The sequence below is a fragment of the Lytechinus variegatus genome, chromosome 3 (assembly GCF_018143015.1).
Source record: "Lytechinus variegatus isolate NC3 chromosome 3, Lvar_3.0, whole genome shotgun sequence".
NCBI lineage: Eukaryota > Metazoa > Echinodermata > Echinoidea > Temnopleuroida > Toxopneustidae > Lytechinus > Lytechinus variegatus.
The window spans coordinates 47,900,260-47,972,348 of NC_054742.1; the positions used below are offsets into that span (position 1 = coordinate 47,900,260).

Consider the following 72,089-nt stretch of genomic DNA (forward strand, 5'->3'; position numbering starts at 1 on the left):
CTCTTGGTTTCATGATCATGATAAAAGCAACACGTTTTCTTATTCGCTCACAGCAGTCATTTCCTGACGTCATTACCTTTCTTGTCGATTTTTTTTCCTCTTTGATGTGGTAATCATTCATAAAATCATCAACTTCATGGCCGTCGTAATCATACCGGTATATATTGATTATATTCACCTGAAAAGATTTAGAAATTGCTTTGAATTATCCCTTTCTCATTGCTGAATGCAATATTACTCTTAGAAATGAACGTTAAAAGGTGATAAAGCTATATTCCCCTGTGTTTCCCGCGCAGGTGAAAATGCGAGGATTTTTTTTATTTTATTCCACAAAATGATCATGATAATAGTCGGCACAGAGATATAATCATAATAGGCACATGAATATGAGTATATGCTGTGCGCGTTTCGTGTAGGAAAGATACATCATCGTACAATTTTACAATTAAGTGCACATTGGAATTAAATTGCTTAAAATTGGCACATTATGTTTACATGATGATTTCAATGCGATGACAATAATTGATGAGTACCACACACGCTCGTAGCATATGTAATACTAATATTTTCCCGATGATATATTTGTGCGCCCAAATGAAAGTTGATTGAGCATGCATGCGTCTAATTTGCATGGGGAAAATTATGTTCGTCATCTAATAATGAACAGAGAGTAGCACAACATTTATTTAAAATTCGCATGGCATTCGCCTGTATACGTTTAGCAATTGCGATGTTTGAAAACTTCAAAAAGAATTACTTCAAGTCAAGTGAACGAGAATAAGACAAGTGTGGAAAATTTATTCAAAATCTTTGATTCCCACCTGCCCCCCCCCCCCTCATTATAACCATAGAAACGCCGGTCATTCAGTGAAATGTCTCGTTAATTGTTTAACATCAGAATGGTTATGCAAAAGTAGCCTGATGACTTAAGTGTTCAGCTTTTAGACTTTTTATACACTGTTAGAAATTTATCCTTAAAATAAAAAGAAGTGCCTGCAGCAGAGTTTAATTGTTTAACATCAGAATGGTTATGCAAAAGTAGCCTGATGACTTAAGTGTTCAGCTTTTAGACTTTTTATACACTGTTAGAAATTTATCCTTAAAATAAAAAGAAGTGCCTGCAGCAGAGTTTAATTGTTTAACATCAGAATGGTTATGCAAAAGTAGCCTGATGACTTAAGTGTTTAGCTTTTAGACTTTTTATAAACTGTTAGAAAATTTATCCTTAAAATAAAAAGAAGTGCCTGCAGCAGAGTCTCGAGAACACCTGTAATCTTACCAGATTGCATAATCTTACATTATAATAAACTTACAGGAAAGTGGTGTCTGGTGTATGGAACCTTACAAATTTCCTTTAATAAAACACCCTTTTCCCCTTTTGAATCAGACCTGTTCTGTTAAATTGGAGAAAAAAATCATGCTTTATGAATATACAGAATGATTCTGTTATTGCTTTCTGCAAAACCTTCTTTTTTCTGCAAGATCAGGATTTTTTCTATTTTTTTAAATAATAACTGGTCTTGTAAAATAACGACACCACCCCCCCCCCCCCAAAAAAAAAGAAAAAGATAAATAGATAGATAAAAAGAGTAGATATTATTTATCTTGTGAAATGTAATGACTATATTAATTTTAAAATAAAGAGATTTGTATCAAACAAAACAGGCATGAATACTTACAATATTGCATGAACCGCATATTTACTTTAACTTATATATGGCAGGTTATTCAAGCAAGGTATTCAACATCTTTTGACAGCTTTATTTGATTACAAAATACAGTTTTCGTAAATGTGAATGAATGAAGTGTCCAGAGAATTCACGACCTTTCGGGTGATGAATTAAAAAAAAGAGTTACTGTATAGTCTGTTTCTGTAAACCTTAAACGAATCCACCTGTCCTTTTAAAGTATTTTCAAAACAATATGCAAACAAACAGAAATAGATGTCAGTAGGTCGAATGCGTCCAACTTGCAGTCCAGTTCAAAAAAAGGTGATAATTGACATTCCTCTTTATTCATTATTCCATGCACATTTTATTACCCCTCCCCTAATTAAATAGCCACTCCAACCACCCCTCCCTCTCTTGAAAAAAAAACCCATAGTGTCTCAGAGTCATAGCATAGTGAACAATATGAATCATAACAATGTATAAACTTTTACATCCTGGACATGTTTTATTTTTAGTGTCTAGTGTGTTTACACAGTAGACTATGTGACAGTATGGTTCACACTGTTCAAATGTAACAGTGTAAATGTGATTTAACATTCTGTGAACACACTTTCAAAGTGTGGTCGATGTATTGAGCACAAACTGTTCCAAATTGGTAAATTATTTTTTTTCTTTTTCCAGAGGAAAAAAAACAAGCCTAATTAGTGTTAGGGATCGATTTTTTTATTCTTGAGTTGTTGATTACTATTTTTTTTTTAAATAGTATTTCTTAAAAACCTGATAACAGAACCATTATTCTTAAAGTTATAAATATTAATTCGTTGTAAATTATCTATGTGGACAAACGTAAATGAAAAGAGAATCATCCAGTCAATAGTTAGACAAATGGGATTTCGTTTTAGGAATAAAAAGAATGATGGAGAATCGAGACATTACATCAATGTGAATGGAAACTTGAAGGCAACTCTAAGATTTCATTATGTTGAAGGCAATGTAATATCAGCTCACACCGTAATACTACACCAGCTATTTTTGTCTGGACTAGAAGACTATGGTTTTTCTGATTGTGAAGGTGATACGATGCGTAAAGCTGTTATATGCTGACGATGGATAAAGAATAAATGTCATCTAGGCTTTCTCATGGAGAGTAAAAACAATATCTGACTTTACAGTGCGTCAGAATGCATGTTTTTGCGGCGATCAGGTCTCCGTAGCGGGTGTTTATACGAAAATGGCCTCTAGGGTAGGCAGAAAACTCCCAAGTCAGAAATAGGAAAGGGAAGAAAAGGGAACTTTGCATGCTTTTTGAGTTTTGTTGCTCAAGGGCATAGACGGCTGACATCATAGGAGCGGACGAAAACTCCTCTCTTTCGATAATGGCATTGTAGTAGACGTTCCTAGGGTTGATGTCGAGGAAGAAATTAAAAAATGATGCTGCTATCATATAGCAATATTTTGTCACGTAATAGAGTGATAATGACGTAAACACAATGTTATGATGACGTTTAAATGTTGCATCGAGCGGCGTCGTCAGTATACCGCTTGGGATTTCCTTATCAGTCTGTAATACAGTGCATATCAAAAAAAAGTTTACACTTAGAAAAAATCCTGTAAAATTATACATTTGTAATATCCTGAAGATTTTTCCACATTTTAACGTTGGTACAGATCCATTTAAGCAAATGACCAAAAAACTGTCGAAAAATATTTCCGCTTCAGTGAGCACCACTTACTTTTGAAAAGTTAGTGAAAAATGATTTGCGCAGAACTTTGAAATAGTTATGCGAATAAAAGTAGACCTTAATCATGAAGAACACATTGAATTTAGCTAGTAAAATTGGTTTGAAGATATCTTTTACCTTTTTAACTCGTTTCCTTGCCCAAAACACTTCGAAGAGTGCATTTCGCCCCACCCAACTACCCCACACACCGAGGCCATCGTGACGACATTTGCTTTACATTGAGCTGTAATTTACATAAATTGCTTAGGCTTGATTTTCAATTTGTTAATCATTGGCAAGCTTGGAAAAGGTGTGGAGAAACAAGTATTAAATAAAAAATGAAATGTAAACCCACTTCAAATGATGAAAACTTAGTGAAAAAGTGCTAAAGATGTCTGATAAAAACTTTTGTTCAGATTTAGTTATGTCCTCAGATTCAGCTGGCACAAAAAGGTAAAGGTTGTGCTTACTAAATGTTGAAATTTCAACAAAATTGTTACAAAATACTTGAATGTATCTGTTTTATTCAAATTGACTAAAATTGCAGGGGAAATGTATGAGAAATGTTTCGCAGGGTAAATTTGATTTCGCCTTTTCCCCTTGACACAGCGTGAAAACTAGCGTTTCTGCGCAAACAGATTTCTGCGAGCTTTGCAAAAATATGGACAATGCTCACTCAAGTGTAATATTCTCTCAAAACTTTTACATTCATTGGATAGATGAGACCCAAACCTAAGATTTTATGTGGAAAAATTACCCACATGTTGTATATTTTTTAATTCCCAGGGCTTTATCAAAGTGTAAACTTTTTTTGATACGCACTGTATATAGAGGGAGCAGGAGCAAACGTTTTTACATTCTGATTATAAGGTTCGCGTAATCTTTAAACCTCAGGATCGTTTTGGATTAACAGGGTTTTGATAAGTTATAACACTACCAAGATTAAGATGTGTTATAACACTAATGGAAAGAGGACAGTATGTGACACAGCGTGAACACAATCTCACTATGCATGAAAATTACCCAATTCAACACTGTCACTGTTAAATTAAAGCTTTTTCACAAAGTGACGTGTTCACACAGTCATCATCCTTTTCATTCGAGCAGAGAAAATAGAGAAAAGGTGAGGAAGTGAGACAAGGTGCTCTTTGGGAAGTGAGTGGAAAAGGTAATAAAAGATAGACAGGGGGATGGGACCAGACGTTGTGATGGCAACGAGGGATATCGGTGATATAGAATATGAAAAGAAAGACTCGAATCAAATTTATAATAAAACAAAAGAAATGTTCAGAAAGGATTATTCAACAATGCTATATGCAGGAAATCTTAAAACAGCTTAAAGGATTTAACAATTCAGGAACCTCAAAATCACCGAATTGAATTTTCGCTCACGCCTCGGGAACTTTATCTTGAAGTTGATTTGGGTTAGATAAGACAAGCCGATTGTGGCACTCCATTCGTTTGTCGAACTGTGCTTTCTTCGAATGTTTTAAGAACAACAATGTGATTTGGAGGGACTAAGTGAGAAAATGAGAATGAATAAAACATCGGAGTTATATTCAGGAATAAGGGAAGAAATTTCACAATAGTACTTTTGGCAAACTTAGAGCAATCTAATGACTAAATTTGTTTATTGCTTGTTCATTCACGGTTAGGTGTAACTTTCTTTCATAAAGTATATTGCACAATTTTTCTTATATTTCAGTATTAAAAAAAGAAATCAATAAAGTCTTAAACCGTCATGTAGTAAGAATGATAAAGTCATAGTTATAATCTTAGCTATTGCATGGCCAGTGCACCCAATTTTTATCAGGGAAATTACAAATGAATAAGTGAATACATATAAAAATGAAAATAAAAACATTAATATATTTATATACATAATAAGCATGCACTGTAGTATGAAATCGAGGTTATTTTAATTGGTACGATTTGTTCAAAAAAAGTAATTAATTTTACGATAATACTTCTATATTCTGAACCTTAATAACCTCTTCTTTCTCACCCCTTAATACCAGGACTGGGGGAGCACTCATCCCCCCCCCAAAAAAAAATAGTATGACACTCTTTTATTGTCCTTTCCCGAAATTGTTATCTTTCCGAAATAAAGAAAACTTTAGTTTTTAAAACAATCTTGAATAGGAAAACTATACAAAAGTAATAGACTGGGCATAGCACGACAATGATTTTATGCATGAATGATGCAATTAATTAATGTGGTTGAAGTCAAAATGTTATTTCTGGAAATATTTTCCTGTCAAAAACATTTTTTTTTATATGACAAGCGTAGAAAGGGGGTCAGGGATAAGGGGAATCTCCCCCACCCCAACCCGGTACGCTCGTGCCTGTTTGCAAACGGATGAATCATCTGGCAGAGAGTCGCCTCAAGTACATAACATGGTGCATGAAATCATGGACCTATTACGAATGAAATCAAAAGCAAAGGAGGAGAAACGCAATCACAAAATAGACGGATAAAGTCATCGTCGTAGCCCACCCCTGCGAAAAACAGTTATGATATCTAGCCGTGTGCTGCCAAAGGAACGACATTCCCATTGATAAAAACAAACAAATATAATTCCTGCTGTATCGATAAGTAAAAAATAAAATAAATTAACCATTATAATTATTCACAATGATCATTTAAGGCCCTTTATAGACAAACATTAAGATGGGACGTGGTCGGTGGAGGGGGGGGGGGGGCAAACGATAGTTTAACAAAAATGTATGCGGTTGCTTTCGGTTACAAACATGCCAGGAAGCGATGCAACTGAAGCAGTTCCGGAAAATATCTAATATCCATCATTATATATTGCATTGCGGAATCTCCCGGCGTGAATGTCTAGACCTTATGACAGGTTCGAAGCCCTGGACAATTAAATTTTACCCTATTTGTAACCAGAATCCCACCTCCACGAAGGTTCTATTTCCCTCCATCCTGCCACCCCCTATTGAATAGCGGAGATTGCATTGAAGTCTAATAACTTCCCACTATTGCATTTCAAATGCATTTAGAGGGCCGAGATACTCTAAATATAAAACAAGGGGAGAAAACACCACGTGAATAAGGACGTGTTGTGGTGGTTATGTTTCCACCATTTCCTCATCGCGACACAAATGAGTTCTTTCTCCAAACTTACAGAGACCACACAATGACCCACCCGTTATGTCCATAATGTTATTTACTTTAGGTCCATTATTGATGCACATGCCATGAAGGAAATGCTGTTTGGAGAGAATAGTACCCATACAACATGCTTATTTAAAGTATAAGCGAGGGTTACCAGGTCAAAAGACATCGACATTTTGAAGCAATTGACATGGTAACTTTGTTGATGGTATATTCCTCGAACTCAGTGACTTGAAATATACCATACTCAAGGATTGTTCATAGCGTTTAAACGCATGGTAGATGGCACCTAACGTCTGTATTTCGTGTGCCCGGATTTGTTGGGAAATCGAATATATTGAAGGCATGAGTAAAAGTAAAAATAACAAGCTCTCAAGCATATCAGTTTGGGGAAACGGCGACGACACCTTAATTGCCAAACCTACTTGTGCTAATATAGGAGTAAAATATCGAGGTGGCTATTAATATTAATGTGGTGTAAAAGGGTACCATCCTCGAAGTTATGTTGTCGAACCATATCCACGTAAAAGGGCATAATTATTTACATTGAGAATTAATGAATACAATGTAGATTCATGTTGACTGATAGATTCATTTTATTCACATACATCATTGTATATGTAACTCGGAGAAGCTGAAATGCCCGTGGTTAATTTTATTCAAAAACTAATGCCCCATGACTGTCCTAGATAGGGAGCTAATAGGCCTGCTTGCAAGCATGGACCTATTAGAGATGGACACTCATCAATAATTAATAAATTCACTAACATGTGACCGTCACTGTGCTCTGAATAACATTTTCTTCATATTTGTTTTTTCGTCCTACCGTGTTCCGCCGTCAATTAGGCAATGAGTTGGAAGAAGCAGATTGTGATAAATCACTTCAATCATGTCAATCCTTCAAAATCTGTGTACAGTTCTGGTTTATCTTTTGCAATCTTAGTTCCATGTGTTTTAATTTTTTTCTTATGTAATTTATGTATTCCATTTTTTTCTTTCATTGGGGATTGACCTTGATGAATCAATATGGCCTTTGTCAATCCCCTCCACATTTTGATTTTCTATATATGTCTTTTTTATGTTATTGTTACTATTTATACTTGTATTTGTTATTATGTACTCGATTATAATGATATTTATTTTTTACTCAATATGTGGAAATAAATTGAATTAGATTGAATTGAATTGAAAATGTATGCATATTTTAAGATAGAGGCAATATTGTGATTGTTATTTATAATCCAATTTTTCCCATTTTCCTAATATTCCAGAGATATATTGCTTATATCGTGTAGAGAACGTTGATCTCTTTAAGTTATTGAGGTCATTATGTGCGTGCGGGAGTGTGCGGATCAAATAATAACTTTTTTTAGGCATAAGATCGTCTGCTTAATTTTATCAGCTTCAAATCTAAAGCATGTTCATTGAAAAACATTTAATGAAACAAAAACAAAACAAGGAAAGCTGTGACTATGTAAAACCAGATACACCTTGGCAGTCGCTATTGTCAAAACACCTGTATGTTCTCATTAAGATGCACATAATCACTAGGCGGCGGAACTTGTTCGATCAAAGAAAAGTAGTGTTGAATGTCTAACCGCTCTTTCACACGGTAAAAAAAATCGTAATTTGAATGATGATTCCAGTGAAAAACAAGGCTAATGACGGATATTTAGCACGCATGAAACCAAACTAGACCATGATTATAATCACGAACGCTAATCACAATCACGAATTCAAATTTGACTCCGGAGGTGAATTCTAGTTGAGTGTCACTCAAATTACGATACGAATTTTGCGTGTGAAAGGCTTGACCTCCGAACACATTTTTGGGGCGGAGCTCACGTGAACTTTTGCAGCACTTTCGTAGATAATACAATTGTCATGCACTCATCACAGTTCGTATTTGCGATGCAGTGCTTTGATTGACAAGTCACCAAGGTCATATACCGCCTTTGCTCGAGAATTCGAATTCAAATCACAGTATTCGAGTGAGCGTGTGAAAGGTCCGATGATTCTAAAGACGAATTTCTATCAGTATTACCCTTTCATAAACCCAATTATGCGTCTAATAGCAGCATAATTTGGTCGTAAAATTGTACTCCTTTCATAAACCCAATTATGCGGCTAATAGCAGCATAATTTGGTCGTAAAACTGGAGGAGGACCAGAGTTATCCGCATTATTTTGATGCTGCTATTATCCGCATGATAGCAGCATCGGGACAAGATTTTGAGTTTATGAACGCATTCTCAAATAATGCGGATAATTCCCGGGGGGCCACTTCCATTCACAAGTGGATACCATGCGCGACCATGGGGTCTCGAAAAGCACCCTAAACACGTAATTTCCATATTCTGAAAATGCACCCCTTAACAAGTATTGGCGTGTGAAACCCTACCCTTAACAAGTATTGGAAACAAAACGATATACTCTTGGCAAATATTCCCTGAAATGAACCCCTAAACAAGTACAGGAATGTTTTATTGTTACGGGTCCTTCGGTCGTCGGCTTTACCTTATTTGGTTTAGTACGAGCCCATCTTCTATACACCTCGCGCAAATCGGACTCTAAACACGAAGTGTTGCGGCAAAAAGGACATCCTTTATAAAACATTTGAATTTTGTTTTATCATCCCGCAAATTCGACCCTAAACACGTAATTTTCCTAGCAAAATAGATACCCTTTTTTCATTATTTTTGTGTTTTTGACACCCTTATCACGTTACGTACGTAACGTGCCCTATCGTGAAAAAGACATCCTTTTTACGTGTTTTTTTTGGTCGCGCATGGTATCTACTCGTCAATGTATTAATTAAAGTGGCCCCTCCGGGGGATAATTGCCATGGTGCGGTCACAAGGTCACCCTTTTCCAACACAACCGCATCGGAGGGGGCGTGTCCAGTTGTCATGACGATTATCCGCCTTTTTCACGACGGGCGCTTGTAAAAATAATGCGGCTTATTTTCGGAGTTTGTGAACGCAATTTTTATTGAATTATCCGCATTACTCTTAGGCGGCTAATTGGAGGATAGGTTTATGAAAAGGGTATTATAAATGATGATTCAAGATTCACGTGTGAAAAGGCCCATTTAGGTCCATATTGCATCCAAATATCCTTTGAGACTTTGCGACAAATCTAACACAAAATCTTCCCCTAGAAAGAAGTGAGTTACGAATTGATGGAGAGAATCGAGATTCGAGCCCTAGTCACGTTTTTTGGGGGGATGCATGGTGTCGTTAAAGATCGGTTTCCTACGTATATCATAATATCTGCTCCATACAGGTTTGTAAAAAACTCAATTATACAGAACGCAATGTTTCAATTTGAGCTTTTCTATTTTCATTATTTGTGAAATCTGGATTGCATAAACACCCAAGACTTAACGGGAAGAGGTAACAAAATAACAGTTGAAGTGGAGAAAGACGGTTCGGGTGGTGGGGGGGGGGGGGTACGTTGTTGTTAAAGTGTTCAATATCATACCAGCACAATAATACTAATCAGCAAAATGATAAAGCCCAAGTAGAAAATTAAAGTCATATTACAATAACATGGCAATTGATACCTCCATAAAGAAGGGCTACCTCACTCTCGATTACATTTCTGGTTGCAACGGCACTCTTTACATTGCAAATTTGAATTATGCCTCTCAAGGGGGGGGGGGGGGCACCGACCGACTGTGACCCTCTCCCTCACTAGCGTACCTACAGGGGCAGTCTGCCACCCCCCCCCCCCCCCGACGAGTCACAACCCATGCAAAGGACGTATCCCTGCCCCCCCCCCTGACGAGCTTGATGACCTTTTTTTTTTTTGCTTGTCAATAAATATTTTTTGGGGCGGACGAATTTCGAATTTGCCCCCCCCCCTGTGAAAATTCCTAGGCTCGCCACTGCTCCCCCGCCCTTAGATCTGCCCGTGCTTATGAGAAATGACTCAGCTTTTTAAAGTGATAATATGAAGATGATCGTGAATGAAAGATCGGTAATCATTAAAAACACACCTGGGTATGTGAAGAGATATTATTACTCCTTACTAACCACACTTGTATTAACATAACTATTGCTGGTCTGTCTGTCCGTCACGTGCTATAGCTTTATACCACAAAATGTTACTTGTATATTGTACATGGTACCTTATATAATTAATATGATTTGACCTTAACTGAACTTAACTAATTTCATAAGAATTAATAGCAAATAATTTTAAAACAAATCCGATCGGTAGACTATTCATTTTGAACTTGGGGTACCATAGTCCTGTATATATTGGATAAAATCGATGACCATTGATTGAACTAAGATCATCATAAGAAGATCATCATAAGGAGGCAACATAAGGCATACATAGGATATTCTTATTTGCAAGGATACTAAAATAGTAAATGAATACCCATGCAGATATCAGTAAGGAGATAGCCAATAGCAAGGAAATTATTATTAGATAGCCAGTATGATAGAGGGTAATGAACTCATCTCATGGTATGAGGAGATCAGTTAATGTCGTACTTTCTGTTTTCAAAATGTATCATTACATCGTGAGTCGATGTTTATGAAAATTGATCATGATCATACTAATATTGGCCATTGCTTACATATAAACGTATGGTTGTGAGCTCGTGATTCGCGCTACATAAGCGGGCCCTAAAAATGAAAATGTCAAGTTTGATTGATGAAAGTTAGATAATTAAACGTCTTATCGAGAATGGCAGTTTGCTTTGGAGTAATAATCCTTCCAACCATTCAGCGCATGATCAACTCGCAATCAGGGCAAGGAGATATGATCAAGATAAACGAAGAGAAACCATTTCGCTACGGTGCTCCAGCAACCAAGTTTCCAAATTTGCACATCCACCCCCCTTTACTTTCCAAATTGATTTTAGTAAACGTTTTATTCAAGGTTCAGATATGCGATGGGGGAATCCATTGGGAAGAGTAGGAAGGTGTGTGGGTGTAAGTCTGTACTCTGAACTTATACATACTTAATGAGAGGTCAGTCTCCTTTTAGCATACATGTATATGAACAGAAACAACGTGCATGCTGGTACATTAAAATCTGATTAGGTTTTAGCTTGATGTGACAACTTGATTTCGCAATATAGAGTATACACAGATTCACCCTATGGCTTTCATTAAAGCCATAGCTAATTCATTGATTAGCTAATGGACAGTATGGATGTTGGAATAACTTGTTTTGTCAGCTAATTTGAAACGGATCACTGACAACTAATATCATGTCTGTTACTGGCAAATTTCCCTAATTTTTTTCTTCATAGATATCTTTTCCTCATTTTTTGTGTTGAATTCATATCCCCAGTATATTTAAATCCATCAACTCATATATCAAGCTTATAATTAGGACTACATGACACTTATCTTCATTACAACAAAAATCGGAAAATCAAAACTATCCTAGAATAATAGGGGGACAGCGAGGTCAATCAATACGGTCTTGGTAGTTTGGAATGAATTTAAGCCCTGTCATTTCTTGTTTCACGTTCTCCTATTGTTCATGATTGTCATCATCCTTTTTTTGTCCATGGTTGAAATTTGAATAACAATCATGATATCATTTTTATATTCATTTTTAGTCTACAAGGCCATACAATTATGTTTGTTACTACTGAAGACAAAAGGAAATTCACATCTTAGGCCAGTGGATACGATTGGTAGCTTACATATGCACACCCTTCAATTTTTCTTAGGAGAATTGTTGTGTCATTTATGGAGAGAAAAAAATGATAAAACTTAGCGGTTTAGCAAGCTGGACATGTCTTGACCGCCATGCATCGGTAACAAACTGTGGGAAACTTGAAACGAAATAACTAGACATGTAATGCTAGAACAATGACCTCTCCGCTTGTTGTTAAGAGATGGATCCGATGCAAGAAATTATCTATAAAGACACGGACACTGAAAAAAAAATAATAGGGGGGCCTAATAATCACAAGGCATGGGGGTGATTTGTATATCATATTAATACAGCAAATTAGATTAAATCTAATGGGGTTACCAGAAGACTGTGTCAGAGTGAGAAATGATGGAGATGTATTTTAATATGGAACACCAAGGGCAAGCATGACGATAATTTGCACTTCGGCAATCATAGATTTTGGCATGCTGGGTGCACAGTTAACGTAATGTTTTTAGATGATTCACATCTATTAGTACATATTCTATTCCAATATCAAACATGCATTTGTTTATAAAGTCCCCGAGAGCACTTTTGAAATGGACCCAATTTGTTGTCCTTTATTATCCGTTAACAAGTAGTCCAGGATAGAAGAGGCATAACCTTGTTTTTTTATATATACAATATTTTTTGATGGTTTCTTGTCAATTCGAGGGTGCTGATTACGAATCTGAATGATGCCACTCGTGTAACCTTGAGCATTTTCCGCAAATTGGCAAAATCCAATATGGCCGCCAAAATATGCAAATTACCCATATAATATTGTCCGCCAATTGGCTGTGAAATGAATGAAATTGTATGGCAGGAGTGAAATACAATCTTAAAAAATAATTTTTGACAAAAAATTTATTTTCCTGATATTCAAAATGGCCGCCATAGGCCATTGTATACAGTATCATGTACAATACGAATAGGTAAAACTAATTTTCACAAAAATGAGCACTAAACTGCAAAAATCGCGATATATGAACGAAGTAATATATGCAAATCATCATTACTAATGAGATATATTATTTATTATGTCAAATGTGGGAACATTGCTGTATTTTGATATCTAAAATAGCCGCCACTAGCCCAAACAGTATTTAGTACAATGGCAATGGGGGCCCAAAAATTCACAAGAGTGATCACTAAAATGCTTATTATGAAGATTAAACAGCTGGAATACTGACTATAAACATAATTATTAACGAAATATATTAATATGCCATGTATGTGGTGAATGTTGTATTTTTATATTCAAAATGGCTGCCAAAGGCCCTAAAAGTATTATGCACAATGAGAAATGGGAGAAAAGAAATCACAAGAGTGAGCGCTAAAATGCATATATATGTGATAAATTAATTGAATACTGTCTAAAAACGTATTTTCTAACGAAATATATCATTCAGGTTTCAAGTTTGTGTTAAATACTGTATTTTGACTTTCAAAATGGCCGCCATCGACATTAACTGTATTATGTATAATGCAAAGTGGGAAACCAATATTCACAGGAGTGAGCACCATAAATGCACGTAATAGTGATCTATGAGTAAAATATTGTCTGAAAGCATAATTTCTATTAAGATATATCATTTATTCTGCCATTTAGGTGATAAATACGGTTATTTTAAAGTCAAAATGGCTGCTACAGTCCCTTACGGTATTATGCACAATATGAATGGGAACAAATCATTTCAACAGAATTTCGCTTTGCTTGGTCAAATGGTGATGTATTAGTGGAATGTTGTCTGAAAACATGATTTATAACAAAATATATCATATCTTATGTAATTTAGGTGATAAATACTGTATTTCAACATTCAAAATGGCTGTCATATGCCCTTTTTGTGAACATTATTTGTCTCCATCCAAATTGTATATTATACGATAAGTGCCTATGGTGGCCATTTTCAATTTAAAAATGCAGCATTTATCACCTTAATCATACAACATTATGATATATCTCGTTAGAAACCGTGGTTTTAGACAATAATTCACCCTTACATCACAATTCACAATTATATGCAATATTTCGAGTCAAGAAAAGCCAAATTCTGTCAAAATTATATGTCCCATGTTACAATGTACACAATACTTTTAGGACCTATGGCAGCCATTTTGGATTTCAAAGTACAGCATTTATTACCTCCACCATGCCCACGACCAATATGTGATGTATTTAGTTAATAATGTTTAAGACAATATCTTTACTCGTACATCACATTTATCATGGTTATATGCATTTTATGATTCTCACTCTTGTGAAAATTAGTTTCCCTGTTCGTACGTTACATTCAGTTAGGGCGTGTAGAGGTTATTTTTAATGTCAAAATACAGTATTTATCACCTATATGGAAGAAGAAATGCGATGATTAAAAAAAAATGTTTTCAAATAACATTTTACTCATACAACAGGATTATATGGATGTCATAGTCAAGCAAATCCAAATTCCCAATTCACATTGTAGATAATACTGTTAAGGTCTATAGGGGCCATTTAGAATTTCATAATACAGTATTTATCTCATGCAGGACAAAAGAAATGATATGTCTTGCTATAAAACATGTTGTCAGACAATATTTTACTCACAGATCACAATTACATGCATCTTATGTTTCTTACTCGTGTGAAAATAAGTTTCTCAATTCGCATTGTACATGATGAATATAGGGGCTATGGCGGCCATTTTGAATTTCAAAATACAGCATTTATCACATAAATGGCATATTAACAATTATCTTTTTGTCAGTATTTCACTCGTTTTTAATAATATGCATTTTAATGCTCAATCTTGTCATTTTTTGGCCCCGGCCATTGCCATTGTACATAATACTCTTTGGGCCAGTGGCGGCTATTTTTTTATATAAAAATGCAGCAATGTTCACATATTTGACATAATAAATAATATATCTCATTAGTAATGATGATTTGCATATATTACTTCGTTCATACATCGCGATTTTTGCAGTTTAGTGCTCATTTTTGTGAAAATTAGTTTTACCTATTCGTATTGTACATGATACTGTATACAATGGCCTATGGCGGCCATTTTGAATATCAGGAAAATAAATATTTTGTCAAAAATTATTTTTCAAGATTGTATTTCACTCCTGCCATACAATTTCATGCATTTCACAGCCAATTGGCGGACAATTTTATGAGTTTCATGGGTAATTTGCATATTTTGGCGGCCATATTGGATTTTGCCAATTTGCGGAAAATGCTCAAGGTTACACGAGTGGCATCATTCAGATTCGTAATCAGCACCCTCGAATTGACAAGAAACCATCAAAAAATATTGTATATATAAAAAAACAAGGTTTGGTCAATTTTCTATGGGGCCTATCCTGGACTAAAGTATTTTGACACATTTTCCCTGGCCTTGATAATGCATCAAACGGGTCGTGTGGTCCAGTGGTTAGAGCATTGGACTCATAATCGCAAGGTTTTGAGTTCGAATCCCAACTCTGCCATTGTCTCCACTTTGATAAAAAGGCCCGAGAGTGATATCTGTCGTCTATAACGTCAGCCACTATGACTGATTAACCTAGACGTAAAATGTTTCATAGGTAATTGGTTATATACCAGCTTGGCGTTTACCAGCAAAATGCTGTCCTGCCGAGCTCCTGCGGGAGTTACCACAAACAGAAACAGATATACATTTCCATGATAGGGCTAAAAATTTCTCTTCTAATTTTGGCAATTTCGATACCCTTAGGTTTACGATCCATTGTGGGGCGTCCACATGTTAATGTCCAGTGTGCCCAGGGGGGCGTTTCATGAAAGGATCGACTTGTCGGAACAGGGACACTTACACAGAACATAGATGATACTTGGATGCTTCAAATTCGATGTTCATGAACAAGACTACGAAATAATATACAACAACAACAAAATGTACCCCCATTTTATGTTAGGCTTTACAAATTACTGTCAACAACCATAAATAGCCATAATAACTTACCTATTTTCCTCACACGAATCAGAAGTTAGCGATATAATTTCATTTTTGCGTATTTATCGTCAACGTTTTGAACTTGATGCAGAGCAGAATGAACAAATAACAGCGTCTAATTTCATTTTGCTTTTGCAGTGACCATGATTGCAACAATTTGTCATTGAAATCGAAAAATTGAGAAACATCACTCATGCATGCACTTACTTCCGGTTGGAGTGTATAGGACGGCAAGGTCGACGGTGAAAACGACGCTCCCTATCACAAAATCTAGGTAAGTCATCACTGATGATCGAAGCTCTGTAAACCAATGCTTTGTGATGTCTCCTTGATGTTAAACGCCGTTAGGAATACCATCCAAGAGGGTCGTATCACTTTCTAACGAAATTGTCAATATGTGGGTCTAACTAGATCTGCCACCTGCACCAGGTGTAAGGTTGTCCATCCAAACCAAAATATAGATTCATATCAGTTCTAGATTTCAAGATTGCGAAAGGGCATGGCCTATATTGTTGTTCACCAGTTCGTGCATTTTCGGCTTTGATTTCATGGTAACAAAAATGTTTAAATCGGCGATGATAACACAATGATTAGGAAAATAGTCATCGAACTGAGAAGGAACTAGGTTCTAGACGTATTTGCAGTTGTAAAGAGTCTAGCCTTTCATGTTACAGTTTTCAATTAGCGTGTTACGGCGTAAGCGTCGTGTAAGTAAACAGTGCCTGAAGCTGTGAAGGTATATTTTGCATACTGGCAAGAGGCCTTTGTCGTCTTTTTGCAACCTCTTTACCCCACCCCCTCTAGTTTCTTTTTCTCTTTTTCTTATAACCACACATTTATCTCTTCTATTTTAAAGGACAGTGAGATGTGTGCGGAGATTTGGGTCATGCAGGCTCGCTTGGGTCTAGTTTTGTTTTTGAATCAAAGCGACAGGCCCGGCAGCAAGTTCCTGATGAGAAGGCTCGAATGACAGGTAGGCGTGAAGTATGCCACTGCTCAGGTTATGACCTACATGCAAAAAGGTTTGTTAGATATTTCCAAAAGGCTAAATGGCTTAAAAATTGCATGTTAGTTCTCAGGGGTGATCCCAGACCAGGGTATAACAAGAAGAAGATCAATAATTATGTCAGCATATAGTTAATTGCCGATTTTAATTTAAATATAGGGAAACATTTTTCATTGATTAAACCAGTACATACCCCGTAAATCTTGAATGCCAACTTTCTTGACAGGTCTTTCTCATTCTTCCTTGTTAGATCCATAATTTGCAAGAGTAACAACAACAAACTTTTCCATATCATCCGCCAAATCGGGCTATGATAAAATTCTTCAAAGGTATTATGCGTTCAATCCGAGAAGTACGTACTCATGTTTTATGCTATTCCTGTATTGTGATTTCATAACAACAAGAATTACTGGCCTCTAAGTTAAAAAAATATATATTCAAGGAGCAAGTCCAACCGAATAAAAAGCTGGTTTGAATAATAAAAAGAAAAATCAAACAAGCATAACACTGGAAAAAATCATCAGAATTGGATGTAAAATAAGAAAGTTATGATGTTGTAAAAGTTTGCTTAATTTCACGTAATACTTATATCCACATCCTGGTTGGTATGCAAATGAGGGGACTGATGACATCATCCGCTCACTATTTTTTTTTGTATTTTCATTACGTGGAATGTGAAATAGCCTATTCTAATTTTCTCCTCGTCATGTAAAACTAAGTTTTATATCTCCCTGAACATGTGTAATTATCATTGTTATATTCTTCGCTTTTTTTTGGGGGGGGGTCTAACAAGAGGCCCTTGTTGTCAAGTAAAGTGTATATAATTCAAACAATAAAAAAACAAAAGAAATAGTGAGTGGGGACATCAGCGACTCTCTTATTTGCATGTCACCGAGTTGTGTATATAACTGTTATTTTCTTCAAATCAACTTTCTTATGGGGTAGACTTGACATTTAAGTAGATTATTTCCATTTTTACATTATTGTGATCCGTACATCAGGGATTTCTCCTTTCGCATTTTATCTGTCGTTCATGAATTCTCAGAAGTCGGAACGTATACAGGTAAGAGACATCGAAAAGCAAGACAAATATTGTGCTTCACTAGATTACATTCGAGACTCAACTCCACGTCAAAAAACAAAAATACATTGTCGGACAAGCCGAACATGCCAAAAATAATTTCAGAATGTGATTGAATTTTCCCCATGCATGTAAATCATAAGTGCGGGACAAAAAACATGGTTGCCTGTGGCTCTACTCAGAATGATCGAGATTGACATTGTTTGCTTTCCAGATGCCACAGACCTGTCTAACTCCACGATAGATTAAGTTTGTTGTAATGAGGAAGCAATACATCTCTGCAGAGGGCACTAGCGTACCTGACGAGTCACAACCCATGCAAGGGACCTATCCCTGCCCCCCCCCCTGACGAGAAGTTGAAGACCTTTTTTTTTTGTTTTGCTGACTTTTTTTTCTGGCACGAAATCCTTTATTTGTGGTTGAAGAACTTTTTTTGTCAATTTTTTGCGGACGATTTTGCCCCCCCCCCCCTGTGAGAAGTCCTAGGTACGCTATTTATTGGCAGAGGGGCTTATACGAGACGTGGTTTTACACCATCGGGGGGGGGGGGGGTGGTACACTCTTTGTTTGTGGCATTCGTTGATCAAGAAAATAAAGTAACGTCCACTGACTTCTAAGATCAAGTTTACATGAACGCGATAAAAGCAGATATATATTTACTAATCAACATTAGCAACAGTAATGATAACCATGGTAACAGTGGCGATTCTTTTTTTTTATCAAAATTTCTCCCCCTCGGTTACTGGTTGGGATTTGGGGGCCTGGTCCCACTGGCCGACGGATACCGAACGTATTCATGAACGACACAGCGGATGAGCAAAATTTCGGGGTGACTCTATCCATTTTCATTCGCTCCAGAAATAGACAAAAGTGGCGAAAAATTTGCGAAAACACAACGGAAAACCCTAACGTGAGTAGTAATAGCGGGGATGTTAAAGGAGAATGAAACCATTGGAACAAGATAGCTTGTGTGAAAACAGAAAAAATCAAAGAAACAGATCAACAAAAGTTTGAGAAAAAATCGGACAAATAATGAATAAGTTATGAGCATTTGAATATTGCGATCACTATTGCTATGGAGATAGCAAATTGGCAATGCGACAAAGATGTGTGATGTCACTGATGAACAGCTCTCCCCATTACTTTAGTATATATTTCACTTGAATTGCCTCTTTTATCACATCTATCCATAGATCATGTGTTCTTTCTACATGAGGGCATGTAATACATATTTTTTTAAGAATACATAATGGATAAAGAGTGTGTATCATCGTAAGAAAAAGCAAAAAGAGACATTTTGAGGGTATTTTATAGTCCACCAAAGGGAAAGTTGTTCATCAGTGACATCACACATCCTTGTCGCATTGCCAATGGGAGGATCTCCATAGCATTAGTGATTTCAATATTCAAATGCTCATAACTTTCTCATTATTTGTCTGATTTTTCTCAAACTTTCTTTATTCTTATTCTTTGATTTTTCTGTTTCCACACAAGCCTACTTGTTCCAAAGGTTTCATTCCCCTTTAAAGATGTTTATCGGAAGCCTAGAGAATGAAAGCGGATAGAAGTGGAGTTCCCGGGGGTTTGAATACTTTATATACGAGATGCATGTGTGCTTACATCTTTTCTATTTTCTGTGCTACTAACGATTTTATAAAGGTTCCATGTACCTTATCTTTCCTCCCTCTTTTCGTTTTCAGCTGCAGTGGAGAGGAAGCAAAAAGAGGATAAAGCGGACGTTTAGCTGATGACAGGCGCGCCGGAACACTTTCAGTTGTTTTTTTTTTTCGGGGGGGGGGGAAAATACCGAAGAGGGCACAATATTTTTGACAGCGTGAGATAACGAAGCGATCGAGCGGGAGAGGGTGTGGGACCCCCCACGGTAAGGACTTTGTGTAAAAATGGAGTATAAAATTTGCGTTTGTAAGAGAATTCAAAAATAAATTTCGTGAGAATTAAACATAGAATTTACTACGAAAGACTATACTCATAATTTATGACAACCTATGAAATCTACGTGCAAAACGATCGCTTCGGAATGTGGTTTTCGTGTCTAATCAATTAAATTACGTACATATGCGGCGGAAGCGGGGGGGGGGGGACCGGGGGGGCATGTGCCCCTTAAATTCGAGGTGGGGGACGGTCTTTTTTTAGTTGTGTCCATCCCAAAATTTCTGGTGGACCCCCCTTAAACTTCTGGGCTTCCACCGCCAATGATTACGTATACGGCTTTTATTGAATTGACTCAAAATACCAGAAATTACGTTTTTCATGCAATATCCTTTCAGAAACATTTATTTATGTACATTTACATACACAGACGACGCGAGAGAGCACAATTATCATAAGTTTCAAGTAATTCCTGTCAGAACAATTAAGGAGCTAGTGTATTAAGCAGAAGAAGCGTAACAACAGAAGGGGAGGGCGAGGTGATTTGACATCGTCGTATTCTACATTTCATGTAGTTAAAATGACATATATACACAGCAAAAATAGGTGGTGATTAATTATTGGTGTACAGAGAGGACCAATCATTATTAGTCTCAGGTGTTATATTATTTGGTGTATAAAGTCAAACACCTATTATTACAATACATTTGGATGTTACTTCTACAGTTCTTTTGTTTTGTGTTCAATCTGTTAGTAGCTTGTAGGGTGTAGATCTGTTGGGATAGTTTCAACACCCAATTGTTATCAGTGTAAAATTTTTTGCATGATGAAAAGGAAAGAAGGTTACAACGCAGTAATCATATTTTCCTAATGTTAGGTCATATGCCTTCAGTATGAACATTGTATTTAAAAAATAACCCACTTTATCGTCACAAGATGCTTATTTCAGTTTAGCACAATGCAACTCTATGGAAGCTTAAAAGTGCCACCCAGATGTTGGGATAATTATCTTGGGAAGTCGACATCATGATAGCAAAAGATCAGATGACGAGATCCTGGATCTCATCATGTCGACATCTTGTAGAAGAGATGATCAGATGACAAGATCTTCTATCTCGTCATGTCTACATCCAGTGGAAGAGATGATCAGATGTCATGATCTCGTAACTCGTCATTTCTTCTAAAGGATGTCGACATACGAGATCCAGGATCTTGTCATCTGATCATCTCTTCTACAAGATGTCGACACGACGAGATCCTGGATCTTGTCATCTGATCATCTCTTCTACAAGATGTCGACATGACGAGATCCGGGATCTTGTCATCTGATCATCTCTTCTAAAAGATGTCGACATGATGAGATCCGGGATCTTGTCATCTGATCATCTCTTCTGAAAGATGTGGACATGATGAGATCCAGGATCTCGTTATCTGATCTTTTGCTATCATGATGTCGACTTCCCAAGATAACTATCTCAACATCTGGGTGGCACTTTTAAGCTTCCATACAACTCAGATCCAGACGGAACGCAGAAGACGAAAAAAATAAAATAAAAAATGGGGGTTGTTTCGCATTCTGCTGCTGATGGCGCTCTACAGACTTCATTTTCTTTTCACATTCAGTGATTTTTTTTAGGTTGTAAGAAATGTTCTCAACTGTTTTAAGTTCTTGAATCCGATACCAGAAGGGAGTCTGGGAGAGACATAGATAGACTGAGGGAGAGAGAGTGAGCGAAGGCAGGGAAAAATTAGACGGGGGCTGCGCGGGCGACTTGAGCCCCCCGCCCCTGAATTCCTTAAATGAGCACAGGGGGTCGTTTCATAAAGCTGTTCGTTAGTTAAGAGCAACTTTAAGAACGACTGGTGATCCTTTCTCACGCGCTCAACCATTGCCAATGTATATACCATTTACCACACGAAAGGATCACCAGTTGTTCTCAAAGTTGCTCTTAACTTACGAACATCTTTATGAAACACCCAACTAGAAATTTAAAAAAGTCCTTTGAAATTCTATCCATCAACTGTTGCAGATCATCATCATCACCATCATCATCATCATAATAATCCTCATCATTATCATCATCACCATCATCATTATTATTATCATCATCATTATTATCATTATCTACGCAAGGTATTAAATCCAGTTTTCGTCGTTTGGATATTGACTTTAATCCTTCCAATATTTCAGTATTCAGATTTTAATAGTCAATCGGGCTCGTGTTATTGGATAAAATTATCAAGGGATACATATTTGACCAAGAGGTATCTCGGGAAATTACGACTTTTAGGACAATTTACAGAGTGAAGACACATTGAAGTTCCCCCCCCCCCCCCACCCTATTTCCCCGGGCCTATTCCACGGTAGTACTACATGGATATGACAAATTTACTTTAATGGGGACTCTGCATGGTATGAGATAGAAGGATTAAGGGTCCATTTTGATAATCCATCTCTGTGCATGATGTCTACCTGGCAAAGACACTTCCCACCCCTAATATATACCCCCCCCCCCCCCGATCTTAATGCCAGAGGCAGAGCCCCCAAATTTTAACTCGAGAGCGTGTGTCGTCTGCTAGTGTATGATTATGTTTGCTGGCTGGAACGCCGCTGCTGTCGCTCTTCGCTGGCGATCCCGATCACAGGAACGGGGCGGCGCGGGGCTTCTGCATTCTCTTGAAATGCTGGCTGTACGGCGTCCTCTTTCGAAATGGCGAGCACGGGGCCCATCGTTTTAAGTTATCACAACTGCCTTCTTCGACGTAGTGATCTAGCGTTACTTGAAAAGCCAAGATGGCTGAACGACCAAGTGATTTCCTTTGCATTTGAGTAAGTTTTCTGGAACGTTAGAAACTTAGATGGAAGATCGTAGATTTGCCTATGTCTGTTAATTATTCAAGCTGTGTTAAATTTTGCGGCACAACATTTACCTCGGTCCCATACATAGCAAATTTTATTTGTAGGGTTTAGTGGAAGAAGAGATTTTTTAACCACTCACACAGTCACAGACACACATTTCAACGCGTGCCGTTTGACAATGGAGTTTGACATTTCCTTCATCCCACAAATAATAATGGCGAATAAAATGCCCCAAAACTTTTTACTTACTAAAAGTCTAAAGTAAAGCTAAGCCCAAGGGCAGTTCCACGGTTACGAAGTGACTGACATTCATTCAGAAATAAGTTTTTAGCATTCAAGCAATGATACATGTATCACCCATATTTAAATAGTTATTTGCAAAGAAATGGTACCTGATAAAGTCAGGCGCATAGCCAGGGGGGTGGTCGCCCCCCCCAAAAAAAAACGTCCCCAAAAAGAAAAAAAGAAGGGGAAAAAAGAGAGAAGAAAAGAAAAAGGGAAGGGAGGAAAGAGAAGAAAGGTAGCTTTGTGTTTTTTTTTCTTTTCTTTTTTTATTTTTTTTCTCAAAAGTGAAACTCCTTCACTCTTGCTCTAAATTTATATATGAATTTTGCTTCCGCGCTGTGCGCGGTAGATGATAGTATTTAAGATCTCCATTGTTTCCCTCACCCTTTCTCTGAACCCTGTTTTTCCATCTCGGCTATATGTGTTTCTTGACAGTTAAAGTTCAAATATATGCAATGCAGCATGGAATTAGAGTAAGGTTAGGCCGAAGTATAAGAAGTAACCTTTTTTTTTAAATTGATCGCGCAACTTCTGTTCGGGTTGGCTCTGGGCGGGTAGTCTTTTTATCAATTTCTGCCGTCACCTCCATCAAGTCAACTTCTCTGCTTTCAGCTCATTACTAAACAACCATAATTTTGGGCCAAACAGGTTCCTAATTTAAAAAGAGGAAGGTATGAAATTCTTGTCATAGTAAATAATAAAGTACAATATCTTTTTATCAAATTCTATTAAACTTCATGTCATTTCCCTGCACGTTCATGTCCTGTCCTGTTTTGGGGCCCCAGTTTGAAATTTTTAATGACACGTAAGTTTCTTTATAATTCAAAATGAAGTGCTTCAGGATAAGTGAAAGAAATAAGTCATCTTTTTTTTTATCTAATTTCAATAAATCACAGAAACTTCAACTTTTTGCGCACCATTTTCCTAGTAATGACGTTCAATAATCCTAGAAAATCAATTGAATTAGAGCCGATGGGGGTATTGAAGATATCTGTATTTGATGAAATTTCAGAATTATATTGCTCTGCGCGGGGAGGAATATCTTCCGCCCGGCATATACACTTCTCTGTTTTGCGAGTTAAAGATATGCACTGTCGCTAAATTGTTTGCAATAAAATATGATCTTTCCAAGGGAAGTATTCAATAATTATGTCTTTGAGAATACCCTTTTCTTGGGATCCTTTTGATGGCAAAAAATTAACAAAACGCTCTAGCTTCCACGCTTCGCGCGGGGTTATTATTATTTTAATTTCCTCCATTGTATTCCTTTTTTGTGCGTTCACAATCAATTTTAAAACAAGGTTCAAAATCACAATATAGTCAACTGAATTGGAGTTGATATACTAGTGACAAGAGAGACGGCTCCTTTTCATTTTAATGTATGAAACCTCGAAAGCTTCGCGCTTCGCAAGGGAGGGGGAGGGGAAAACTCCCCCTCCCTGCACTCACCCCTAGGGAGCGTGCTTTGCGCGCTCTGTAAGTGTTGGCAACTCAGAAAGCACAGCTTGTGATGAGTGCACCGTGACAAAAACAATAGATATACATAGTAAATGTACATGAACGAAACTTATCTAAACAGAGTAGGGGAAACCAGGGTTAGTTGGAACATGGGGTAAGTTGAAACATTTTCATTTTCTTTAACGCCTGTAAAATAAATTTATACAATACTGCCCTCAATTTATTGCAATAATAATTTAACACTGTTGTATTATTAATAGCAATAAATTGAGGGCAGTACTGTATTGCATAAATTTATTTTACAGGCTTTAAGAAAATTACAATGTTTCAACTTACCCCATGTTCCAACTCACCCCGGTCTCCCCTACATGTATAGTACAAAACAAGGGGGTAAAATGAGGGGGGTGGGGGAGGGCAGGGCAACTTTATATAAATCATAAAATACTAATATGTTATTTGAAACAGAAAATAAATCGTCAAACCAATCATCCCACAACTAAATATGTAAGTTAATCACAAAATTTAGGGACCAGAGGTAAGTTTTTTTCTAAGTTTTGTCTTAAAGTTATGTAAAGTTGATGTTCCCCTTTGTATTTATGAAATCCCATATGAGTTTTGAAAGAAAAATTTGATCCAGATTTGAAATAGAGCCAATATAATTTTTTTGAAAATGTCTAATTTTGCTTGGAATTGCCCATAACTTGATGAAAAAATATTAAAAGTTTCTTAAAAACTGATTTTTCTTGATGCTTACCTCCAAATCTCGGTCAAGAACCTCAAACAATCGAAATATGAATTTTTCTGATCTAGCACTCTCGATTCAAGTTGTTGGCGCGTAATAGGAAATAATGTAAGTAAATCAAGGGGTTACATTTCATCTCATGTTAAAACTTATAGGCAAAGAACGCCATCTTTTGACAGTGGAAAAAAGAGGGGAAAAAATGCTGAGCGCCTAGAATGCAACCAGCAATACATGCTTCCGATGTAAAAAAGCAACATATTTATCGCGCGCCCTCTCGCAGCTCTCTATGCGAAAAAAAATCGGGATGTGTGCTTCAACCTTCTTCGGCATCAACAATTGAATATAGTACAGGTACTGTTTTTATAGAAAGAGGAAAAGTGTGGCTTCGTATCATTTAGTGAGGTTATAGCAAACAATGATTTCACTAGGAATATCAAATCTAAGTAATGTCGAAAATTATAATAAATTCCATGGAACTATTGCGGGTGTTGTGCCTTGCACTTTCCTGTGCACGACGCCAGAGTTGGAACCCTGAGTGTTTGTTACGGCACACCAATTCATGACTCATTGATTTATTTTTGATAAACTTGAATATTATGTAGAAATGTATGACAAAGTTGGATTTTTATAATTTTTGCCTGCTCATTTTGTTTAATTGCATCTTTTTATAAATTTTGCCTAAATATTGTGCCCCCTCAAATTTTTTTGGCCCGTTGCATCACTGCTCTTAAGGAGTGTTTTCAGTTGCTGTCACACTAGATCTACTAACTCAAATGTAAAATTTTTTATAGACTTAATTTACATTCTATGCCAAAAGATAGGATATTGAATCCTTTATTTTGAACTGATTTATGCTTTTGGGCACCTTTTCTCAACGTAATTTTTTTTTGTATCATTGTCATTCAAGGCAGATTTATTATCAGCATATTCCTGATGATTGTGTATACATGGATGTGCCCCGTTAATATGTTTTCATGGCAGCATTGAGAGGGGGATGAATTAAACTCTTGATTTTGGATTCTTTATAGGTACTGTGAATATGACCTCTTCAAGGATTTTTCAGATGATGTCGCTTTCATTGGTCCTGATATAGCACAGTTTATCAAGTTATCTCAAGGTATGAAATAACACTCCTTTAAATATTTGAAATATAGCTTCTGGGCTTTAATGATTTTATAGATTTGAATCTCCAGCATATTTTGGTCACATGCATGAAACTGAAATTGGAATTATTTCAATTGGTCGAGCTTGTGATATGTACAATGCAATTTGTATGTCAGAAAAATGTATCATTCAACAAAATGTTTTTGGACTAGAAAAAAAATGTGTTTAGGACATTGCAGGAGAAGTAGCTATCTTTTGGGAATATCATGCTGTGTTGGGACATTTGGACACCCATTCTAAATCATTTTGATGAGAAAATAAAAGAGAATCTTCTTGATTGATGAAACTTGAAAGCAAATATTTTATTGTATATTATCAAGGATTAATATACAAGAATTTTTTTTTCATCCTTTCACTGTGATAGATGCAGAGGTTGGGATGTTCCTAGAATCTCTTAATCTAGCCTACAAGCAGCTTGTATTTTTAGCTATAAATGACAGCGAATCTGACACATCTGTTGGTGGTTCGCATTGGTAAGTACATGTTTCATTCCTTTGCAAAGTAGAGTTTTTTCATTGGGTATTTTTGCTTGCATGTAGTTGGCAGCAGGAGTAAACTAATGAATTCAGACTTCATGAATTATTATAAGAATTTATTTCTTTTGTATTCTTGCCAAAATTCATCTGCAAGATTTTGTTCCAATGGCATTGTAATGGAACGGAATACAATATTTATTGAACATACATGTACAGCATTGCGGCAGAGTATTTTTGTAACTTACCGTTTTATGCAGTTTTGTATTCCTCTGTCTACCATTCATGTAGGAGGTTGCTGGAGAAATTATGTTCTGGGGTCATCGCAGGGGCGGACAAGGTAGAGGGGACAAGGGACTTTAAAATTTGACAAGCCAAAAAAAAAAAAAAAAAAAGGTTATCACCCAAAATTTTAGGTCATTTCGGCAAAAAAACAGGTTATCATCCCAAAAGTAAGGTCATCTCATCCCAAAATACATGTTTTAGTTCGATTTTGAATGATGTATTTCTTACCATCATAAAAGACCAAAAATAGTAGGGGGGGACATTTGATATTGTGTCCCCCCTTCTATTTTGAGTAGGGGGACACGTCCCCCCTGGGATTTCCGCCCATGGGTCATCGGTCCATCCTTTCACCCTGTTTTTTTTCCCACTATAACTGATATCAACTTTAAACATCAATAATGATGCACATACTTTTAGGGTATAATTGTCAAAGATCCTGGAGACAGGCAGATCTGAAAATATCTTGGTCTCATGATAATTGAAAATCATATGAGGTTTTGGGTACTCCTGGATAGGACCGTTTCGTTAATCTTTTGGTAAAAGTCCTTGAAACATTTGTGTTCTCACACATTTCAGAGCACTGTAAACTGTTCTTCATCAGTTAAAGTTCTTTTCAGGATGATCATATCTACATATTGCATCTACAATCCTCTTCACCTAATCAAAGATCACCTTAGGGTATCAACTTTAAACATTGATTTGATTAGATTTAGGGGTCATGTGGCCAAATTATCTATCAGGAAAGTTTATTGGGTTCTAGCTTGTGATAAATGGAGAGCTCTGTTTTAAAAAACTTTTATGGACTTATTTCAAACCTTGCTCATGTATGCATGTATGTCATGAGATTGAGAATGACGATGATCTGATGAGATCTATGGTTAATGATGTCAGAGGTCATGAATACATACGAGAATGATGATCTGATTAGATTTTTAATGAAATTTGTGAACATTTCATAATTCCAGTGTGTGATATTATATTTTCAGATCTGGCAATAGTGGAGGCATGGATTTTAAATACACAGTGTTGAATCCATCTAGATTTTGGTTGTTTTTAAATGATCAGACATGATGAAACAAATAGCCTTATTTATTTATTTTTATTATGTCTGCTCTGGACAAGTCACTTCAGGGCTTAGGCATAGACACAGCTCATCTAAATTCCACTCTCTATGACCAATTGCAGGAGCTTGCTGGTGTGTTGTAGAAGAGACAGTACATTCAGACACTACGATTCCTCAGGTTCCTTTAATGAGCATGCAGCAAGGCAAATAGCAGAGAAGATGCAGCCTCATGTTGGTCTGGAGAAGTCCCATGTCATGTTTGTACAAGAACAGTGTACTCAGCAGGAAAATGGTAATTTATTGTTGTTGGATTTATTATTGAAAAACTTAACACAATGCAGAGCTGCCAACTGTTAGCAAAAAGTAATATTTATTATAAAAGTATTACATACAGGAATACAAAAGTGTGGAAGAGCAAAAAAAAGAAAATGATGGAATAAAATGAATAGAAATAGGGACCAGGGTCGATTGAAAAGATATTAGTTTTGCTGGAACAATACAAATCTGGAAGTGCAGACTACTGATTTGCCTTTCTATAAGTTTGGCAGCTCTGAAAATGTAGGAAAATTGTAAATGTATCAACTCTTTTGGGACTTATTCCAGACCTTTCCCAATCCTCCGGGACACGATATTAGGGTCCCGTAGGTTAACGATTAATTGTTCACTTGACTTTACAATTGATTGTACATTATATTTAATGTAATCAATCGTAGAAATCTGTTCTACAATCATTGCTAAGCTTTGTGTTACGGGCTTTCTTGGGACACCATGCATGATGAAATCCTAGCAGCCATCCATGACTCATGTTTTCCAGTGTTTCCTCACCTTTTCAGAGAGGCAAGGACATAGCATTTTTATCACTCCAGTGATAAGATTTCTAAATAGCCATGCTAAGGCACCTTGTCAAAATTCAGAGTCAAAATTCCCACAAGAATCCTGCAAGTGACTTCTTATTACCGATCCCCAGTTTTCAGACAAAATGATGGGACATATGGAAAGGCCGCAATGATTAGTCTCAAAGGGCCTGTATAGCGGGATTCCCGCAAAAAAAGTGGCTCAGACTTTTGACAAGTTGCCTATGACTTTGAGTGATTTTCGATTCTTGTGTGTTTTCATGGAATTTTTCACTGTCTACGATAACCCTGCCACCCCTCCCTGCCAACATAAGTAGCGCATCTAATTTTTGTCTGAAGGAGAGCAGCAATATACATTTCTATTTTGATTGATGAACAGGCTTAGTCCTACAACATCCTTGGAGTAAACTAAACTAAACTTAAACTGTACCATTGAAAGTTGTCTTTGTTTTCCATGAGTAAGCATTTACATTGAACTTTGCTTTGCGATGACAGGCTACGACTGTGGCCTGTTTGTGATATGCAACGCTGAACATATCTGCAAAGATCACTTCCAAGGGACTGCTGGTGCTGTCACCCAGGCTGGTGTAACCAAGAAGAGAGATGATCTGAAGAATCTAATCCTTCAGTTGGCTGCAGCTCAAGATGGTGTCAAATGAATCTAACCTCTCAACAGATAATGAAGGGGAAACAATGCTGATGCTAGGTAAGCCTATAATAGGGATTTATTTTTATTTATTTATTTATTAGAAAATATTTATACATGATAAAAAGATCTGCTGAATTGCTGTTTTACATTGATGTCCTGATTTCAAAAGGATAAAAAACATATAAAGTTACAATAATATCATGATGCAAAATACATATGAATATTAGACTATGATAATATAAATACTGTGAATAATGATGTGAAGACATTAAAAATGGAATTACTTAGCTACTGAAATATGATTATAAAATACTGTAAATAATTATGTTATGACATTAAAAAAGTGAAATTCAGTTTGAACTAGTTAAGTGATCACGGCAAGATAATCTGTTATCCCGGCTGTTATCACCACCCCAACCTTTTTGCAAGCAAAAACAAGAAACAAGAAGGAAAACAGAGCTAAATGAAGATAAAGAATAGGATATACAGAAACAAAAAAAAGAGAAACAGAACAAATAGAAGAAAAGGAAAAAAATTAATACAAAATAGAGAAAGGCGAAAAAGTTGGAAAACAATAAATTATATAAGAGATAAGACAAAGAAAGGGAAGACTAAGGAGAGAAGAAAGAAATAAGTAATGAAGGAAAGGGTAAATCTAAAGAAAGATAAGAGATATAGAGTGAAAGAAAGAAGAGTAGAAAGAGAACAAAAAGAGAGAGTGAGAAAAAAAACAGACAAAAACAAATATTCACATGCCCAACATTAAACTATCCAGTCATCAATTACCAATAGATTGTTGCTGACTATTGAGAGGGTTCTGTGACGTTTGCTCCCGCAACAATTGCTCCAAAAGAAAATATAAAATTTAACTTCACAAAGTAAATAAACAGCCCCAATCCTTTTCTTTGCATTATTCTGAGCCAAAACTCTATTACAATCCTTACCCTAACTCTACCAGGAGGCGCGATAGCTCAGTCGGTAGAGCGGGGGTTCCGGATTCCTGTGACCCGGGTTCAATTCCCAAGCGATGCGCTAGTGCCCTTTGGTAAGGCATTTATCCTCATTACCAGGTCCCTCGCAGAGGACCTTAAGCTGTTGCTCCCCTGGTTGCTTGCTCACAGGCATTCTTGCCTTCTTAGCAGTCAGATAAATAATCTCGGTATGTTTATTGCCACTGAGATGTTAAGACTGGAGCAAATGTTGTGTCACCATTGTGAGAAGCTACCTGAATCCTTTGACCTGATTGGTAGATTAGTAAGCGATAATCACTATGGGTTTCATGAACCACTCCTTAAGTTCTTGTTTAGCACTTGTTACTACCATGGCAAGTGCAATATTTTTTTTTCCTTATTGGATAAAACTCTTCAAACTTATGAAAGTCATGGTGACACTGTATGTAAGAATAATACAGTTTACAAGTTCCTATATCTACCTTACTCCACCCTGATACATTTCTGAAAAATCTCAGGAGTAAATTGCTTCCCTCATTCAGCAGTAATATATTTTCAAAAGCTTGGCAGAGGCTTGCGAGAAATAGCAAAACAAGTATTAATGCATGGAAACTGGATTCCAAGCATCGTAGTTTCTGTCTTACCAACAGGTTAAAAGGAATACAAGACTCCTGGGATAGAAACATCCATGAATTTGAATTTAGTAAACTGGCTGACTGAAATTCCATGGCTACCCCTTTGGCATGTAATTTAAGTTTAAGAAAGGCAATGGCGACTGGCAATTTTAAACCATCAAAATTTTAGTAATATTGCTAACTGGAAGTTGTGCATTTTTTATTCAAAGTTTATAGCAACTTCACCTACATCATGTCTCATGAAAATGTTCACTGCATGGGCTTTGTTATTTTGGGGAATTGATTGATATTATTTGCTACATATGCTTATTAGTGCGATGGACAGAATACTGCATGAGGTGAAATGTGAAATGATCCATTCACCCTGGCGTAGTCAATTTGAATGGATCATTCATTTCATCTTCCACCGAATGAAGTATTCAGTCAATTGCACGAACATTCATTTGTTTAATATGACACCTGAAAATAGATCCTTGTAAGTTGTATAAAAATGCATTCTTGATTGTAGCATACATTCAACATTTGCACTGCAAGCACACATGTAGCGCAGGTCGCTGGTGTCGATCCGTGATGACATACATTCAAGTGGGGGGATGAAACAATAGATCATCCCCCCTTGAACAATAAATTCACAACACAAATCGACACCCATGGCGCAGGTGGTCTAGGCGTGCATGCAATGGACAAAATCGTATGGATCCAAAATTGCACGATTAATGGACCAAAACTGCATGGATGATGACGTCATTGTAAAATGGGCTGAATGATTGACATCAAACAATAATTCAAATGACAAGTATCTATCTTAGTGTCATATAATTTGTAATTACATCTACCATATATCCTATATCCTTGATAAAGAAGCAGAGGAATCAAGCCATGAGGCAAATGCATTGTGGGTATGATGTTTTTTCCAAGTCTAGACATCAATAAAAAGTATATTAAAGTATACTTTTGAATGTATAAGAGCTGACTTTATATATTTCTTCAAAACCTATTTATTTTTGTTACCTTTACTCAATTTCATATTTCCTTTCCTATTGTTTCATTTTGCCTTCATTTAGAGAGTTCCAGATTATCCTATTGATGGGAGACGTGTTGGAAGGGTACATGTATTTCATCAAACTATGAGACAATTGAGGTATGTTATACACCCCACTTGTCTTTTTGCAGGAAACTGATACCATCAGAGGTCTACAGGATTATTCTTATCGCGTCTTCCAAGCCGCTGGCGTGATTTTTCTGTAATTATTTTATCTTAAAATTCTAAGTGAATACCGGTACTAATGATTTTTTCATCTAATAGGTTGTTTGCCATTTAGTTTTCAAGCCATACTTAAAATTATTGTTGAATGAATTTTGTTCAATTTAAAGTAGATGACTATATTTAAAAGTTATAATTATGATAATTAAAATTACCTTTAAATCCAATCAGATATATGAAAATTATTTCAGTTTACAGTTTGCAAACATCTGTGTACATCAATGTGCTCATTGCTTCTCTGTGTGGCATAATGTTTTTAAGTCCATTCGGGGGCATTCATTTAACCCACTAATGTTAATCTTGCCAAAATTTGCCAAAAACCCGGTAGGATGTGAAAGCCTATATGTAGTATGCCTAGCAATTGAGTCTTGGAACTCTTGTTGGAATGCTATCCAGGGAGTGGAGAAGGTGCATACATTGTATGCGGGCATGCAAGGATCCGATGACAAGGGTAATAATATGTCTGTAAAGCGCTTAGAGATGTCGTTCCGATGTATTAAGCGCTATATAAATGCGGAATAATTATTAAGCAGTTTTCTAAAGAGAGACGAGTTAGCTCCTAGCTATGATTGGTGCATGGGGTGTTGTCTCGGGGAGTATTCAATGAAGCATTCTGTTAGTAGTTTTACTTTTAGCCAATCAGATGCAAACTTATCAGAAGCTTATAACACCTGTCGGTGAATATTCTTTAGAAATCACTTTGAGACATTGTCACTCAGAGTTTTCTGGTCCTTTTGGCTTGGATGTGAGATAATTGATATGTGACCAGATAGGGTAAAGATCCTTTAAATTATGATCAGCATCATTTTCAAAAGGAATTTGATATCTACAGTGTTTGTTTGTTCATAAGCAGTTGTTCTCAATCAGATAAAACAAAGGTTTTATCACTAATATATATAACGCAGTACTTAATAATAGGCATTTATATAGCGCCATCTATCTAGAAATATTCTATTCCGAGGCGCGTTTTTTTAATTATTATTATTACCCCGGCTTTAGCTCGAGCTGCCTCTCAGCGCTCATGCATTCAAGGAATTAATCCTGCCGGGCACCCATTCACCTCACCTGGGTCGAGTGCAGCACAGTGTGGATAAATTTCTTGCTGAAGGAAATTACGCCGTGCCTTATAATTATGGTAAAAGCATTTCCCTATCCATGGTCCAAAATTTGTGAGATCCAGCGATTGAATGCATAGCCCCAGATATTATGAAGGTGTAGTATTGGGGTTCCTTTTGCTTTATATGGAGTCTGATGCCATAAAATTTTATTCTATTTCTCATGAAAGATCAAGAGCATGATACAGTGATACATTTTATCATAGTGCTTGGTTAGTCCAAGTTCTTGATTTTTGTTTTTGTTTGAAATGAAATTGAATTGCATACATAAAGACAGTATGCATGTGCTCTTTTTCTTATAACCCCATCATCATATAATTTGGATTTCATTCAAGTCATTTATTAATAGAGTGCTATTTTTCATCTCTGTTTAATTCAATATTCATGACCAAGAATAATGTACAAAGATTTTTTTTAAATTCAGTTTATGGTCTTAGCTCCTTTCAGGGTTAACTTATTCATTGGGATGGGTGTCCCAACCTCCATGTCTGACTTAAAAGCCATTGGGGTACACAGCTTTTTTAACATTAAGATTAATATGTGCTTACTCTTCAAATTGGCACCAATCATCAATTATCGTTACCTAGTTACAAAATATTAAAAAAATATAAATATGCATATAGATATAGTACAAATAAAAGAAATAAAATATTGCAAGCACAACATACTGTACTAGAAATTGTATCATTTTTTGAAAGAATCTTTGTAAATTGTAATCATATTCCACACATAATTGCTAGCATTTGGGATAAAGGGTAGCTTCAATTTCTTCCCAAGGACACTCTATACCCTCATGGGTTAAAGACCAAGTCTGCTAAATGTTTTATTGGATTCAGTGAAATACAAATTAAAGTAATGCTGTTTTAGATTGTTGTGGAAGCAGATAGAAAAGAAATATAGCTTTTATAATATGAATTAGTTTGTTTAACATTATAGGCAAACAGCAAGGGATATAATTGGTTTTGTAAAAACGATGAAGAGATTATTTGCACTTTGTATTTTTTGTTTTTCTTGTTCATATTTAGTTATCCATCTGATTTATACCTTTTTAATATTGTTCTTTTATTCAAAATAATATGAAAATTTCTGTTTTTAGAAAAAAAATATTTGGGGCGTGTGATCCTTCACTTTTCAAATAAGTCAACTTAGATTTGTAAGGTGAACCTGTTTCCCCCCTTATCAGTGGTGTGATGTAATGATCATTGATCAGTTGTTTAAAAGCTGAAGCCAAAAAAATGATGAAACATATCTTATTCATAAGGGATTCAGATAACTGTATTTATTAGATTCATGATGCATTCTTTTTTAAGTCTATTACAAACCAATTACTTGATATTAGTTGACAAACCTAACTTGTTTATGATTAGCTATTTATCAATATGATAAGCACAATAATCACTTGATAATAAAAGATAGTATAAACATCACAAATTGATTGCAAATGGGAATATTGAATTTGGCAGAAAAAAAACAATTCCATAATATATGCAAAGGCGATTACTAGTACACTAAATTTTTTGTTGGCCCTGTTGATGTTTCTATCATAACTTAGCTATCCAATGGTAACTTGCACGTTATAAGAACTCTTTAGCCAATGGAAACGCAAGATTCCATGGAAGTTTACCCTTGGATGGCAAAGTAACTGTAATAGAAAATTTTGTGCAACCAGGACCTGAGTCCCGTTTCATAAAGAGTTACAACTAGCCATTTTTGTCATTATGACATCTGCCATAATAATAGGACTCTCCAGCCAATCATACAATCATAATCTAAGGTTTCCATGGTAGTTACCATAATAGCAAAGTTACCACAGTTGTAAGTCTGTATGAAATGGGCTCCTGGGGGCCATGTCATAAAATTGTTTGGAAGTTAAGAGCAGCTTGAAGAAGGACTGGTGATCCTTTACACCAAAACGTTCATTGGCGAGGGTCTTGAGCGTAAGAAAGGGTCGCCAGTAAAGTAAGTTTAAGTTGCTCTTAGCTTACAAACAGCTTTATTAAACACACACCTGTTATATAATTTCTAACTATATTCTATCAAGAATTTTCAAAAAGATTAGTTTGTTTGTTTCATCAGGTGACATTCAAATGATTTATCTATCTTGCTAAGTATAAAACAGTATAAATGATATAAATAAACAATATTTTTCATATATACTTTTAAACTTGTCTTTGCCTTGATTACTATCATGATTCTATTTCAATCATAGTTTTCTTTTTAAACCTTACTGTTATTATTAACTGATCTGTAATTACACACATCTCATCTGCATAATAATGTATATATGTCAAAAAAGTATCTACACACATTCCAATAGTACATAATATGTTGCATACATCCATAATTATTCTAATCACTCTTATCAAACCAGAAAATACAAGTACTGACTATAATCATTCATGTGTTCATTGTAATTAATAATTGCACATGTTCTCATAAATCACTTCTATGTGAGGATATGACTCATATTGTATTTATTTTTTATCAGATTAAATTTGTTTTATAAAAAAAATACATATTTTTGGAGTAGCCTTCTCTTCCATTTTACATGACCAATAATTCTGCAAAGCAGTGTGAATATGAAGTGCATGAAAGCCAGTAATGCACTTTATTTCTTTCCCATAACCCAATATAATATATTTTATTAAGAAGCAAATAATGATCACATAATATGAGTCGTGATTTGTGATTGCTTCTAAATAGAATCTCTTTCTATAAAAATTTGAATTCTGTAAAAAAAATGAAACTGTATTCTTAACAGAAGTTTATATCCATACACAATATTTTTTGTCATAATAATGATAATTTCCATCATTATCACAAACATGATAATAGTCTATCAAACTTACTTTCTTGCTCAAACACCTTCAGTATTATGTTATTTTTGCGTATCAAAAGTCTATTGCTTTGAGAATGTACGCAGTTGGAATGGTCTATATGCACACCCAGGACTCATCGGCCTCTGCTTTGCATGGTAGCAAAAAGAAAATACAGCGCGACTTATTATACTTTATCATCCAGTTCATGCTGTATGAAAAATGTTGATAAGAAACGTTAGGCACCAGCGATTTAGCACCCTTCATATCACCAACGCAACATACATTTATATAGTATTATTAGAAGATGGAAATCTTCTAAATGCATTGATATAGTCGAGGAAATTTGTTCTAGGCAATATAAAAGGCATATTCTAATTTCTAAGCCCTATAATTCTAGCTAAAATACAGGAAAAGTAGTTAAAGGAACAAGTATATTCAAATAAGTATATTTCTTCTTTACAAAGCATAATGCAGTTGATTTTGAGGTTATTATTTGCTCTAGCAAGCTATTTTGAGTACTAATATTAATTCACAAATCATAATGCCTTTCTATGTGTAGTGTAAAAGAATGATCAGAACGATAGCAAGATTGCAAAAATAGAAGAAATGAAGTAGCAAACAAGTTTGGGCGTCGAGACTGAGTTGTGCAGTAATCATCTGTGTTTTTCATTATTGTGCATCAGAGAGATGTCATACATCAGTACATGGCAATCCATCTGTATCCTCCCAACTGAGATTAAACTTGCATTTGCTTGCCAGACCCTTATCCACAACCACAAAATTCACATTTTTCTTGAGTGGAGTCCTCTCTGTCACCTCTTCATCCTCATCATCGTCCAGTTCATCCTCTGCTTCGAGCTCCCCGTTTAGTATTGGGGCAGCAGGGGTTTCAAAATGCACTTCACACGTGACCAACTGCTTTGGCAAAGTTTTATTATTCCCCAGTGGTATCAACGCATCAGCTCCTGCGCCTGCGCAGTTGCTGGTGTCTTCTGGCTCGTCCATTTTAAACCGAGTTCGTTTATGCTTTCTGGAGTCTGAGGTCTTGAGTGCAGAGACTAATTTAATCTGTTTCTTTGGCGACGAATAACCGTGATTTAGGTGATCGCCCATGGAGTTCATTTCTATCGTTGTGGGATCGTCGCGCATCTTGCGACCTCGGGAGAACCGTAGTATACTAGGTGGCGACTTGTTTGCATTGAAATTACTTGGTTTCTTAAGTATTGACGGCGACCTACCGCCAGCTAATGTTCGTTTAGGGTGAGCTGGTGGTGAGGTAGAGGTAAATCGGTTAGAACGCACCTCACCAGGGGAACCCAATCCTGTCTTCGCCACAGGCCGCCACTGACCAAACTTCTCGGGGGTGCCCTCCTGTTAAAAGGAAAATATTGAAATTATGTTTATTGTGTAAATTAATGCAAATCTGTAGTGTAAAAATAACCACAATTCCAATAATAACTTTGCACCAGTATCTGCAAGGGATTTGTTTCCTTTTTCGAAGTAGGCCATCTGCAATCTCATACCCTTTGCTAAAATCCATGACCTCTTATTGAAATTTATTATTTGAATCATAATTTCTTACATTTTCCTCGCGATTATAGTGGTGCTCAAAGGTTTGTGAACCCCACCAGAAAATGAACACATAAAAAATGTTCAAGTTCTGCAATATTTTAGATAGGTAATTGTGAAGTCAGGTGATAAAATATGACATTCAATAAAGTTTGTTTCTTTGGGCTCGCCGAATATTAATTGTAGTCTTGTCTACATTCAATAGTCAGCATGAAGGAGTGCTTTTTTTGGGTGGGGTACACTACCTTTTGAGCACAACTACGTAGTCTGTATCGGTCGTATGAGATATGAGTCAATAGCAAACAATCCCCCACTGCAGAAGAATTGGCAACCTAACGCAACTGCATTTTTCAAGCAATGAGAAGGGTACATTTGATGGTTTTCATGCCTTCGCCCATCGATGGTGGTTGCCGGATACCTTATATTTTCGTGTCGTCTGTCCATTTGTCCGTCTCGTTTTTGTCTCACCTGCATAGCAGAGTGAGACTATAGGCGCCGCTTTTCCGACGGCGGCGGCGGCGGCGTCAACATCAAATCTTAACCTAAGGTTAAGTTTTTGAAATGACATCATAACTTAGAAAGTATATGGACCTAGTTCATTAAACTTGGACATAAGGTTAATCAAGTATCATCAAACATCCTGCATGAGTTTCACGTCACATGACCAAGGTCAAAGGTCATTTAAGGTCAATGAACTTTGGCCGATTTGGGGGTATCTGTTGAATTACAATCAAAACTTTAAAAGTTTTTGGATCTGATTCTTGAAACTTGGACATAATAGTAATCAAGTATCACTGAATATCCTGTGTAAGTTTCAGGTCACATGATCAAGGTCAAAGGTCATTTAAGGTCAATGAACTTTGGCCGAATGGGGGTATTTGTTGAATTACCATCATAACTTTGATAGTATGTTGGTCTAGTTCATAAAACTTAGACAGAGTAATCAAGTATCACTGAATATCCTGTGCGAGTTTCAGGTCACATGACCAAGGTCAAAGGTCAAGTGAGGTCAATGAACTTTGGCCACATTTTGGGTATTTGTTGAATTACCATCCTATCTCTGTAAGTGTATTGGTCTAGTTTATAAAATGTGAAAATAAGAGTAACCAAGTATCGCTGAACATCTTGTGCGAGTTATAGTAGTATTCAAAGTCAGCGCTGCTGCTATTTTGAATCGCGTGATGCAGGTGAGACGACAAGAGGCATTCCACTTGTTATTCCTTCGATAACCGTATGTGAAATCAACTTTAAACTTGATCTACGTGTAAGTGTCAATGATCTGTTTGGGGCCATCAAGGTCATCGGTTAAGGGTCACAGAGGTCATTATGTCAACTTTCTGAGTCATTTGTTGACGAGAGAAATAACTGATGGCCATCGTGCGTATAGGCGATAATCAATCCTACCAAGTACAATTATCATGATCATCGTCTTCTACTCCCTCCGTATCATCATATGATTCGTCATATTTATCATTATGTTCTACCGTATATTATGGGGGATGATAACACAGGTCATCACCTCACCCCACCCTCCCCTGGGGATCGACACCCATGCTTACACTGTACCTTGGGAACATCCAGATGCACCTTTGGATCGGCAAACGTCGTTTTCTTCTTCGTCTCCTTTTTACGCAACGTGTCCTCCGACGAGGATGAATCGGCACCGGTCGGTTGGTCGGATGACGATATATTCGTGGAGCTGTTCTGTTCGTCACCTTCGCTTTCTAGTCGATTTCGACCTCGTGAGCCTGTTGACTGTCCCGACCCGCTTTCTGATACGTCTTCATCTGACTGAGCTACCCGTATCATTGGCATGTCGTAAATCTCCTGCACACAGGAAGAATAATCATGCATGATTTTGATAAATAGGTAGGTTCTATCTCGAGACAATTGAATGTCTCTAGCCAGACTGATTAAAATAACCCACCGAAACAATGATGGAATATTAATTCGACGGCTGCAATTTTGAATAGGTCCGTGTTGAAAGCACAAACTGCATATATATTTTGTAATACAAGTGTGGATAGATGGTTCATATTATTATCAGTTAATGACATAGAAAGACTTACGTGATTCTCTAAAATGAACAAATTCTTTTTGATCACGTGATGGTAGACTAAGGTGTGGTTTTTCATTCATTGTTTAAAGCTTGCGCAAAAACAGAATATATTCTAAATATTTGAGGGTTTCCACTTTCGTCTCATTTTGAAATCGTTTAAAGCATGTTTAAATGACCAATAAGCTAATTTAAGAGATGTAGCTTCGGTTGATCATGAGTGGCAGTAAATATGACTTCGGCTTTACCTTTGCCAAGTATACAAGGCACCGTCTCTTTGGTTTTCGTTAGTAGTAGATTGCATCATATCTTACCATGAGTGTTTTTCTGACTGTAGCTACTTCATGTGGATACTGTCTGGTCTGTGATACATTCTGTTTATCGGATCCTCGTTTCCTGTAGGTCATGGACATCAATACAACAAAGATAAAATAGCAAGGACTCTGTGACCGCTGTATAATGCCTGGAATATTTGTTGAATTTAAACTGGAATTTTAAAACCTGTTCCTATATATTTCTCAACCCCTTGCGGAAAATATACATCAATGTATATTCTTGTCGATGTGGAACATGATACTATCAGTGGCGGATCCGGGAAAGCGCTCCATCAACATAAACAAAAAAGTTATCAAATCTCGCAAAGCTTCTTCATGTTGATTGACAGAGCAGAATAGTTGCAGCGGTAATTCTCGGACAGAACATCCGACAATTCTTTATAAAAAGCCCCCTCCCCTTCTCCGAGGACACCTCTTTATAAGACCTGCCAATTTTATGCTCCACTGCTAAAATTATGATTTTTTTTCGTTTGCTTGTCAGATTTTCTGGGAGGAAAATGTAAAGCCATTTTCGACTTTGTTTTTTTAGGGGGCCTCTCTCATTGCCCATGAAAATTCCTGGATATGACGCTGTTTATATGATACATATTCCGTCAGTTCCACTTGACAATTTATATACTTTTAATTATGTTGAAGCAGTGTGTTGACGCTTGCTTCGAAATCCCACCTCTCGGCGACTTCCCATCATGCCGTTGGAGACGTGTTTCTGTTAAGTTTTTATTACTTATTTAACATCAATATTTCTCTTAACCATAAAGAGAGGGAGGGGGGGGGTATTGGGAGCATTTTAAAACCAAGTGAACACTTACATATACTTTGACTGAGATCGTTTCTCTACCAGAAAGCAGGCTAACCAGAATGCGAGTAGGATAGCAACACCAACACAAAGCCCTGTCACGATCACTTCTAGACGCTCTTCATATGCCGACATTGCATCTGATATAAAGTGGAAAACAGAAACAAAAGCAATAATATTTATACGCTTAACTCTAGAGTGTGATAAGTAAAAAAGAGAAAAGGAAAGAGAAATTATCATTTGCTGAATAATATATCGAAATCTATCGCAAAATTGTGGTTGTCCATAACTTTTTCGAGATTTTAGCTCGTATGTCATTGGCTCATTATTCCGCTGTTCTTTGAAAAGTATCCGTTTATTAACATATTTGATATAATGATATGTATATATATTTTTTACTTTGAATAGGAAATAAGAGGTTCTTGGAATGATGTTAAGTGATCTTAAGTCTAAGAGTGAAGTGGATTTTAACTCATTAAGTTGTGTTCTTATGTAATGTAAAGTATTTTTATCTGAGGTTAAAGACTGGATTGGAAGTCAGCATTTGTAGCTCCTTTGTAACGTGAGTTATTGGAGTTGGCAGTCTCTTCCTTTCTCTTCCCCTTCTCTCTCTTTCCTTCTTTTTCTCTTGATTACCTCGATCTGTTTAATACTGAAGAAAGCTTTGCTTACTTAAAGGTTCAGGAAATAAATAAGTACATGGATTCAAAATGTTTCGCGAATTTCGAACATACATTTTCAGGCTAAGAGTGAAGTGGAAGTCATAAAATTCTGTTTTTATGTGAAGTATCTTTAACTGACATGAAAGACTGATTTTGAAGTTAGCATGTAGCTCCTTTACAACGTGACTTATTGGAGTAGCCAGTTTCTTCCTTTATTTCTCTCTCTCTCACTTTGTTCTGTATTTCTCTCTTTATTTTGACGATTCTGAATCATCTTCCCTCATCTTAGTCTTCTTACTCGCTGCCTATCATGTCGCCAGGGTTGTAATAAAAAACGATATTTGTCTATTATTTTTTTTTATAAAAACGTTTTATTCCCCCAACGAATAATGTAATTTTTTGTAAGTCAATAAACTATGCATGTATGATTTAAGCTCTAGAAAAGTTATTATTTTTAATTGAGGAATTCTGATAAAATGTATATTAGAAAAAAATCGGTATAAATTTTTTTAAAATGTTTTTTAACTGTTTTTTTTTATTTCTTATGTACTTTTTTTTTACTTATGTTTTTTATTATCTTTTAATGGAATTATTGTCAATAATTTTCCAATCATAAACAAAAAGTACAAATTATGATACAGGTACAAATTTTGAAGAAAATTCATATTGGATTTATACATGCCAAAACGTTTTTGAGTAATTCAGGGTTTGACTTGCACTTTAATGTGTAATATCATGAATGCATACCCATGCATGCATCCCAACAATAGTCTTGAGCGATATGATGTGGCCCTGTCGTGTTATGGATTTTCGTTGAATTTTTGAGGGGGGGGGTCATTCAAGGTCCCCTAGGACTGTTAAGGTTAAGGTTTGTTAGCTGATTATCTTATACTGTTTAAAGTCTTTTTTTACGAAGCGCAAAGTGTCACCTGCTTTCATGTGTACCTCAAGAGTACGATGTCGGTTTTGCAGACTGAGTCTATTTGTAAAATATTATGATGCTTGTGCAACACTTCCATTTCACTACTATAATATGTGAGCTAATTTTGAATAGTATTTCTTTCCCTGTCCAAAAAGTGAGCAGAACACTCAGATATGCTTGTTAGAATGAGAATATTCTTATGGATTGATTTGCTCAATTGAATAGGGAGGAAAGGAACGTGACAAAGCAATGTAGAAGGGGAGAGTAAAAAAAGGGGAGACAAAGGGGAAGGGAGAGTGGTGTAAAGAAAATAATACACTATTGAATGAATAAAAGTAGAAAAAAGAATATTAATCTATAAAGTCCCATTCATGCAAATTTACAACACACAAGTCTATGTGGAGTTTTAAAACAGTTTTTTTTTTTTTTTTTTTTTTTTGGGGGGGAATAAACAGGTGTTTTACGTGTTTTAAAACATGTATTAAACACACCGTTTAAAACGTGCCAACCCTGCCTGTCGCCTCGACATCTTTCTTTTATTCTCATCTCTCCATAGGATGGAGTAATACTCACCCGTCGTCGACGAATTGGTGATATTACTCGTCACAAATTCGACTGGTCCTCCGGGCGTCACCGAGGTATTAAAAATTGACGTCATACTATCGCCAGAACTACTGATCGCTCCTAACCTATTCCCTGCCGTAGATGGCGTTGATTTTGATTGCCTGAGAACATCGGTTGCTACAGAATCTGACAAAAAAAGTATAAAAATAAAATGACATTTCATTAATAATGAATGTTGAATGAAAAGACCTTCATCCTCCTGCTCCTCTCCCACCTCTTTTTTTTCTCTTTCTTCTTTTGTTATGTGCTCAATTGTATTAGAAAAGTATTATCGCTTCTTGCAACTGCCTTTCTCCCCTAAGCCTATCTTTCATATAGAAGCCTTTGCACCAATTAGGTCTATGTACTTTCTCATATTTCCAATTTTTACACGCATCCTACTTTCTATTGTCAGATATTCACACCTGCACAGCGTTATTTTGATTCCCTTCTTGTATCGAGAGTCAGTATTGAATTGGAAATGCAGACAACACCTTTTCAATATCTTGGCACATCGTAATCGATCCGTCTCCATCTTTTCAAATTCTTCTCACGTTTATTTCCGATGTAAAACGAAGAAAGGAAGGAAATTGTAAAATCTTACATCTCTGCTCTGATCAAAACAGAGACGGCGCCAAGGTGTTATGATATATGAATGGGGGGGGGGGCAACAGACGATCTAAGGTGACGTTCTCCTAGCTACCTTCGACATAAAAAATAGTTGGTGGGATAGGAGTGAAATTTGCACACCCCTCCCCCAGTCCCCCCCCCCCCACCCCACCCCGAAAAAAGGGGAAGACGACGGTAATGATAATAAAGATGATGGTAATTAAAAAGAAAGAATTAAATCCATAAATAGGAAAATATTGGAAAGAGAGGCTAACAAAGAGATAACGGAGGACAAGTCCAGGGTAAAAACAAGACAAGAGAGAAGGGGGATATTATTGCAAAGATGAATGAAGTAATATCGAAACAGCTGCAGGCATCTTAATATTGAATGATGCAGTATGTAATGTTTATTATTCTGAACTAAGCTCAGGCTCGTAATGATGTCGTTGCAAATCAGGAATTCGTGTTGTTAATCGCCCACAGAAGTGTTTTGTTATAAATTGCATGAAGCTTCTTTTTCCTGTGTAGATCTAGGCCTATTCTGATAAAATCGGATAAAATATACAGGGTCGTGTTTTGTTATAAAATCAATTCAGAAAATATTAATGTACAATCTAATGTTTATTATGACCGTTTTGCCGAGGCAATGTTGCATGCATGATGACTTAGATTGTAATTGATCGATGCCGCTAGTGCTTGTCCTACATACTCGCGACCTAAGCGAATGATTCGTTTTCTCCTCCCCATCATTAATGATATAATGCGCGAGTTATAGCTCATATTATATTTTACCCATCCCCAATGATGAAATATATACATGATATACATCGCTGGTTCATCCCAGGTTCTTATTGCAATTCCACCAGTCAGCGGATATACGAAGAATGGCAAAACCAGGCATGATTTGCGTAGATGATATCATCAGAAGATTTTTGATGAAAGGTACTTGATCTGGTACCTGGGGTGTCGTCGGCAACCGGGCAGCTCAGAGAGGATGAATGGGTTATTTATTAATCACTTCAATACAATATACACCCAGGCATTTTGCAGGGGGAATGAGGAGAAATCAAGTAAGAATTGCCTTAGGTTGTATCGGGTTAATAACGTGCATGCTCGGTTGTTTCGATTGTTCAAGAGTGCCAGCGCTTCTCCACTAGACAGGAATTTCGAATTGGATGTTGCCAGTTTAATAAAAAAAAATGATTTAATGTAAATTTCATAGCAACTCATATCAAACAATTCATTAAATGGTTAACACCATCTTTAGATTTATTGTTATTAGAAATGATAAACAGAATGTATATTCACTAGTGGTATTATTGAATCCAATCATTGCCCCCCCCCCATGCATAATTCACCTATCCAAAATGACCCCCCCCCCCCCTCCGTCATCTTAGACCCAGAAATATATATATGTATATACATGTATATATGAGAGAACCTTTATCAAGTTAAATTGGCAGCATGAATTAGAAGATGAAGTTAATATGTTGAATGTATTTCTGAATAAAAATCGAACTGTTATACAAAAATAAAAGAATTTGGAATCAAGTTTTTGTTTCCACAAATTATGAATGAAAATTATTAATAAGATTTTTTTTAATGAAACCATACATTCTCAGTAATATATTGTTATACTCACAATATCTTGATCCAGCGATCTTGAAAACAAGACACGGCGGCAGTAGAACACCATGGTAGCAACAACTGTAATTTATCTGGACGATCGATCCTTTTAACCTCCCGGCTCCAGTTGTATCGGTCCACTGCAAGTATAGAGACATTGGGATTAAAGAAAAACATCGATAATGATAATCATAACACTGATCACGATTGTATTCGGGGGAATAATTAAGCACGGGGACTACGAAAACGAATAAATGTATTCAAAATCATCTGATTAGACTTAAGAGAACGCCATCTTGAAAGAGAAGGTAACCTTAGGAAAGAGGATAAAAAGTTCAAATTATCCATGAGTCGATGATATTTTTTCTTACCGAATCTTGTATTCTCAAACTTTTGAATACAATCTTGATATCCACTTACACATTAAACCTGATGAATTAATTTTTATATACTTTTTTTGTGTTAATTCTGAAAGTTGGGGCCAAAGTAAATTCCAATGCCTTCTGTTGCATGAAGAGACAGAGAACAGCATACATCTTCCATAACCTATTTATGTATGAAATTGCATAACAGAGGAACAAATATGCATTCAATTCATGCATTGGCGCTACTCTTGATAATAAAACATTTATTTAGGCCTACGGAAGAAGAAGCAATAAATGCATGTGCTAGCCTCTTCAATATGTTAAGACATACCATCAATCTACTGATCTCGGGCCATGAACGTATTACAGACCTTCTCAAGTGAACTCAATTCGAAATAATAATGTGAAAAATAAAAAACATGTGGTGACGTATAAACACAAATACAAAAATAGTAAAACCATAGTGGTGAGATGATGAAGACTCCTAGCCAATTACCTAAAGTTGACATTTAAATTCTCCTCAACATATTGATTGAAAAAAACGTTGAGGTTTTTTCTGAATTTATTTAATTTGGTGGTTAAGCAAATCTCAAAAGTCTGTATTTACTTAAGCTATATTATAAGTGGATTGTACTTTCGAGATCTTCCATCTCACCCCTCTCTCTCTCTCTCCCATCTCTCGCCTATTTACACACCATTACGCGCACCCCCCCCCCCCCCTCCCACACCATTCATTTGTCCATCCCTCTCCTATCTTCAACTTTTTCTCCGTCACATGATTTCACCATAATAGCTCCATGATTTCACCCACCATTCCTTCATTTAACATTTCGTGTATCCCCTTCAACATTTCTTGCCTTTTTATTCGTTACCTGGATTCACTATACCGAAGAAGTACTCCGTCTTTAATCTAATTCTCATGAACCTGGTAGAATGACAAACTTGATACCGTGCTGCATAATTTCTTTCTCTGGCATGATCAATATGAAACATGTACTCATCAAAATCACATATCTGCCCAGGAAATTAACTGTCGCTTGCAATGTATGTTAGTAGAATGGTATATTGTACACGGGCTATTGTTACAATGCGCCAGTGAGTATATATACGGTAAAGTAATACCGTCCTTGCATTGAGTCTATTTTTGTTCAATCTCATTTCCCATCGTCTTCCGTTGTTTGTTCTTATGATGCTCCTTTTCCCCTGCATTTTTTTATCAACAATATTTTTTTTTAATCTAAATTTGGATCATTGTTTCTTGAATTGTTTCATTTATTTTTGTTCAAAATATCCATCGATTATTAAATCAATTTTACCCAGTGCAAAGGATATGGCTACGGTGGCACGTGCAAGTTATTATGGTTATAAAAGTCAGACGCCACCCATGAAACCTATTTTGCCTGACCCTTTAACCCAATGTTGATATTCCCCCCCCCCCCCTCTTTCTACAGTTCCAATGTTCGTATTTTGGAGAATACTGTGTTCTTTTGTTTTCTCTTTTATTTTCCACATTCTGTCTTCATCGTTGAAAAATGTCTCTGTTCCTCCTGTTATTCCGTTTTCTTTGACTATACATGAAGCTGTTATGGTGTAATAACCGTTATTGTAGAGCAATCAACTTTAGCAGCTTAGGCTTATGTCACAGAAGATTTACCAATGCGTTTTATATATACAAACGTGTTTTTATTTAAATCCCCATCCACTTGAATGCGAAGAAACAATGCCTCTGAGATGACGACATTGCGCTTTCCAATTAGTCAAAGTGTCGGGCTGCGCTTTTATTTAAACAGATATAAATATTGGTACAAATTAAAGGTTGGATTGATCTCTCGGAGAAGCAGAAAAAGTCGTTGAGTTAAAGGGATAAAGAGGAGAAAGAAAGAAAAGGAGTATGAGAGAGAGGGGGATGAAAAAGAGGAAATAAATTAGAAGGGGTAGATATTGTGATATAAACGAGGGGGAAATGTTTCTTGATGGATCAATAAATAATAAGTAATATGGCAATATTCAAAGTGGAAGAATTGCTAGAGAAACCGAGTTAAACATGTTAGAACAATGGATAGATCAGTATGTGATTTATGCCATTTTTATGTCAAGAAAACAATATATAAACCCCTCAAAAAAAGTTTTGAAACTCAGTTTTGGGGGATTATATCTTTTTGGTTAATGAAGTATAAAAGATGAAACCGATATTATTGGAAAGCTAAATTATTCCTCTTTACAATAACATGCCATTTGCTGTGATTATGTAATCATGGAATATGCAATCACCCTGAACATTGAGAAAAGTCAGAAGTGAAATGTTGTAAATTGCATTGATTTCTAACAAGAGTCTCCATTTCTATAGAATTTCCACCATGCAGGTGACAGTGAATGCACTCGGTCCATCCTCGAAACAATTGGAAATTCGCTATTGGAAACGACGCATTTTGGAAACGACGCATTTCATTTCTAACATTGATGCGTATTATTATGTCTGTGTATTTCATGATAACACTCGCATTACAAATGACACATGATTGTAAAGAAGAATAATCATGCTTTCTAAAGATATCACTTTTACACATGATGATGGCACATTCAGAAATTTATTAGCACTCACACTTGCAGTTTGAGTTGCAGAACTCAAACATGACATGGTTAACGAATTTTGCTACATTTTATTTTTTACATTGCTGCATATTTATCATGTCTTTGTATTTCATGACAACACTAGCATTACAAAATTACACATGATCGTAAAGAAGAATAATCATGCTTTCCAGTGATACCACTTTTACATATGATGATGGCACACTAACAAATTTTATTAGCACTCAAACTTGAGTTGCAGAACTTTTTTGAGGGGTTTATTTCAACAAATGTAAAATAGAATTGCAATGATATATGTAGTGTAGTGAAAATTATTTTAAAGAAATATTATGAATTTGGATATAACTTTTAAACATCATGTCTGCTCTTATAAATGGTTTATAATTTTTTAATGTATTTTTAATAATGGTTACCATGATTATGACTGCCGTACAATCTAAAATGAACTAAAAACCATGATAAATAAAAGGGTTATATCCAGGTAAAATATATATCTATTAAAAAGAAACCCTTGTGCAGATCAATTAAGCCATTATTGACTTAAAATTGCAATGATCATATACTTGATGTGATACAGAAACATAGCCCACAATCAATGATAATTAGCTCTGAAAATAGAATCTTTTATTTTAATTACTGCCCATCATACAAATTGCTTCCAGATAGTGGATAGAAACCAACGTCATAGGAATATGTATACTCTTTGACGCTGTGTGGAACAGCCAGCGGCAGGTGAATGTTCTCTCAATCAATAATCTAGCGACTTTCAATTAATGATAGATCAATACATATTAATTGGGTGTAGGGGTTTAAGTGATACATATTGAATGGACATGCGTTCCGAACAGCATGCACATGATTATTGCATTTTAAAGTGCAAATTACGAACCACGTGAATGGAATAACAAGAAATAGCAGTATTCATATTGTGTCGAATACTAATATGAATAAATCTGAAATAGCTTTTTTTTTTGTTTCACGTAGGTGTATACAAAAGTACCCTGTACACTTTGTGTATTAGAAAAAACATGGCAAATCCAACTTCTTAAAATCAGTGGCAGTAACGGGTATCATTTAAACTACTGAGTTCAGAATAAGGCGTACGTTCAAACCAATACATTCAAACCAAATAACCATAGTTTTGCTCACAGCTAACCCAGTCATTGGACAGTGGACACACTGATCGTTCAAATATAATTGCTAGGCCTAATTCTAGTGGTATAGCACCGGTCTCATGCAGGAAATGGAGGTCTTGGATTCAATCCTCTGCCGAGTCATACAAAAGACTTAGTTATGGGCAGGATCCATGATCTGCTTTTTTTAACCTGGCTAAGTGCATGCGAATCATTGTTATTAATATTATTGTATCATAAAACAAATTGTCAACTTTTTGTGTATATTTCTTTTTTTACTGATAGGCCCCTGATAAGCGTATCATTCAAATGTGAAGAAGTTATAAATATATGTAATTTAAGCATGTCAGATTATGCCAATTTTTCAACAATTCAATATTTTCCATGAATCTATATGAAATTAATGGCTTTCTTTGTGATTATATGCATCCGAGTTTCTTCACATCGATAATGTTCAACTTGGATTTCCTCTTGAGTGTTAGTCTGTTATTAACTCTGCATGGTAGAGCAAGATTATCACAGAATTCGAACGATTACATCCTTGATATTATATGCTGTATATTATGACCTAATGTCAAGAGTGCCTTGTATAATTTCTTCTGATCAATTCCACTCTGTTACCTTGAGAAGTACGAAGAATTTCTTACCTTAATACTCAATGATTGGTTGGCCTTTGTGATGCTGAGTTGCCATGGCAATACAGTGATGTTCATTTCGATAACATCTTTCTGATTCGTTCTTCCTGAGGGATGATACGCATGCGTAATATTGCACAAATGGCTCTCTGCTCTTTCGCGATCAACTCCGATTCCATCGATTGGTAAAGAGTCTCTTTCCACACTTTTAATTGGCGATTCGGTCGTTGTCCTCGCTGATGGAGATGATGACGACGGGCTATTTGAATGTAAAGTTGGGGATATCGTTGATGGTAGTGATGACGTGGATGCTAAGGGCAATGATGGCGAGGAGATTGGTTGATCTAAAAACATAACATCGGACGAACTCTTCCTTGGTTCACTGTCTAGGAAGCGGTTACATTCTGAAAATAAACGAAGGGGAAATTAAACGTACAGATCAATAAAAGTAATCACACATGACTTTATTGAAATATTTGACAAAAAGGCAGTGTTTTTTTTTCGTTTTGTTAATTAAATATAGGATTTTGTCTAAAACTAAATCTCCGATTCTTTTTCAAATCTTTTCGTCTCTTTTCTTCTTCTTGTATATATTTTTTTTTCTTCTTGCTGCCATCTCGCACCTCCTCCTCCCCCCCCTCTCGCTCTCTCCCAACTTTCGACAAAGCCTTGTCTTTGTATCGACATTAAGATGCAGTGAAAACTTTACAGTTATTGGAATCATATTTTTTATACAAAAAGTGAGTTCTTGGTTCCTTTTACCATACTTTCAACTATTTTCAGATGAATGTAATGCAGTCATGTCTGTGTGGGGGTAATTTGTGATCCTGTAGATGTATTTTGTTGTTGTTGCTATTGTTACGTTTTGTCTTTTCTATGAAATATTGAAGTAACATTTTATTTTTCAATTGCATTATGATGAACGAGAATTAACTAATCAATATTTTGTCCATGATTGTCATTGACGTCACATTATCACTAACAAAAAACAATTTCATCATTCAGTTTGAATAGTATTGAGTGATGAAAGTCTTGCGAATTTTATCAATACGTCAATGACATTTTATCACAAAGAAAATCTACCGTCCAAATGATGTCATCTTTGCTGCAAAGATTATATGATCATTAATAATTGATATCTTGATAGGAACATAATTATGAATAATCAGAAGGATTGCGTAGATAGATTGTTGATTGACGAAATATGCAGTGTATGTCACAAAGAACAGAAAATTAGTAGTTTTATATTGTCGTAATATGATGTTTATTATTCAAAATTATATCGAATGGTTCCTGCCTGCAGTGATGAAGAAGAATTAACGAATAAATATTTTGTCTAGATTGACGTCACATTGTTACAAATAAAAAATATTTTTATCATTCAGGTCAATTTAAGTGACGAAAGTCTTGCGAATCTTATTATTACGTCAATGGCATTTTATCACAAAGAAAAATCTACCATCCTAATAATGACAAAGCTGCAAATTAGATTATCATCTAACTTTATATGATAATTAATCATTGATATTTTGATCTAACTATAGGCCTATGTCTTATCAATGATGTACATGATGTATGCGTCGAAAGATAGGAACATAATACTCAGAATGATTGCGTAGATAGATTGTTGATTGACGACATATAACAGTGTAGGCCACAAAAAAAAACAGAAATCAGATTAAAAATCCATTCAATATTTTATATTGTCGCAATATGATGCTTATTATTCAAAATCATATCCACGGGTTCGTATACTCGCTGCTTGTAACAAACCCCCCATTCATACTCATTTCCCCTTTTCCTTGTTTTTGTCTCTGTTTATATGTTCAAACTTTTATCGTGATTAAGTGATAATCCACAGCTCTCTGTACAACTGTTCTTGATTCATTTCATTTAGTTAGTTGTTCAAGTGGAAGTCACATTGACCTTAAGTTGGTTTATATTAAAGCAGAACAAATGAGCAAAACAAGTGTGACGAAGAACCATCAACAGGTATAGAGTTTCCATTTTTGGGGGGTGGGGAAAATGAATTCTATGCTTACGATCTTAAATGAAATTCCTCTGATATTTAATCTATTTATTACACGTAAATGTCTAGCTTCCAAGTGACGTCGTGACTTTGAAAGCAAAACTTGAATATTAACTTTATTTAAAAATTCTGTTGGGTTTTGTCGAACATTCATTGATGTTTCTCACTTTGTTTAAAAAAATGGTTCGGAGGGTCTACTTTCCCTTTAAATGTTCTCTTCTTGAGGGCCAACAAACATCAAAGCTGCATCCATCAAGCTCGATCGACGTCAGGTCCGCCCGGCATCACTGCCCGACAGCAGTCCTGTCGACGTCGACCTCAATATCTTAGCGGGTCAGAACGCCAGCAGTCTTTCACGATCCGAAGATTCCTTAACCTGCGGCGCCTTCGGCTTTGATTTACCCTGTCAATAAAGTGGCTTATACTGCTCTCTCATTCGGAGAGAAGGGGGAAAGAAAAAATACCTATAGGTTCCTTAATTAAGACAGAAGACTTTGCTGAAGAACTCTTGGGGAAACGTGTGGCACACATTAATTACCTCAAGTATTCCCCAGTCAAAACGGTAATTTAAAGAAGGTGAACGAATTAATAGAAACCGCTTCTTAATTCAGAGGCTGGTCAAAGCGTTGGAGCAAGATATTAACTCCTATATCCGTTGAATTACATGTACTAAAAGATAAATCATTTATGAAAGATCAATGAATTACACATACACACAACCCATTCACAAGACACAGTTTTCAATGAAAGACTATTAGGCAATGGGGAGAGGGTATTCAGTCATTCATTATGGTCCATGTTTTTAGTTCGGAAACGATCTTGAAAAAGGGTCAGATAGTTCATAACAGTGTTTCTCTTTTTAACGTACTTGGGTCCCGTTGCATAAAAGTAACTTTACGGAGTTCTTGATTTTGATTGGCTGTTGATCAGTATTACCATGGTAGCTGCCATTGAATGGAAAAGTTACCATAATAGTAACTTTTATGCAATGAGGCCCCGTACTGAGACAAAGGTCAACATACTTGTAGGCTTATGTTGTGCAGTTTTGGTAGGACTTCTGAAATACTTTAACACGCTTTAGCTTCTCAATATTTAGACAAAATTACGTTATTATAGTTACGATTAATATACAGTGCGTATAAAAAGTTTACACTTAAAAGCCCTGGAAATTAAAAAAACTATACAACATGTGGGTATTATTTTCACATATATTCTTGGGTTTGCATCTATCCAATGAAATTAAAAGTTTTGACAAAATGTTACACTTGAGTGAGCACTGTCCATTTTGTTAAAGCTCGTAGAAATCGGTTTGCGCAGAAATGCTCGTTTTCACGTGTCAAGGGGAAAAGGCGAAATCAAACTTACCCTGTGAAACATTTCTCATACATTTCCCTTGCAATTTTAGTCTATTGAAATAAAACGGATACTTTCAAGCATTTTGTAACAATTTTGCCACCAAAATTAAAATTTTAACACCTAGTAAGCACAAACTTTACCCTCTTTGCTCCAGCTGGATCTGAGGACATAACTGAATCAAAACAAATGTTTAGATCAAACATCTTCAGCATATTTTCACTGAGTTTTTCTCATTTAAAGTGAGTTTACATTCAACTTTTTTTTCAATACTTGTTTCTTCACACTTTTCCCAAGCTTGACAATGATTAACAAAATGAAAATCAAGCCTAAACCATTTCATGTAAATCACAGCTCAGTGTAAAGTAAATATCGTCACGATGGCCTCAGTGTGTGGGGGAGTGGGGTGGGGCGCAGTGGCACTCTTCGAAGTGTTTTGGGAAAGAAAACAAGTTTAAAAAGGAACAAGATATCTTCAAATCAATTTTACTAGCAAAATGTGTTCTTCATGATTAAGGTCTACTTTTTATTCGCATAACTATTTCAAAGTTCTGCGCGAATCATTTTTCACTAACTTTTCAAATTTGGTGCTCACTCAAGCGGAAATATTTTTCGACAGTTATATCGTCATTTGCTTGAATGGATATGTACCAATGTTAAAATGTGGAAAAATCTTCAGGATATTACAAATGTATAATTTTACAGGATTTTTCAAAGTGTAAACTTTTTTTGATACGCACTGTATAGAGACGAACATAATTATGAATGATCGATATGTCCTCATCATTATGAACATTTTTTTAATTGATTGTACATCCCAGAGAAAGCAAACGATATCTCCCATTGCGAAACACTCGGCGAATTACTATTGTGATCACACAGGCGGAAGGCAGTGGTCAATTCGACCAAGTATGGGCGGGCGAAAAGTGACCATTATAAATGAGCACATTCACTGGAAATCCATTTCGTGAAATATGACACGATCTCATCCACGTAATCATTCATAACTTAACTTTGGTTTTAATGAAAAAATATGCAAAAAATAAATGCTGGAAATATTAGTGTTACTGTAGCTTGTAAAATTGCTGTTAAAATAACTAATAACTAAATTAAAAATGATTCGTGTAATGTATCCCACGCCCCTCGCATGCCCTTTTCCGTGTCATAACTCTTTTTTTTTTTTTTCTTTCACTCGACTTCTGACCGATTGTCATGTATTGAACACTGACAGAAACAATCATTAGTAGACAAATTAACATTATCTATGATAAACATAGCCATTATAATAAGATGAGTATTTTCCACAGCATTAACCCAATTATCTCAAAAGTTCGTCCATATAATCAGATAATCCACCTGAAAGAAAGGTAACTTAAAAATATTTTAATAATTTACTTACCCTTTTTTGTATAAGAAACAAATTGGTAAGTTAAAGTTGAACGCTGATATTGTTCTTTATTAGGCCTAGTCACAGTCAAAACGGAATTGTTATAGGAATCCGTACTAATTCAACCAAAAAAAAATCACAAAAGCAACGAGACGATAAACTGCCCTTCTAGAAAGATTTCATGAAATTGAATTATGTCGAGTGTCTCTTGATGAACTCGTTGAAATAGAGGGTATAATTATTATCCGACTACAGAGGACGCTCACTAAACTTTAATTTGGATCAGGGTGTGAAAATAATGAACCTTCATACCACAACGATACCGTCGAAATCGAGTCCATCACGGCGAGATTATTAACCAGGCGCTGTAAAGTGTTATTATCTTAGTAGAGCCCGAAAAAATATATTTTATTATTACCGATACCGTCGTTCGATTGAGATCCTGTGTATAGGTGATGTGACTGTGACATAAAGGTCGACACTCTTTCAGAAGGAAACGTACAAAAAGGGTGGTATGTGGGACGTTAATTTCTTTATGTGAACTTTTAATTTTTTTATCTTATGTTGAAATCGATATACCCAGAAAATAAAGAGTCCCGTTTTCCCTCATTTTCTAAAACGGTAATATATACCTTCAATCATAAATATAAGAACTGAACTAAACCATTAAAGCGAACAATACACAGAATGAGCTTGGGTGACACGACATTTACTCCTTGCGACAGTAATGCTCCGGGCCTTATTTCGTCTTTAATATATAAGGTTAGGGTTGCAATATATAGGTTTTATGTTAGGTATAGATAAGGTTAGTTTAAGGACAGGGTATAGTGTTAAATCCTTTGTTGAAATATTATTGGTCTTTTCATTAGTTTGTGGAATTTACAGCGGAGCAAATTATTGTTGCCGGATTTTTTTTTAACCACTTGTTTACGTTTCTTTATGAGAGAATGTTTCTTTGAATTACTTGAATAAGATTCCCATATTTTATTTGAATGATAAGGACACCCATTAAATATGATGCCCCCACCCCGCGAGATCTGTAAGTATTCGTGCAAAATATTTCATGGTAACATCCTTAAAATTAAAGAAAATATTAATCCTTGCATAATTCGTTCTACATGTTCCGATATCTGCCTACATAAAGCTCATGATTTACGTAGACCTCAGGACGTGTCACGTGATCTCACTGAGTTTGCACTGACCTTATCACAGCAAATGCACGAGTGTAATCTTCATGTAAAGAAAGGCAGAAAACTTGACCGAAAATGGAGAGAAAGGACCACATAATAGAGAACGGAAGCAAATGAAAAACAACTTGCGTCACCAATGACGTCAGCATCTCTTTCTCCATGTTCGCAAAATTGTAACTGACGTATCTTTAATGTAATAGTGTGACCATTTACTCCTCTTTCAAACTTTTTTTCCTGTAGATTGTAGAGTAAAATCCACCGGCAGTTGAAGAATTAAATAGACTGATAATAATGCAACGAAGATTAAACAGTTACTACAAAGGAGTGAAAGTATATACGGCACAAATCAAAATGAATATCAAATCCAGAGTGGAAATGACATTTTAAGTACTTTGGTGAGCTTATTAAATTAAGCATAATGGGAGCCTTGGAATACGGTCTTTCTGGGTGGTTAGATGTATAGACAGGGGCGGATGCGGAATGGATCAGTGAGAGGAGGGCCCTGGCGTACATAAATGCTCTACCAAGCAAAGAAAAGCGATTAAAGATCATCATTAAATAAATAATATCCCAACAAATTATAAGCAAAACAAAAAAATGTCACAGTCGCTTAGGCAATTACCCCCCCCCCCGAAGAATAATTAACTTGATTTAAAATTATACATGTTAAAAAAATGAAATGATTTTTTAAACTGTTTTATTTTTTTAATGACAAGTAAATAAAATTATACTATTAGCCCCCCCCCCACCTCCTCTCCCTCCTTGATCCATCCCTGCATGTTATAGAAATTGAAGAATATTGATTTACAATGAATTACTGGAGATTAATAGTGTTACTCTGTGCACGAATCATAATTATGATTTGTAATTTTGGGGAATGATCCTTGCCACAATTATTTTTTTTTTTTTCAATTTTCATCAAGGTTTTATTTTAGACGTATTTTCACACAAACATACTATTTTGCTGTGGTCTTTGATAAATTCCTGAATGTAGCCCATTTAACCTAAAACAATGCCTATACGTAAATGCAACTCAAAGTATAGCCATGCTAAATGTTTAGTGTTTATTATGTTGATATGATGTAGGCTCATATAGATATATATTATATAGGCATACGGCCCTCGATAATATTGCCCTTAGTATCTTAATTGCACCGTAATGAAACACCAATTAGTTAAAACAATGGCTATCGTACAGCTGACAGTGGATCGTGGCATCGATTAATTATACTGACATAACGAACAAGGTGCCATTCAATGATAAATATGATAAACCGTACCCGACACCGCAGATCTGTTTTAAAAGTTAGGGGGTGACATGCACAAAAACATACACAAAATTGCATCCAGGTTGTCATTTTTTAAATACTTTTATGTTAATGTTTATTGAAATCCCGCCCATCCGGACCCGAGGACCCTGCGTATTCGTTTGTCAAATAAAACCATACATTCTCTGAAAATGTCAGTGAACACGTTTGATGGCTGTCAGCTTTTTTATCATATAATAAAATTATGTTTGACATTCCTGAAAAGAAACATGCACATGTATAAACCTCCTGAAAATGTCGTTCGATATGACATGACAGTCATTTTCTTTAAATTTCATCATGACCTTCATATTATTTTCGCACTTATTCATTTTCTCACATCCACGACAACTTTTTTTTATGATGGACGTAGTGAGCTATAAAAGCATTTTCATTTCCAATTCGGAAAATTGATGATAATCCTTTTTTAAAAAGAACCACAAAAAAGAGAGAAAATGTTAGATGGATGGAAATGTCATGGCCCTTTATCACATTATAAAGGGCAAGGCTTCTATCACGTCTATATTGCCTTTATTTGAATGCGCTTTTAGAACGTCGGCATTGAAAGCATGATCGTGCTACGTATTGTAAAGGCTATTCCATAATATTCGTAAAGGGACCTTTAATATAAGAAGGCATCTGAGAAGTCAATAAATGATGGGGGTATAGAGAGAAAGGGAAAGTCAATACGGAAAGGGGGATGATATTTGAAATGACCTCTCCAACGTTATACTAATACTTTTATTATTTATAATTCTACCATGACTATATTTCTACTACTACTACTACTACTACTACTACTACTACTACTACTACTACTACTACTACTACTACTACTACTACTACTACTACTACTACTACTACCATTACTACTACTACTACTACTACTACTACTACTACTACTACTACCACTACTACTATTACTACTACTACTACTACTAGTACTACTAATAATTCTACTTCTACTACCATGACTACTACTACCACCACTATTCGTACTATTATTTTCATTAAGATTATTATTGTTGTTGTTGTCATTATTAATATTATTATTTGTTTGGCGTCACCTGAGACCAAACAAAAAACCCCAACTGAATCACTTTGACCCGTATATAGGTCTCTCCGATACGCAGGTGAACCACTTCACCAAGGTTCCCCTCTTACTCTTAACGAATAATGCAGTGGGTTCTTAATGTGCAAAGGTTACAACTACTTCTACTACTACTACTACTACTTCTACTACTACTACTACTACTACTACTACTACAACTACTACTACTACTATAAACTGCTGCTGCTACTATACTTTTACTAACTCATACATGTATTACTTTCACTATACCATTACTATGCTGGATACTGCAATCGTTTCTGAAGCTGACGCTTCTGTGGCCTTCACCATGATGTCTTTTTTCTTTCCTTTCTCGATCAGCCCCTTCTCTTTCTCTCTCCTGTCTTCTAGTATAAGTCAATCATTGTATGTAATAGCTGCTGGCATGACATGAGTACACGTCTCAATGACACCCGGTAGTGTTTAACTATAACTTGATATGTATCCGGGTTAAATTTGAGAGATGCCAATAGCCAATCGATAAGGTGTCGATAATCGCCTTCGGACTCGAATTTTGAAGAGCTATTTTCTTCAGGCAAACACCATCTTCAAAATACCGATATATTTCGCTACCGATGGAGAAAGAAAATTGATCTGATGCTCCAATCATGTACATCACCTTCACTCTAATATTCCCGGGATATTTTGAGTCTTGTCATTCTAGGGGGATTATGGATCATATTCTAGTAGCAACCATGGTTAGAGAAATAGTTTATGATGTATTCTTTTATAAAAAGAAAAAAAGAAATATCAGTCTAGAAAACTGTACGACAGCATAATCAGGGGAGTGTTTAATGAAAGGACTTGTCGGACAAAACATCCGACAAGTTACCATAGTAATGGTGGTCCATAGCCAATCAAAATCAAGGAAAGTTGTCAGATCTGACAAATTGTCGGACGTGAATGATGATGAAAAGATCTCCTGGTATCAACTGATAAAGTTTTCCCATTAATATTTCGATGAATTGTAGACCTACCAGTTCATTTTCTATTTCTGGCCCTCTCAACGCTCTATTAAGCTGGGCCCTTCCTTTAACAAATTTTGTGATGTTTCAGTATACACTGCATGCAAAATGAGATTCGTACATGAGGTTATTGTTTGACATAACTTTGATAAATTTCATGTGAACCAGCTGCCCCTTTTTAACGCGCATCTGAATTCCTCACGAGACAAAGCACTTCAAATTATTTCATATCTAAACAAGATGAACCATAATCAAGAAACTTTCAGATTCGCTTTGCCCTTTAGTGTGACATGGTTTCCGAAAGTCATCTTGCCTCTACGTGTTCCAAGGTTATAGTCTTCAGATTGACACGAGGGCGGAGATCCAGTGGTATTGGGGATATACCTCCCACGCTCAAACCATCTATGGAGAGGGGTGTTGCCTGTACAAACATCACCCTCTCATTTTTCAAGAAAGAATATCTTACCCCCAAAAGAGAGAGAGAGAAAGAAGTACTATTATCTACACGTTTTAAGTGGCACTCCTTTATGATGTAAATAGATATATTGCTACCACGCATACTGCTCATACCGGATTACGACACTGCAAGAGAAAGGCTAAATGAAAACGTATAACAAGACAACGGAATGTAATAAAATGCTAAGTGACAAATCGAGACCAGCTGTTTCTGAGTAAACGTAGACATGTTAATTTTGGATTTGGACATGGAAAAAACTACTCTTTGGCGTACTTGGAAGGTAATCGATATCATCAAACTGACACTCGCAGTGTACTTGTCTTTCAGTATCATACGTCAGGAGAACAATGAGCAACCAATAAAAAAATCGAATAAATAATTTATATTTGTATTAGCAACATTGATTAACGTTAACGTGGAGCGTTGTGGCCCAGTGGATTAGTCTTCGGACTTTGAAACAGAGGGTCGTGGGTTCGAATCCCAGCCATGGCGTAATTTCCTTCAGCAAGAAACTGATCCACAGTGTGCTGCACTCAACCCAGGTGAGGTAAATGGGTACCGGTAGGAAGTAATTCCTCAAAAAGCTGTGTGCGCTATGAACGCCTAGCTTAACCGGGTAATATAGGAGCGCCTTGAGCACCTAACAAGGTGGATATGTGCGCAATAGAAATACCCTATATTATTATTGATAAAGTTCATGATGTATTTTTTTCGATATATGATTCAAATACAAGAAAATAATTTGATGAAGTGATATTTTGTCTCCGTCACAGAGCAATAATAACATTTTGTTTAAATGAAAATGCTGGCGAAAATAAAATGTATCAGCTTATGATTAACTAATACACCATCCTCCTTTACAGGGGTGGTGTCCCTTGGGGCAGGGCGGCCGACTTCTATGAATTTTCATCAAAGTGGAAGAAGAAGAGAACAAACAGAACGAGTGGGGAAAATATTGAGAAGGAAGAATAGTGTTATGTGATGATAAGACATATCTCACATATTCAATATTATATCAATACATAATCGATACTTAATCAATACTTCTACAGGAAGTATACCAGCTCCAACTTTCATTAGAAAGTATTACTCATTCTTCTTCCAGCTAAACTTCTGACGCACACACATTTTATGTGTTTCTTATTCACTACATTTCATGTTCTTCCTAAAAGGTCAACTCCCCCAATTCAGAGTAAAGTTATGACGTACAGATTGTTTTGGTCAAGCGTCCAAGGTTGACCAACAGAGTCTAGACCAGACCAATATAAAAGGGGTTCACTTCTGAGCCAAAATCAGATTGTTAGAGATTATTACAGAATGCAGATTGGTTAGAGATTATTACAGATTGCAGAATAGAGATTACTTTAGAGGTTGTTCCAGCATACAGATAGATTAGAGATTGGAGTTTAGAGAGTATAGTCACCATCAGACTTACTCATGTTCATGTATTATTTGTCATCATCATCAACTTAGTTATCATCTTCAATAAATGTATATATGAACTGTATAGGCTTTGTATTGCTTCGTCTCATTTTAAGTCTGGTTGAAAGTTAAAGTGCAATCGATCCAACCCCAACACAACAATAGTATAGTATTTATTTTACTATAAAAAAAGCAAAACGGATGGATAGCCCATTTTCAGTTTAGTCGACATGACTATACTGTTCTTCCATGGGGTCCATATCAACGAGAGGTGTACGGGTCTGCAATGCGCCTACTGGTCATCTACCCCCCCCCCCCATCCCTTCGACAAAATACCCTTTGCTGGTATAAAAGGAATAGCATGGACGATTTCACCCATGATTTGAGATAAGGATAAACAACAATAAAAAAAATATATATACGGAGATATCACTGCGTTTTGCTTTCTAATAATGCTTTTTTTTATTTTGCCTCTAAATATCTGTTGGCGTACGTGTAAATTTTCAATGCATCTACAAGTAATATTTGGCTCGGATATACTATTTTCATAAAATGAATAAATCTATTTTAGTTCAGATCAACTTATACACGTACACCTCAATCATATCTAAGTTTAGTAGCGTGAACATTGTGTACGATCGAGAAAGAAACATGATTAAAGGAACACAATATACAATGTATAAATCACATTTTCAGGTAATAACAGATATTGATTTGTAGTTTCTAAATAAGGTTCAAATTATCTCAGTGAAGCAAACACAAAACCAAGAGTTTATTTATAATCGATTTACGCAGACGGCAAAATAAATGGATAAATTGGCGTCCAATGCAGGTTTACCCATTATTCAGAGAGACTTCAGACTTATGTAAAGCTCTTATTAAAATTATGCGTGAATATTGCTAAAAAGCATTGAATGTAATACGGACATATTTCCTCCCTTTTACACAAAACAACTAATTATAGAACAAATTGAGCCAGATTTTTTTAATAGTCATTTGCCTTCTAAGAGTAAATTTCACGATGTTCTCCAAAGCTTATTGTAGGGGGAAGTATGTTCGACTAACTAAGGAGAGAGTCGTATAAGAAAACATGATGTGAGAATCTTTTTTTATATTTAGTACCTACCCCATTGGATAAATAACACCCCGCAAAAATATAATTTTGATAAAAAAAATGATTTTCGATGATCTTTGTAGGTCAAAATGATTATGATTAAAATGCAATACATATGAATGATATTCATCAGCTGAATATGATAATAGAGACACGACATGGATGTAAAACAGTAAACCATAGTGGCCCGTATTCTGATAGCAGGTTTAACTTAAACTCAGGTTTAAAGTTGTGGTTTAAGTATGGAAAGCCAAAAGTATCAAAATTTTTGTTAGGTTGCATGTTTCTTATGTTTACTGTGCTCTTTCCTGATTAATCGATGGTGAAGACAATCATCTATTTATACTTCATAGACAATTATGAATGATTTGAGAGCCAAATGAGCTGAAGTATGATATCTCTACTGTTAGAGATTTATGTAACAATTGGCTATCCATACTTAAACCACAAATTAAAACCTGAGTTTAAGTTAAACCTGCTATCAGAATACGGGCCATTCTGTATAGGTCAGGCAATGGGCAAAGTGACCGAGGAACGTGACTAAACCCGCAAACATGAGTTAATAATACATCATGCTCCTCCTCTTCATGCCATTAAATCACATTCTGAGCTTGTGAGTGAATAGCGGTAATGGACAATTACTATGTTATTTCAGACTTGCATGTTCTGGGGATATGACGTCATAAGGGGGTAAGGGAGAGGCCAACAAGAAAAAAAATAGATGAAAACAGACAGATGATGGAGAACGCCAGGGAAAGAGAGAGAGGGGGGGGGAATGGAGTGGAGGACGTGCATCAAGAATGACTGTATATAGAGGGAGAGAGATGGGTGTATAAACGAATGGGAAGTGGAAGACATTAATGTTATTAATACCAACGAAACCGACTCGAATGAGAGAGAGAAAAAAAACATTCGAAATAATGCAAAAGTTTTTGATTGGCCCTGAGTCGACCTCTTTAGGCATTACTTAAAACGAATAAAGGGGAATACATAAATAGAACGTGTATAGTGATAGGTGGGGGTACAGTCGTGGGCCATTAACTCTTTGCTGTCTACCCGATATCTCTGTTTCAATGCTGTCATTATTTGAGAACTGTCAAGGATCGCAAGGGATGAACTCCTATGTTCTCATGGCAACCCGGAAGAATGTACTCAACAAGACTAATAAATCGAGAGCATCGACGTTGCATGAAAATGGCTAGCTTTTTACCCGTCGATAATTCCCTTCAACGTGTTTTTTTTTAAATCGTACTTAACTGTAAAGCGTGCGCTCATACTGCATGAATGTTTTATTGAAGTCCTTGTACATCTAGTTCTTGTGAACTTTTAGTAGCTGCATGGGGCACTTATCGCTATACCGAATCATGTACATAGTCAAACTTATGGGAGTTCTTCTCCGCTTTATTCTTACCACGTACTTAACAAGCGCTCTCTTTAACATCAACCCGACAACCTTTAGGGAAATGGATGATCTTAAAAACTCCCTTTTTCAGCTTCGATTCTAAATACCCGTCTCGGTTTAGCTCATTAAATACAGCATTTCTCTGGGCACTTATTCCCATCGGTCAGCTACTCACACACACTGTTCATTAGTGTCTTCTTCTTGCGTGATAAATTAGTCCTTGTCAACAGGTAGACACACACATTTATCAATTTAGTTTCTTCCATCCCTTGATTTAAATATCTCTTTGATTATTTGCTCCAGTAATTTGAAACAAAGGACATGAAGGAAAGGATATCCATCTCTCTTCTTTCCTCCATGTCAAGAGTCCAGGTCTTATACAAGCCTTGGCAACTGACCATAAGATTGATTGCTACCACTGATTGCATTGACGGTTGTTTGCAATCGATCTTAAAAATCATTATACGATCAATTACACAGCTATGTTTCACGGGTCTCAAGCTCGAGACGTCTGATATTGAGAATATTGGGTGTCCTTTGTTTCCTTTATACTTTGAAACTGAGAAGTCATACCACAAAACTTCACTATTTATTTGATAAAGGTCCTTTGCACCTCTGATGATAGAAAAATATGTGCCTTTTCCTTTTTCATTCTCTTGTTATACGAATAGGAACTATTGGGTTGAAATTGAGTTTCTTTTCCCAATCTTTTCGCCTGCACCTAAAGTCAGAGTAACCTTGTAAAAAATGTTTTTTAGAATATTCCAAAAATTCGAATCTGGGTCAAAATAAACAGGAACTGGGTTCAAATGACCATAAATGCTATCATAACGACCTGTTTTCGGGTTTGTTATCTGCTGACCCGGAACTAAATTAGGTCTAAAAACACACCTTTCCTACAAGGTCAATCATACCTAAAAATGATGTTGGGCTCACAGGCCTAATTCATTTCCCATAGACTCGTGTGTTAAAGGGGCACTTAAAAAGAATTAATAAAAAATAAGGAGGAAATTCGAGGGTTGAATGTTTACTACCAGTGGATAGGATAAATGTCTGACATTCCGTATCTGACCAGGAAAGGGTACCTCGACCGGCTCATTTTAAATATAAATCAGCATTTATGAAGACTATATACACCTGACGGGACCAAATTCATCACTTGAGAGAGTAAAATGACCCTAATTCTTCCGACAGTAAAAATATAGTTCAATAGTGGTGATATATCTTTCCAATTTGAAAAAAGTAAGTTCAGTAGGTACCCTCCCTAGAATCAGTGTTAGATTGTCAGTCATATTCATTCATTTTTGTCAATCAGCAATATCAATTTTAAAAATTTAGCAATGGGTTGGGTCGAATGAATATCTATGGCCTGCTAGATGTGATTAGGCCCGTGCAACCTGTTGCATCACTTTACTTGTATGAAGGATGGCAGCAGACAGTAGGGGGGGGGGGTAAATGTAATTCACACCATCAGCTGATCAGCATTAACTTTGTTAAGTCGATAACATTCCATCAGGCACTTTTCTAGGGCAGTCTGTGGTTCAGAGTATAATATACATTAGTTAATCATCTACGTAATAATTATCAATCAAACTTGAATGTTTTCTGAGTGCCCATTCATACTCTCTCGTCTTTAGGAATTGCACATAATGTGCCTTGTATGAAATATTAGGGAATGGTAATCCAAACTGTATGCAAATGACTTTAGAGTTTCACATCTACTTAAGATGTCACATCTACTTTAGATGTGTACATTGAAACAGGAAAGGGTTCTCTCACAAAATTGCACAATAAGATAAGCAGGTAAGAGGAGTTCATAATTTATACGTGTATTGAAAATAATCATCTAAAATGATATTTCCTTCGGTCAGTGAGCCCCTCCCCCTCCCTCTCTCTCTCTCTTTCTCTCTCGCTGTGGATTATATTCTTCCAACGTGAAGAAAGTCACCTATTTATTGAGTTTTGATAAACAAGCAGCTTTAGGAGTTAACTATCCTTGTCGACACGGATTAGTTTTGTTGACCCCACCCCTCCACAATCTCACACCCCATCTCTTTCTCTCCTCCATCTTGTGCATTTCTTTTTTATCTAAGGAGGCGGTGAATCTAACACTGATATGGAATGCGATTAAATGTTGTATATTCCTTACCCCCTCGCTTTCTGTGTACCCTTTGATACCCGCAACCACCGAAAACGATAACTTCCCCCAGAAGCAAATCCTACTCACCCTCGGAAATCATCAATCGACAGGAGCCAACCCTATGATGATTCTATTCAATGCATCTATATTATGTTCATTTATACTAGGGATGCATCCAATGCATTTACGGCCCGTATCTACGGTATTGGATTTCCTCGCTTGTGGGTAGGATTTTCGTATGGAGTGTCACGTGGTGGGAATCGCGTTTTCTCCTAAAATATGAGCGTTCATGGTATGGGTTTATCAATCTGCCAACGTAGGTAGATTGTCTAATGGAGAATCTGTCAACATGCTTCCGATCAGCCCCCCCCCCCCGGAATCAATCCTTAACTCACATAAAAACAAATACACACTTAAAAAACCATATCTGTAATATTTTAAGTAAAAATAACTTAGAAATTTCGTTAAAAGTTGAATTTAGGAGAAATTACGAAATGTGAAGATGTGAATCAGCGAATAGCCATTGGCCAATGGGCAATATACCGGAATCCTAGAAAGTAATGTGTAATTATTGCCCTTTAACTTCTTAACTTCAGCAGTAATTATGCTTTGTACAGCCAGGGCAGGTAACGGAGTACTAATAGACACAAAATTAAAAAAAAATATCCACAATACGATAATTTTACCCAAACTAATTCAAAACAGATTGCACTCTCCCACAACCATGAAGAAACATGTATAACATGTAGGCCTATATAATGCATAAGAATAGACCACTTTGGCAATTCTAAATGTTGGACCTAACATTAAGCAGTTTCAGGAATGAGCCAATTATTTTCAGCCTACGGGCAGATCGTCAATTTCTCTTTAAAACAAGCGGATTCACCTTATTAGATGAGTGTCGTTGCCCGCCTTTAGGAAATGAGCGTGACATTGAAGTGGCACTCTTGCCATCTCAATCCATTCTTTTGAGTCCGGATAGAGGTAAAAGGGAGGGGTGATGATGAGGTTCTGATGGGGGCACATGCAAGTTGAAGGTTCGGGCATGCGTTGCTTCGTACAATATGGGTATGTTCCACGCTCGGAAACTCCGCCGTTACTTTTAGCATCATACCAAGTTGCTTTTTCATATAACTTTTCCTTTAATGACATGTGAGTCTTTATGGTGCTAGATCCGATTCAATAGAAATGTTTATTTCCATCAGCTTAGTAATTTGTTTGTTATTTGAAATACGAACAGCTTTATGGAATGGCCTCCATGTACAATTTTTTACATTAAGACTAAAAGTCGACCACGTCTTTAAGGAGAGTTCTGGCGCTATGTTCATGCAGCCACGCATTGCCATTTCAAGCTTCACTGGTAGACCAAACAATAATCCTTCTTAATTTGGTCTTAATTAAATCTTGCCGAGAACCCCCGCATCACACGTGACAGTGAAATCTTACTCCAAGATTCCACGCGAATCGAAAGAGTTTATTAAACTGGTGCGGTCTCACAGGGTGGGTTAGCATATACCTTTTTTTTAGTTTTCAAATTAGAGCAGTCTTTTCATGTCATCGAATGATCTCCCGCGGTTTCGTCATTCTCGGGTGTTGTGATGATGTCATCATTAACCAGCAATTTGAACATTATTTTTTTATTGATCGACCGATAATAGGCCTAATTGATTACCGGGAAAGGCGAGAGGGTATCACATAATGCACTACATGAATGATACTTCATCCGCGTATGAAATAATTTTTTCAAATCGCTGTTCAAATCTACGCTATCCCCCCCCTCCTTGCCGATAGATAATGAACATGATTTTTTTAAGCGCAACTGTCAGTTGCAAGTTGAAAAACTTAAATTTACTAATATTAAGAAAAATCCACCCCCCCCCCCATTCAAGAATGTTTTTTCGTTGGGAAGAGGGTGGGGAAGGACGGAGGGGGGGGGGGGTAAATAAATTAACTTTTACGTTCACATAATGGTTATTTTTATCTTTCTTCAGCATAGGTGTCAATGCATTGTTTCTCTATTCTTGTTGGTGTTACTGCGACTACTAAGCAAATCTATATCATTAACATTACGGTATCCACTTTAATCGAAAAGTCAACCCGAACAACAAATTACCTGGAAAATAAAGGAAAAGCATAGCAAAGTAAATTTCATCAAGTCAGATGGAAACCAAATTGAATTATTGAATTTGTAAGTTCTGCATGCACATTAAATGGCGATAATGTCACGGAATGACTAAATTTTTTTTCTTAATGGATCTGAAAAACAAAGAATATTCACCTCGTCTTAATAATGAATGGGATAATTATTCTAACCATTAGAATCAAACAGGTTTTTCACTGATGGAGGGGAACGATAAAGTATTTCATAGCATAAAATACGAATTAGAATTAATATGTTACCTTATTAATTTCTCTCACTCGGACATACACCACACAATGTGCATAATTAATGTTTTGTTCAAAAGAAAAACATTAATAATGTCGCCTTTTACAGCCACTTCCGATGGGTTTCGAGAGTTATGCTTGTTTGTTTTTCCTTTATTTATTTAAGTCAAATTTTATTGGGTGGACTTTTCATTGAAAAAAATGAATTAAAAGAAAAAATTTCGATTCATGAAAATATTAATTGATGTTTTAAAAATATTTGTAAAATATAAAATGATAAGATATTTATGTATTCATTATAGAATATGAAACCATGTCACTTAATGCAAAATGCTTTGCTTTTTTATTCCTGCTCTCAATCACATTTCTATCAAATTATTTTCTCTTAAATCTTGACAACACCATCGGGGTCCATCACTGTCTTGTAAATATAAACGAAAGTTCTAGTTAATCCTTGAGGACCAGTTGAAAGGCATTTGAGGATGAAAAATTAAGAGCGACAACACCCTCTGAGCGGAGAGTGAAAGTGCATTACCGGGTCATTGCACTTCATCAATTATGCAAGGGTGAAACTCTTAGAGGGAAAATGTTTGGAAAAGACGAAGTCGCGATTTCAGTTTTCTTCGTAAAGACATATCACTCTGTATGTCTCTTGTTTGTCCCTTCGCTTTGTTTGGCTAGCTCCGTGAGCACCCCCGCCCCTCCCCTCTTCCCCCTATTGTTTTGACTCGATCTATTTCTATGGATGATTCCATGCATCTTATTTTCTCTCTGATTTTTTTCTGTTATTTCTGTGTTTCGTCATTAATAGGCTGTGGCTCGGCACTTATTTACATTTGCCATCACTTTCAAACCCAGTTGTTATAAACGGGGGTCCGTTGGGATGCGAAAGTAATGTTGCATTTCGCACAACAACTCATACTATAAGATATACAAACTTGTTCAGGCGATGTTATAAGAACATGCATAATTCGACTTTGTATCTTTAAGGCAAACATAGCTAATGTTTCGAGCTAGAACATAGTTTGCAAATCCGTCATATAAAGTTTGAAGGCACCATTCTCTTTAAAACCTTTCTAATAGATATTTCAAAACCCGTCAAATAAATGTGCCAACTAAAAAGTACCAAACACACAAACATTATTAAATGACATCTTATTAATGGAGGATAAATCATATTTGGCAATCTGAGCTGCCACCAAATACCCAATTCTCTCCTCCTTCCCACCGCTGGACCCCGGGGGCCCTGCGGTGCTTTTACCAGGTGCGCCGCACTATAACCTCCAGTGAGTTACAAAGCGAGAAAATGGCCAGGGTTTTTCACTCGCTCTTGAGGTATGACGTCAATCTATCTGTTCTTCAGTCGGTCGAATTACGTTCCATCGGCAGTGAACGAAGAACCCATCAGACAGCGCCAAGAAGGAAGGAAAGGAGAGGGAGGGATGTGGGACGAATGGATTCCCATTATCATCATCATTACTTTCATCTTACATCCCTCAGTGAGCGGAGGGATTGATGTTCACACGTATTTCCAATAGATTTCAATTCTTTTTATTTGCTCCACATTAAGAGAGAAGTCTAAGTTAACATGGGATTATGGAACCAACAATTAGAGCTGAAGATGCAGATGTCACAATCAAAACGAAAGAAGTTTATAAAGTAAAAATTGGTGGGAACTTTGAGAATGATATCATAATAATAATAATCCAAAGAGAGACACAGGGAGAAAGGGGTGCGCAAGACTTCTTTTTTTTTTACAAAATACGAACGAAATGAAGAAAGAACTACGGAAACAAGAAGATTAGAGTAACAGGTGAATACAATTATGCGAATAGAAGGAGCGGATTGAGGAGAAAAAAAGAAACAATAATAATTATGAAAGAGGAGGAGGAGAGCGGTAACAGAAATAAAATGCAACGGTTGATGCCAAGTGAACAATTTGAATAGACAGGAGTGATTAAAGAATAGGTAACATGATACGTAATCGTCCATGATTAGGACGCAATAAGATACTGCCCTGCTGATACTCGAAGAACGTTAAGTACTTAAAAACCTGCTCAGTTCGATTCCGGGAGTCTGAGTTGGAGCCAAATTATTATGCAGAGTGTAACCAAACAGTCTAGCATGGGGATATCCATGGTTCGAAAGGCTTTCTAGGTAGCAGTACAATACGGTGGATTCTTTATATTTGCATTAGTAAACTTGCATTGCAACTCTGCTCAAAAGATTATCATCATTATCATTATAGTACAGTGATATTTTGTTTAATTTACCTGATTATTTTCTGAAAGTTGTTTAAAAGAATTTCACTTCTTTAATCCATGCTCTGCAAAGGATGGTGTGCGTTTCAGGAGTATCACTCCTTTCAAACCTATTTTTGAAAGGTTAAATTTTTTTTACTACAACCTGTAGAAATAAATATTGGCCTACATGTATAGATATACAAGTACATATATGACTTAAAGAATTTCATCAGATCTCATACAGTTTGGTCTATACATATATTCTTTTTAATTGCATCGCTTTTCTATCCCAGACAGTGGCAGATCCAGGGGGGCACATTCGGTCCGTGCCCCCCCCCCCTGTGAGAGCCATAAAAATTGTAATGTGAATATTCTGTTTTGTGTACCCCCACTTTTGAAAGTGAGGACTTTCTTTTAGCTTGTCAAAATTTTCCGCGGACGGAATGACCTTCAATTTTAGGTTGTTTTTTATTGTATTTTTGCTTGTCAAATAATTTTCATTGGGTGAATGTGTCCCTTTTGGAGAATACTGGAACCGCCCCTCATCTGAACAGTGTGGCTAAAGCATCGATAAACGAAGAAAGTAGATGAACTTGAAAGCCTCGCCCACACTGAATTATTGTACGCAAATTTAATCATTACATTCAATGACGTAGAATGTGTTATAGGTTTGTATTTGACCCAGGTTTTGGTTTGGTTATTTGAGTCAGACATGAAAAAGTATATTTGCCCCACATTGATTGATGTATTATGATACAAAGTTGAACAAATGTTTTCGTTTCGATATCGACCATAATCCGTATTAATGACTGCCTATGATCGCGATGATGTGTCATGTTTTTACATACATCCGACATGTCTGGAGCCAAACGTAATCCTAAGGACATGAAGGATCGGCATAGACTGAAACCATATCGCTTCCATTGATTGGTTGAGAAAATG

The 72,089-nt window shown here is 36.2% G+C and overlaps 2 protein-coding genes across 2 annotated transcripts; one reads left to right on the forward strand and one right to left on the reverse strand.

The window, feature by feature from the left end:
• Positions 1–22,790: 22,790 nt before the first annotated feature.
• Positions 22,791–33,116, forward strand: LOC121411208 (sentrin-specific protease 8-like). Its single transcript, XM_041603788.1, has 6 exons — positions 22,791–22,953; positions 26,497–26,585; positions 26,997–27,105; positions 28,576–28,745; positions 29,803–30,013; positions 32,606–33,116. Exons 1-5 carry the CDS (start codon positions 22,835–22,837, stop codon positions 29,964–29,966), a joined length of 651 nt encoding a protein of 216 aa, XP_041459722.1. The 5' UTR covers positions 22,791–22,834; the 3' UTR covers positions 29,967–30,013; positions 32,606–33,116.
• A 936-nt stretch (positions 33,117–34,052) lies between these two features.
• Positions 34,053–51,080, reverse strand: LOC121411209. The gene is made up of 7 exons (XM_041603789.1): positions 50,655–51,080; positions 45,934–46,057; positions 43,653–43,829; positions 41,509–41,635; positions 40,679–40,760; positions 39,875–40,135; positions 34,053–38,110 (listed from the first exon to the last, which is right to left on the reverse strand). Exons 1-7 carry the CDS (start codon positions 50,994–50,996, stop codon positions 37,430–37,432), a joined length of 1,794 nt encoding a protein of 597 aa, XP_041459723.1. The 5' UTR covers positions 50,997–51,080; the 3' UTR covers positions 34,053–37,429.
• Positions 51,081–72,089: the final 21,009 nt, after the last annotated feature.

Bases quoted from the DNA above. Each gene is read 5' to 3' on its own strand.
- LOC121411208 (XM_041603788.1), top strand. From the start codon at position 22,835: ATGGCGAGCACGGGGCCCATCGTTTTAAGTTATCACAACTGCCTTCTT. The intron at 22,954-26,496 runs GTAAGTTTTCTG...GATTCTTTATAG, and splicing joins GTGATTTCCTTTGCATTTGA to GTACTGTGAATATGACCTCT. The intron at 28,746-29,802 runs GTAATTTATTGT...TTGCGATGACAG, and splicing joins GTGTACTCAGCAGGAAAATG to GCTACGACTGTGGCCTGTTT.
- LOC121411209 (XM_041603789.1), bottom strand. From the start codon at position 50,996: ATGTTTTTAGATCAACCAATCTCCTCGCCATCATTGCCCTTAGCATCC. The intron at 43,830-45,933 runs GTGAGTATAACA...TTTTTTTGTCAG, and splicing joins GATCGCTGGATCAAGATATT to ATTCTGTAGCAACCGATGTT. The intron at 41,636-43,652 runs GTGAGTATTACT...ACTTTATATCAG, and splicing joins CACCAATTCGTCGACGACGG to ATGCAATGTCGGCATATGAA.